The sequence below is a fragment of the Chaetodon trifascialis genome, chromosome 3 (assembly GCF_039877785.1).
Source record: "Chaetodon trifascialis isolate fChaTrf1 chromosome 3, fChaTrf1.hap1, whole genome shotgun sequence".
Taxonomy (NCBI): domain Eukaryota; kingdom Metazoa; phylum Chordata; class Actinopteri; order Chaetodontiformes; family Chaetodontidae; genus Chaetodon; species Chaetodon trifascialis.
Genome location: NC_092058.1, coordinates 14,276,732 through 14,334,008, shown reverse-complemented (window position 1 = coordinate 14,334,008; position 57,277 = coordinate 14,276,732). Strand labels below are relative to the sequence as shown.

The window sequence follows — 57,277 nt, the reverse complement described above, 5'->3', positions numbered from 1 at the left end:
AGAGGAACTGTCCCTGATCGTGTGAGACTCCTGCCGGTAGTTGACCCTCATGTCCAGACTCAGGTATCGACCAGCAGAGCGTCCATCTCATTCTCGTCGCCAAAATATGTAGGGAAATTCTCCCTGTTGATTGTTGAGAGTTGTTAATTCTCTGAAGAATTACAGATTCAGTGTGATGAATCAGGTCTCTTGCAGCATGGAGGAAAGGCTCATGCAAAGTGTTCTTTGCAGATCTCCACAATGTCTTGACTTTTATACTGTCCCATGACCATGTGACCATGTGAGAGTCACACTGATCCTTTTTAGGTTTTTATACTATACCATAAGCTGCTCAGGCATAATGAATTTCACCCAACATTACCCACTTCATCCTGTTTCCCTCATTGAATGTCCCTCTGTCCTCTCCCTCACCTTAGGAAGAGAGGGGCACAAATACTTGTACAATTCATAGACTGATTCCTGGGATTAGTAAAACATCTAATTCCTAGAAATAAACAAAACCCCAGACCATACGGTTTAGCACTGTATTTTATCCAGTGTCAGATATGGTCTGTTCCATAATGTTGAAAGAGAACGTGAAAATAATCATAGTTAAAAGCTATTTTATGGTTATACTCATGTTTCCCTGAGCACAATTGTTTTCTTGTTGTTGTCTTTTACTTATTTTCACAGTAATTAAGCCACCAGGTACCAACTAAAACTGACTCCCTTCTGGTTTTGCCAGAACAATGAGTCAGGTGAGAAGTCTTACCCCCTCATTAGAAGCTTTTGTTCCTTTTGTCATGTACTGTGAGCGGAACGTAAAGAGAAGGAAACTAAGCTGCAAGTGGAGCTTTAAACAGAACTTTGCGAAAATAAATTCAATTGTAGAATCAATTAAAAATAAGCATGATAAATAACATAAAGAAGCACTGCACTGCAATGCAGAGTCTCCAAAGAAAACGACTATTGGTTCCTGAACACCTCACCGCAGCAATGATGCTTTTTGATAGAACTCTGGTCTTTCCAAAATATTTCACAGAACAACAAGGGCAGACAAATATACTGCATGTAAATGTGTAACCCCAAGATAAAGGAGAACAACTCCGCCCCCCACCCCCCCGCCAAAGTGGTTATCTGTTTTATCTCAGAAAACAGACCAAATAGACATTGATACTCTTCGTGTGTGTGTGTGTGTGTGTGTGTGTCTAGGTGTGTGTGTGTGTGTGTGTGTGTGTGTGTGTGTGTGTGTGTGTGTGTGTGTGCATGCGTGTGCTTGCGTGTGTGTGTATTTGTGCCCTATTCTACTGGTTCTACAGAAAAGACGTAGAAGCTTGTGTTTGTCTCTGGGGCCACACCTCACAGAAACCCATTTCACTCTACTTATTCTTGGAGAGGGGCTTGATTTTTCTGTCAGAAAGCAACCGTCAGGGGAGGAAACGCTTCAGCTGCTCAAGGTAATGTGTGCATCTCATAGGTTTGACTAGTTTTGTGGTATATTTAAGTTTAACTTATGCTTTGCTTTTGCTTAAGGTGTTAATGGTGATCATCAAATTGTTTTTTAATGCTGTGTTATAAGTCTAGTTTTTCTTTTACTGCATCTGTATGTAGATATTTGAATCTTAATGCAAAAATATGAAAGGCCATATTGAAGTATACATGTATGAAGTGCCTCCATCAATTCATTAGCTTTTCTAAAAGAAATTTGATACAAAAAAGTCCTAAATTTGTCTAAAAAACTTCACTTTTAACTTCGAAAGAATAAGCAGCGCTGGGTTGCACCAGCTGAATGTAAGCAAATGCAGCCTAGTTTGAAGGTCATTTAGAGTTTATGTGCCTCTGATTTTTCAAAGCTTCAAAGCAACACGTCCTCCATGAGAGTACGCAAACTACTCCTGCAACAGCACATACAAGAATGTCAGCATAGCATTATTGCCATACAGCTAGCAAAGTTGGTAACTTGACTAAATTTGACATCAGACACTAACTTCACATACCATTTTTTGCTGTGCAGTGGTTAACTTTGGTTCTTTTCAGCCATTAGCCTCTTCACTAAATTATTATTATATATTGAAAAGATGGCCACTAGAGACAACATGGTAATAACATTGCATTAAGAATAGTGCTTTTCACTGATCGCTAAAGGAAGTGAAAGTGTCATTTTCTGCCTCAGTATTTTGCTTAGTTAGGTTGTTTGTAGTTAACACAGATCTGTGGTGCCACCCAACATCGGCACAGCCTTAGTATCACATTGACTAGTTTCAATGTACAGTATCATTTTGTGTGGACTTTGCACCCTAACTTAAGAGAGAACTTACTTACTGTATGCTGCATTACTATTACTGCAACAGGCCACAGGTGATCAAATGTTACTATACAGAATGCATTAGGCTTAGAATATAGACAGAAAAGACCAGCAGACATACCTCATGTTAGAAGTGGTAGTCTGACCTAATCAGCTGCTCCACTTAAATATTTTACATTTGTAAAGACAATATCACAATGATATTTACCTCAACATCTGGGTGTCCTTGACCACCACGAGCCCTGTCCTTAGGTCAACCAAGGCTAACATCACTGCACTGTAGTCAGAGTCCCTGTGGGTCCAGGCCCCATTGTGTGGAAATATCCAGTATCCAATATCCACATTCCCATCAGCTGTATGTTGGAGATAATTAGCAAATTGAACAAAGTAAACATTAAAGCTGCTTATCATAAGGTTAGCATAGCGATTGTGAGCATGCTAGCATGCAGATGCACCGCTGTGCCTCAGTACAGCCTCACATGGCTGATAACATGGCTGTAGATTCTGTCTTGTTGCGCAATGTTTTAATATTTGATTTTGAAGGTAAGTAGGTTGTATAGTTGGTCCAGAACGCTGCTGCTCATCTCCTGACTGGAACACGTAAGAGGGAACACATAACGCCCATCCTGGCCTCCCTCCACTGGCTGCCTGTGCATTTTAGAGTTCACTTTAAGATTCTTTTATTTGTTTTTAAATCTTTAAATGGTCTCGCCCTGCCTTACCTCTCTGAGCTGCTTCATCTTTACGCTCCTGCTCGGTGCCTCAGGTCAGCTGATCAGCTGCTCCTGGAGGTACAGAGGTCAAAGTTGAAGCTCAGAGGGGATCGTGCCTTTTCTGTCGCTGCCCCAAGATTATGGAACGACCTACCTTTGTGCATTAGACAGGCCCCCTCATTGTCCATTTTTAAAACTCGTCTTAAAACACATTTTTATTCCTTGGCTTTCGACCAAGCTTGAGACCTTGCTCCTGTTTTATTGTGTCTATTGTTTTTATTGTTTGTCTTATATTTTAGGTTTATTCATTTTATTTATTTATTTATGTTCCTATGTGCAGCATTTTGTCACAGCTGTGGTTGTTTTTTAAAGTGCTTTATAAATAAAGTTGAGTTGAGTTGTATAGCCTGCCTTTGGCTCTGTTCAGGTGTAATACTGTATCTAGTGTGGTTTATGAAGTATGCCATTCAGGAAGTAATTCAGTGAAACCTGATACTGTCTGAGAACACTGAATGGAACCCAACATGCTTCCCTGTGTATAGGGTCTAACCACGGCTTCATGGCATCGACTGTATGACACATTGACATATGCTGATTCGATCCTTCCTAACGGCTGAAATGGACCAAAGACAAAACTCACAGGTGAAAATGAATCTGATGAACCCTGGGACCAACCTAGGGCCTCCTCAGCCCAAAGCTCAGGAGAGGGAACAGTGGGGCAGTAAGACTGAGTTCGTCCTGGCTGTGGCTGGACACATCATTGGTCTGGGAAACGTCTGGAGGTTTCCATACCTTTGCTACAAAAACGGAGGAGGTAAATCTTCTTTCTTGTGCCTGGATGTACATCATGTGCAGAATGCTGTGTTGTGTCCTACACTCTGCCAGTGTGATTATACAGTGACTATGATGCAAATGTGTGCTCACATGTATGCACTTCGATCAATATTTTAACAAGCTATTTCCTTTTTATTTCAAAGGGGTTTTCTTCATACCTTATGTTTTGTTTTTGTTCACCTGTGGCATCCCACTGTTCTTCCTGGAGACATCTTTGGGCCAGTACACCAGTCAGGGTGGAATAACATGCTGGAGAAGAATCTGCCCTCTTTTTGAAGGTAGGTCTTCGCAATGCTCACAAATCGTTTCAAAGATAAAATGTTGAAAACTACTTGCTGGTGTCAAAAGTTGAAAAAATATCAAGAATGTGTGAAAGATGTGGAAATATCAAAAGTAAAAGTCCTCATTTTTGATAACTGGTCCCTGTGTTACATATGTTATTGTAATGTAATACTCACGCATTGGTACACAAGGTGGAGCTACTTTTAAATACTTTATAATACATTTAGGTAGATTAGCCCAGTGTTTCCAAACCTTGGGGTCAGGCCCCTCCAAAGGTTCTCCCACACAAATTACTCTAATTTCTTTGACTATTACTCTAAAAGTAATGGATACTTTTATGTGTTTGGATGTCAAACAGCTATTTAAATGAAACAACTAGAGCAGGTTAGGGGAGAATTTCCTCTTTGGTGAAACTACTCACAATGTGGCAATAGCCCCCAACTACACCCCTTTCTTTGTGGAAGAGGTCACAAGCCAAAATGGCTGGTTTAATGTGTAACAATGCTGTTTATTTTACTCCTTATCATATTTTTGAAAAGTAACTAGTACTAAAATAACCAAAATGAATGTAGCCGAGAAAAAAGTGCCATATTTCACTCTGAAATGTAGTGGATTATGAAGTAGGGTAAATGGATATACTCAGTGAAAATACAAATACCAGTCTGTCACACGTTGTTGTTGAGTCCTGCAGCCAGGTGGGAAAAAGCTCTCCATCTACATATGTGTTTATTCAGGTCATTACAATATGACATGTCTATCTCTCCACAGGCTTAGGTTATGGAAGCCAGGTGGTTGTTTTGTACACTGGGGTGTATTACATCATCATATTGGCTTGGACGTTTCTCTACCTGTTTTCGTCCTTCACGTCTGAGCTTCCATGGGCCAGCTGTCACAACAGCTGGAACACAGGTACCAAGACTTTAGTGTCCGGCTATTTTACGACACATAAAACTGTACAGTATGTTCACTTTGCTAATCAGCATTCACCACCTCTCTTATTCTCTCATTTAAGATGGCTGCTTTGCTCACAATCAAACATCTGCTCTGCTCCTGTATGGGAACAGCACATCTTCAGTTGTAGAATTTTGGGAGTAAGTAGCACGAACAAAGGCATCATATGAGAGCTGCAGTTTTTTTTCTCGTACTGTTCCTTAATTGCTCCTTTGTTACAGGAGGAGAATATTGGGTCTGTCCAGTGGAATCGAGGAAATTGGCAGCATTCGATGGGATCTGGCCCTTTGTCTGCTTCTTGCCTGGATATTGTGTTACTTCTGTGTCTGGAATGGAGTGAAGACAACAGGAAAGGTACAGTACAATCTGAGTATTAACTTCTAATTTGTGTCTGACTTTATGTAAATCCTGTTCTTGAAATATTTGAATAGTGAAACCCGTCTTAGCTGTTGGTTCTGTTTCAGGTGGTCTACTTTACCGCCACATTTCCATATGTAATGCTGGTGGTGCTGCTTGTTCGTGGCCTTACATTACCGGGGGCCAAAGATGGAATTATGTTCTACCTCTACCCTGACCCATCCCGCCTCGCTGATCCAGAGGTACGATCTTTTCTTAACCTTTACCACGACTTGGTACATGCCATCATTAAAAACATTTCATTATAAGCAGCAGTTAGTTAAATACAAACTTTAATTCCAGGACATTTACATTTGTACAAACCTAAACTAAACACGAACTCATCCTAATTGCTCAGGTATGGATGGATGCTGGCAGCCAAATTTTCTACTCCTATGGAGTTTGCACAGGTGTTCTTACATCGTTAGGAAGTTACAACAAGTACACCAACAACTGTTACAGGTATGTATTCTGCTAGTTTTGTTCAAACTAGTTAGTATTATCTACATTAGAGCGCAGGTTTACTGATGTTTTCATGTTTCACCTGCAGAGACTGTGTGTCCCTGTGCCTGCTAAACAGTCTAACCAGCTTTGTAGCTGGCTTCGCCATCTTTTCTGTGCTTGGATTTATGGCAAAGGAGCAAGGTGTGGATATATCGATGGTGGCTGAATCAGGTATGGAGGATTAGTAATATATGACAGAAACCCAGAGGGATACTGTTTGAAGGATGTGACCATTTTGTTCATGTACCTTTGCAGGTCCAGGGTTGGCATTCATCGCTTATCCTCGTGCTGTGGCTCTGATGCCTCTTCCCCAGCTATGGGCTATTTTCTTCTTCATTATGATCATCTTTTTAGGATTAGATAGTGAGGTAGGACTATGTGTCAAGTCTGTTTGAAATGTGATAAATACATACAGACACCATAGTAAAAATGTTTTATATTAATGCAAAATAATCTCTTTCATCACCACAGTTTGTATATCAAGAGGCACTGGTCACAACCATCTCTGACATGTATCCCCACTTCTTTCGAAACAACAGTCGCCGTAAACTCCTGCTTCTTGCAATTTCTGCTGGAAGTTTCCTGATTGGCCTTCTGATGGTCACAGAGGTGAGTGGTGAACATTAAGCCTTTATTTTATTCAATGTATTAAACACAGCTACTGTAAGTTTGCTTCATAGTAACAAAAAAGAAAGAACAGTTACAGATGAAGACATCAAAGAAAGCAACAAATGGCCTAAAGGAAACATTTGAACATGAGGTCAAACATCAAATATATTTATTCCTTTGTTCTATTTATAATTGAGTATATGTCAAAAATTGGTCAGCAAATGATCACATTCAGTTTTATTTAGGTAGAGGTAGAATATATGCACCTTGTTTGTTTTACATTATACATATCTTCCCAACCCTGTCACCTCATGGACTGAATATAGACTATGACTTAAGTGTTTTCTGTAATGTAGCTCTATTCATTGGAACTGGTTTTTGTCCTTTGAAGACCTCCCTAAACTCAAACTGAAACTTTTGAGTCGCTGAAAGCCTCTTGATGATGTTTCTCACCCTCATGGTGGAGCATGATTATCTAAGCACCATCAGATGTGTTTCTACTGTAGCCTATTTAACAAACCCGTGCCTGAGTCTTAGTATGATTACTGATTTTGAAGAGGGCTTGAGGGCCTCAACTTCATCTGAATGCAAGTGTGCAACACTTCTTTCCTGCTCACACATTTTTACAGTAATACAGTGCTGGACAGTCACAGTGTGGATGATAACAACCTGCTTTTGAAGGACTCACTGTCTTCTTATCTGCAGGGAGGTCTTTATATTTTCCAGCTGTTTGACTACTACGCCTGCAGTGGGATGACGCTCCTGCTTTTTGCTATTCTTCAGTCTGTCTGTATTGGATGGATCTACGGTAAACTAAACTTTTAATGTGTTAAAATCTGCCGGAAAAGCAGAAAAATCTATCTATCTATCTATCTATCTATCTATCTATCTATCTATCTATCTATCTATCTATCTATCTATCTATCTATCTATCTATCTATCTATCTATCTATCTATCTATCTATCTATCTAAACACACAATGTTTTAGGACCTGTATACAAAATGATCCAATACTGGGGGTATTTCAGTGTGTACACCATCATGCTGATGTATCTGCTTATTTCCCTCAGGCGCTGATCGTCAGTATGATAACATACAGGACATGATTGGATATCGGCCGTGGCCTTTTATGAAATATTGTTGGCAGTACTTCACACCAGCTATTTGTACTGTAAGTACTGGAAATGTGGGCATGCCTGTGTTGTAACTTTGCTCATGTTGTGCTAACAAGCGAGTATATCTGACAGCTGCCAGAGGCTTCTGTCCTGAGGGCAGTCCATGTCTCAACCAGATGGAAACCAGTACGGTTGACTGGGTGCTGTATTGCAACTGAAGGCTGTTTTGTCTCATTTTGAATGAATTGTGCATTAGCTCATCATTGGCTCCTGAAGAAAAATCTAAATATACAGTGGTTGAGAGAATTTAGGAAAAGGCGAAGATTCATAATTCTTTTCAAGCTTAATATTGGCAAAAAATTGCTATGCTATATAAAAAAATAATTGCATCGAACTGAGAGGGATGTAAAAATGGATGTTAGAAGTCAGCAATACTGAAACCAACATGCAAGAAAGATGACGTTTTGGTGATTGATGGAGCTGCAGCAGCAAACTGTGGCTATTAAGTTATCGGCAATAGTGAAAACAGGTCACAAAGTCTGTCGTGTACACTTGTGTGAATAAGACAGGATATTACTTTTATTATTGCTTTCATGTTTGCAATACAAATTAGTAATCTGAACACTCTGAGTGTTTTTATAGCTTGTTGTCGTTTCACTCTGCTTGTATTTTTTTTCTTAAGTGCACATTTCTCTTCTCCTTGGTCAAATACACCCCACTCAAATTCAACAACACTTATGAATATCCCTGGTGGGGCTACACCATTGGAGGATTCTTCACACTGTCTTCAACACTCCTGGTTCCCCTGTGGATGCTGTATGCTGTGAGCGTCACTCCAGGATCACTGAGACAGGTACAGTCTCATGTTGTTACAAACAAAAGTAGATCAGACACTAGAGTTTGGATGGTTACAAATTAAAAGCCATTTAGATAGAAATCAGTTCATGAATATCTCACTTTAGGCTATCTGTACCAGGATAATTGATTAAATGACTCTAAATGGTAGAAAAAACATAGAGATTTATACTGACATCGACATTGGCTGAGATCTGTTCTGCTTAAAAAAATCAGTATTGGTGCCATTACCAAATTAGTGTGTTGGATCTGTGCACGCCTATCACTAAAGGTAATCAGCCTGAACTTAGAGTACAGCATGCATTAGGTACAGAAGCAGGCTATAGAAAGTGTAATGCATCTAAAAGTGCACACTAGTTAACTTTTTTTTTCTTTTTTTGTTTAAAATCTGACACCTCTGTGGTTAAGATTTGGTTTGGTTTCACTGCATGAATCATATCAGAGTTGTGTGGAAGAAGTATGCAGATGTTTTCAGATCAGTAAAATGTTAAAAATCTAAATCTAAAAAATTTTAGACTTTATTTCACAATATTATTATAACTACTCTAACTGTATATAATATCAGACTATTTCCTCCTTTGCTCATGACTGACAAGAATCACACTTCCACATCTGCTAGAGGGCTTGTCTCTTAAACATAAACATGTGTTTTTGGGCATTTGCAGAAACCACTGATACTGTAATTATTCATTGTGAGGACAGTCTCAGAGGTGCAAGCACAAGCTCCTCATTGGCAGCCAGAGAAAACATATGGCTCTTTACAACAATAGAAGTGAGCAGTAATGATGAGGAAAGGATGCACTGCTGTAAAAAAAAAAAAGTGTATTGTAGTTGTTATTGATTTAGAGCATAGTCTGCCCCAGACTGACAGTCATAGGGATGGAGTTATGGGAAAACAAGAGTCCAGCAGATTTGTTGTTGCACCACAGTTAGCCTTCTCTTTCTCCTCACAGAGGCTGAAAGCTCTCTGCACCCCAGCGAAAGACTTACCGACTGCAACATCGAAGACGGCGTCAAATAAAGAGGCATTTCAGACTTTCACCGGCTTGTACACACTGCGCACGACAGCAAGGCCCGATGACAGAGGGACAGAGCCTCAGAGATGATGCTTTATTTAAACTGCAAGACAAAAGGACTGAGATAGAAAAAAAAACTGCCAAACAAACGTTTTTTTTTTTTTTTTAACAGCACTTATTAACTGCAACTGGGTACATTATTGTTGTTACTGGGAATAAAACAAGAAGTCTGGGACAGGGCAAGCTTTTCTAAGGAATTTAGCTAAAAAATAGTTAGTAGTAGTACTAACTTGCTGTGTTTATGTTTCCAAAATTGTGATAAACTTACTAAAAACATATAGGAAACATGGGTATAGATAATAGTTAATGTGGTGTGATGAAGGTTTTTAGGCAAGTCCAGCATTTTACAGTGCACCTGTGCAATGCAGTGGATGTCACAAGCACAACAGACCACACCTGTGTGCCTTTAACACCTGGAACTGAGACAGACCTTGGTATGCAGCCTGTTCTGAGCTTTTCATTCCTTTTAATTACAGAGTAATTTAAAGCATCAGTGTTCAACCGTTTCACACTTTAATCACAGTCTAAGTACCTCATGTGGGCTACAGTGTAAAACTTCTTGTGTATTCTAATCACTTAAAGCAATCAACAGAAAAAGTTCAGTTACGTACAGATATGAATTAACAAAGGACAAATAAAGAATGCGCTGTAATGCATGACTTTCCCCCACCTTTTGCTTGAGCTCACTGCTAACAACAGAATCAGCCTGGAATTGAACACTCCCGACCATCAGGCAGTAATTACGGCAGCAGCACCACCATTAAAGGACTGCTATTGTATCCCCAGATTCAGGTGTTAGCATGGAGAAAGTCCAACATGTTATATGTTACATTACGTGTTGCTGAATGCAGTAGCTAGACTCTTAACAAAGCAAAGAAAACAGAGCAGATGAGTCCCCTTTTGATGTCCTTATATTATGGAGTAAAGTGCCACATGTAGCTTGGCTTCTTTATTGTCCATTAAATATCTCAACATCACGCAGACGCCTGATTTTCTGGTCAGCTCGTAGTGTGTTTACCTAATAACTAACCTTTTTTTCCCTATAAATTGACCAAAACTATGCCATACCTATACCATAGCTACAGTGTGTTTCTTAGAATACACCCCTTTCCCAAGACTTCTTGTTCTTCAGCCCATACCCCAGGACCTTCATATTTTATCTTACAGTGTAATGTGCCTAAAACCTATTATTTTTCTTGCCTAAACGTACCCAGTTTTTCCAAATTATATTGCATGTTTTCTATAAATTATATTTCGACTGAGTTATATTTAGTTTCATTTTTTCTTACCATGTTCCGTGTTCATACTGGTCATCACCTATTCCAGGTTTTGGCCACTGGGAGGCGCTGCAGGTCTCTGATTAAAGGTGAAAACGTCAAAAACAGCTTATTTCCTGTCGCAGTGGAGTTTCAAACCTCTGCTGTTCATATGCAGGAATATATGCACACACCTACGCAGTGTTTTACTTTTAGCATTTCTCCCTGTCTGTGAATACTGACAGTGTTTCTGAGCTTGGCCTTGCTGCTGCAGTGCTATGTCATGCACAACTCTGACTTTACACTGAGTTACACGGGGGGGACTGAAGAGTAGTTTGAACACCACTAATAAAACTAAACATAACATAAACATAATAATGATATTCCTCTTACAAGCAGTTATGCTGTCACAAACATACAACAGCATTAAACAAGCTGCAGTGTGTGCATGCTGAGAATGAGCTGTGCTGAGCAGCATATAATAGACCACCAGAGGGTGCTTCAGCAGCAGAGGAAAACATGAGGTCCTGGTAAATGTTTCATTTTACCCACTTCATACAGAGGTTTTTGCAGTTGGGGAACAGAGTCTGATTGCAATCAAAGCTTCATCTTGTTAGTTTACTGTGGAGTATTTATTTATTGTCCAGGACGTACCCACTCATGCTATTACAATGCCAGTGTTACCTTTCATAACCCTGCTGTTAAACACTGCCCTTCACATTCGCTTTGCAGTGCATCAACCGGTCTGGAAGGAGTTCTTCTTCGGTCTTATTCTTCTGATACTGCTCCAGTTTATACTCTCCTTTACAGATACGGGCTGTTTTCATTTTTCATTTTCTCCTTCTTCCTTCTACTTCTATTAACTGCTATCTTATTTTATTATTTTGCATCTTTTATTTCTTAAGGAAAAGGATCAAAAAGGGTGGAAAACGTGACAGATGATATGTATGTATGGTTAAAAACATGACTTCTTACAAACGATGACCTTCATCATCTTCATGAAATGTCATTTGAATGTTGCAGATTTCCACTCTCAGAACGATTTTAGAGGAGAGGACTGTGTAAAATCAATCTGTAATAAATAGGCCACAGCTGATGTGGATGTTGATGTATGAAAACTGGAGCTGGAGGAAGTAGCAGTGCTGCTTCTTCAGTCCAGAGGGTGATATCTGCTGCCTAGTCTGCCACATTACACACTCAGACAGACGAGGTTTATAAGATTGTGCTTTGATTTCATATTCTGGCTGTCCAAACTGATACAAACTGGGTGGACAAAACATTAGAAACACCTTTGTGTAGACTTGTTGTATGCAACGAAACAATTCAACAGCAAAACAGTCAGTCTGTAATTGACGGTCTTTCCTAAATCAGGAGATTTTTGTAAGAAATATATCACTGCAGGAGACTTCCTGTAACATTTTCAGCACTTTGGGACATGAGGGATTTAATATTCTTTTTTTTTTCCATAACATGTAAACCGTTGTAATATCTGTGCATACGCAGGTGGGAGAACAGAGGAGAGCATTAGATTTTAATCCTTAGTACATAGTGTCTGGGTGTCTGGGCCACTCAGAAGCAGAGATTACACAGACATCACACGTCAGATACTAGGGACAGTCTGACGCAGCAGGGCCTGAGAGAAAGTGGGCACTTATTCAATGTTAATCCCGTGGCAGCACAGTGACCTGAAAGGATACTTTAGCCTTTAGCAGGAAGTTTATCCTAATTTTGATATTAAAGCATAGTCTGTAGAGTACATCTTCATCTTATTATATATAACAAATCACTGTTAGCATCACATTATCTTAACCAACCAACCAACCAACCAACCAACCAACCAACTGATTTTTTTTTTTTTTTTTTACAATTTTCTAAATTTTCAGCTCTATTTGAGACAGACACTCAACATAAGTTCTAATTTTAAGATCAGTTTTTACTATATTTTTGAAGGACGCATTAGTTTATTGTAATGGTGTCTATACTCCAGGAGAGTATCACTTTATATTTAGTACATTTAGCTGTAACAACCTTCCAGTGGACTTCTTTTGAACTCACTCTGCAGGCACACACATGCTCTAAAAAAGGATTTGCAGCCCCATCTGATGTAGGAAGTATGTTTATTTTACTCATAACTGAGGCACTGTGGCACTTACTGCTTTTTCCTCCAGATACAAGACCATGCATGCAACAAGAAGCTTTTTTTATTGAAAATAAATTAGATGTCAGTGTTTGAATCCTCCTGAATAAGAACAACTAAAGTGAGGAGGCTGCTGTTTAGAGGCTCTACAGTTCATGTACAGTCACAGGTGTGCTGTGTAATATGTTAATTTTGTTGTTTGACAGTAATGTGGTGCAATACATTCTAGATCAGTCATATAATGTGTCTTCTTGACCTACTAACAGATTAGCTCCAGTTCCTGTTCGTCACAGGTGCAACACTTCCTGTTACATTTTCGGCACACTTAGCCTGCACAGGAGTGTGTTAAGTACTTGCATAGCTGTAAAGCAGAAAGCTAATCCCAATTAACGTTTACGTGTGTAGGCACAAGGCAGGCACCCTTTTGATCTAAGCTTTTTTAGACTTCTCACCTGCCTCAGGCTTATGAGTATCTCATTTAGAGCTCAGCTCTCACATCCCCGATGTACCAGATGTCCCACATAAGCAAATCATGGCTTTGACCATTAAACCACAGTAAAATGGCTTTTAATTCTCCATTGTCTCAACATTTGAAGTTGTACAAAAATATTTTTTTTTCTACTTTATTCTTGCTAATATGTTTATTGTTCAGTAGGTTTGATTGTTTAATGTATTCAAGCAAATACACCTCAGTGATATGATTCAGTCCAAATGTTCTCAGTGTGTTTAACTTGGACGGCCAAAACGGAAACTTGGTGAGCCAAAAGAAAACTCTTTGTATTGTCCTGTAAAACACACAAGGATCCCAATTTCCTGTAACTGACTGACTTAAAGCGGAAAGTTTTGCCTGCTTGCTGCGCTCTGATTGCAAAAAAGAATGAATAATTACCTGACAAAAAATAAAACGGCATAAACAGTGAGTTATATCGTAATAACAAACAAACAAACAAACAAACAAACAAACAAACAAACAAACAAACAAACAAACAAAAACCCGTCCATCCACATAATTAAAACAATAGTAATATGTGACTCACAGAAACATATAATTCAGATTGTTTTCAGTACCATTGCATCCAAATAACTAGACAAACATGTTTTAAACACAAAGACAGAGCAGCAAAGAACATTATATTTCATTATATTGTAATTTATTTGGAGCAATATTGGCTTCTGTAGTTCACCCTAAAAAGAAGAAGTTCCTCACAGATAATAATACTAATACTACTACTACTAATAATAATAATAATGATAATAAAAACTAGAGAGGAAGAACATGGCAAAATATATTTGACCTTCATTTTTGCCTTCAGAGACCACCTGTAGTCTTTGGCCTCAAGAGCCCGTACGCGACTGCAGTAATCACTTTTGAGGACGACGTGAATTGAGTGAGACAGGTGTCACCTCTAAGGTGTGCCCTGACTCCCTGGCAACCTGCTCAACACAAGGTGTGAATCCAATTTGTGAGGATTGAAGATTAGAAAGGTCCAAACCCCTCCGGTTTAACAGCTTGCTAGTGACAATTTTTGGATGCTAAGCAGATGAAGACAAGCTCCTTGGTCTGGAAATCCCACTTGTGGGAATTGGCATACTTATGAAAGCCGTGTGACAGATGGTTTCCTGCTTATACATCCAGGGCATTACCATACATGGGTGCAACATCATTAGACATTGCACATTAGATCACTTTGTCATGTAAAAGAATCATACTTTGCTTGAGCTCAATGTAAATTAAAATATATTATTTTTTATTTCTGTTACTTTAAAGTCACCACCAGCCCAAACCAGCAGTATTTGGGTCAAATTGAAAACTCTTCATTCTAAATGTCTAAGTTCAATATAAACATATTAGTTGTCGGTAAGTGTAAGTTTTTATTGGGATTTTATTTTTATATTTTATAGTTCTTTTTAAACACATACTGTACTGTATGGATTATTTTAATTCATCCAGAGTCTCAAAGGGTCATACTACAACAGGGCTACAGAAAAACACAGTAAATAGTCATAAAAGTAATTAAATTGAATCTTTAATGAAATAGAATAAATGAATAATTATTATATATTTATTATGAAAAACTTAATAGAACTAAAATGTGATTAAACTTAAAGGTGATCCTGAACTCACTCCATATCACACCTGTGACGAGTTAAAATACCTTGTGCATGAGGATAATTTCACCTGCCAAAGTTTCTATAAACCAAAAATATGCTTTAGTTCCTTAAGTGAGTCATAGGGTTCAGGTTAATATGTATTCAAAGATTTTATTGATTCATTATCATTCATTTAACCCAAATAATTTAGTAGTCTGACACCCTAATAACTGTTGTTCAAAACAAGTTTTAAAAAGTTTCTTAAAATGTATTAAAAATAAATAAATAAATAAATAAATAAATAAATAAATACTTAAAAAATAAATAAATAAATAAATAAATAAATACTTAAAAAAAAAACTTTGTTATATTGATAAGGTAAGTTCTGATCTACTACATATACAAGATGTGAAACTCTCTGAGGCATTATTGGATGATCAGTAATAATCAATAAATGGATCAGTGTGCATCTTACCTGCTGCAGCGCTGTTTCTACTCTGCAGGATTAAAAAAAGTCGTCCATTGAAATCCAGTCAGTCAAAGTCAGTCACTGTAGGAAGCATGAACACAGTGGAATATTGAAATACTTATTATTGTGATTGAGTGTATAGAAGCTCATTATGATGCCACGTGCACTTTATGAATTAAGAGCAATGCAGTGTATGGATTTATCTCTATATTCACTTTTTAAAATATTCAGTATGACAAACTTACAAAAAAATATGCGGATAACATGTACATAGTTAAAAACGTAAAATCCACTCAACTCTATGGAGCAACATTTCAATATATAAATATATAATACATTCACGTCATAATTTAGACCATGTCACATAACATAACATTAACTCATTTCATGATTAAGCCATTATATACTTTTGCAAACACTGTTAAAATATCAAAACAGTCAACACTGATCAAGCATACAAAAGCTTTTTAAAATAAGATAAGAAATACTATACAATTATATTTACAGTTCATGAGATGGAATACTTCAAGCAAAAATAGAATCAGATACACAAATACAGCTTCATAGATTTAATCAGTTTACAGTTAATTACTGAGTCTCTTTTCATCCTCTACCAAATACAATTTTAACATGAAGCTTTTACGCCTCCAAACGTTTGAATAACTGTGATAATAGATTTAAGGTCAAACAAAGTGGTTCAATCAGTATTAGGGCTTTATGCAGTTAATGCAATTTTGGATCTCTAATGAAATTAGCTCACTTTCCTCATCAACGACTTGTCCTGAAAAGAGATTACCTCAGGTAACTGTTAAATACAAGGGCCAGTGGCTTACTTCCAGACAGAGACTTAACTTAAACCTATCCAATTTATTTGAACTGATTTCATAAAGTCACCACTAGGCAGGTCTGACTGGTATTAGGCTGTCTGCGGGGCGAGGCAGCCAAAAGTTTCTGTTTGATTTTAATAAATAAAAGATGGCTCCACACAGTGGGAATGGACAGAGTGTTTATCCACCTCACAGTAAGAGTTTGAACCGCCTGCTTCACTCTCAAATGAACGTGCAGATGCTAAATTACTTGTAGGGTTTGATGGTGTGTGTATTCTGTCAGTCAGTTGGTAGCATAACACACTTTCCCAAGGCAATAATGCAATGTTATGAGCAACTGCTGCATTTTCTATATTTTGATTGGATACTGAGCAACCATTTCCCCAAAACAAACCTCTCCTGAACCTCTGTACCCCCTTTTGCAACCATTAAAGTTGGTCCTCCAGAAAGTAAAGTGGTATTCTGTGGCTGCATGGCATATCCTATTTGACATTAGATTAGATTAGATTGGATTAGATTCAACTTTATTGTCATCATCAGAGTGCAACACAGAGACAATGAAATGCAGTTTAGCACCTAACCAGAAGTGCAAATAGTCATAATATATGGAAGTAGTGCAAGTGGCATGAGGTAGTATGAGGTAGGTGCATGCAGTGCAAGTAATTTCTATGAAACCATAAAACATGTAACACAGTATGAAAACAAGTTACACAAGGTGGAAACAGGGTATGTCAGTGTCAAGACACCAACCTCAGCCCCGTCAATGTGAATAGAGGTGTGACTGCAGCGTTGGTCTTGGTCTTCTTGGTGTATCATCTGTCTGAAATCTGTGACATTCAAAGGGGCACAGGCAACAAAAAGACCCAACTCTGAGGTTGACAGGTGTGAGAGGAGATTAGTCCTTTATACACTGCTTTCAAATGGAAATCGTGAGCTTGTGGTTACAACATGGAATGTCATGTACACAACATGCTCTGTGTTTAAGAGTTAAGTTGTAAGAACGCCACTCCAAGGCAACATCAACATGGACTTTCCTGTCGGTGTGTGGAAGCCACCGAGGCTTACAATTTAGCAAGCTAATGATCAGGTAACAGACTGCAAGAACATAATGACAGAGGACAAAGATGAGGCCATTGGAAATGTCAGTACTTTCCTCAGACAGATTGTAAAATTACAAGGAAACAATAAATCAACCTGTCATCCACCGATAAATGAATAATTGTTATAAAATGTCAGTAAACATATCACATCTCTTTATCTTAGAGCTTTCAGAAGACTCCCATTTCCAAAGTCATTAATACCACAAGAGAGAGGCGTTCATATGGACTGAATGTGGTAAAAACGAGTCCATTTGAAGGTGTCAATTATCCCTGCATTGAAGATTCGATCCCCGGTCTAAAATGACATCACAATGAGGTATAACTGCCAAAGACCCCTCATATTCTTGAAGTTATTTTCATTATGTTAAATGAATGAATTGATCATTGTTTAAGAGCACATAGAGGGGATAATTCCCAGTCATGGTAACTTGGTTGTGCTTTCCACTGAGTGGTTTTGGGTGGAAACCCAGCTAGCTATCTTGCCCTTGTTGCTGCAGTAGCAACTCCTAAGAGTTGGCTGGGATGCTTAGAGGATGTATGACCATGAAGCTCCTTGCTGATGGATGAAAAGTAGCAGCTTGTGAATCCATGTGTCACAGAGGAAACTCATTGCTGTCTATACTTAGCAGTGCAGAGGGAGTCGGGCATTCCTAATGATGTGACGAAATGAGGGGGAAAAAATCCTCAAAATTATTCAAAATAATTTAAAAGGTCTGCATTTTTTTCTCAGCATAGTCAATAAAAAAATCATGTGTGAATATTTTATGCCACTTCCAACAAACCAGGCTCACTATTGAAACTGCTTGTGCTACAAGTCAAGCCTTCAAAGGTTGCTAAGGTAAAACACTGCCTGACTTTGCTGCGTGACAATGCACTAAATCTCACAAAACCTTTACAGCGCTTCTCATAATCTAGGCTCAGAACACTACAGGAATCCACTACAGGAAGTAGTGTGTCCTTTATATAGGCAGGTGAAAGGTAAAGGTGTGGAGGCAGGGATGGTGGCTGGGTGTGTCTATCACATCAGACTTTGATGCAGGAGTAAACACCCTGCATGTTTATGCCACCATAATCTTTACAGAGGCTCAATCAAGTGGTTTAGCTCCTGTTCTGGATGGCAGCCTGCACGCCATCTCCTCTGTAGTTGTGCACACTGACCACTCACTGTGCACATACTGTACTAAGCCCTCAGAAAGAGCGTTAGACTGTTAAGGTATTTAACAAAGTGGCTGCATGGTGTATTGCAACTGGTGTCACACCCTGGTGGGAAAAGCACTTTCCCTGTGCACAATCATTCCAAAAGGAGTGGCTATGAAATGATGAATACATCATTGAAGTCCACATTGAACATCGCAAACATGTATTCACCAATATTTGATGAATCTGTGCACTAGCCACAACTACAGAATCACTACAGTTTGTGGGACCTGCTGTCAATCATGTGCAGATACTGTAAAAACTAATTTGACACTAATTCGACATGTGTATATATATATATATATATATAATAATTGCACATTTTCAGTTCATTTAGAACAAGTAACAGATGCTTTGCGTCCATACTTGAGAACCTTTTGTTTCTTTTGTTTTCTATCATCACTCATTTTAAAGGACACTGCAAAGCTGTTAACCACTCTTCAACATTTTATGAGTCTAATTTTAGAGAAAACAGCCATCACTAATATGCCAATTTGAATGGGACTAATATGACTTCTGTGTTTGGCGAAATATGGAAGGTAATAAAATTACCACTGAGAAAACGTGTTGATATGTTGAGGACTGCTTATGGAAATTTGGTCAACCTCCTGGTGAGCCACAATTATCACAGTGAAGGAATATTTTCATTCCTGAACCGCACAGAAAGTTGCAGAAAGCATCAGTCATTGATGTGAGTCATGTCTGACATGACCAAACAGTAATCTTAAAAAATTTTAAAGTCTTGATCGAGCTTTGGCCTTATGACCTGCAGGACTTACCATACGATCTACAGGGGTGCTTGTTAAACAATTATCCTGCCTTTGCAATATGTTTAAATATCCACAACAATTAACATGTTTTTACCTCTCTCTGATAGTGCAGTATGTGACTATGATTGTGCCGTTAAGATAACCTTAATGATCAACTACAGCAATAATAGCAAAAATAAATAGGGGATGTAGAACAAACAGACAATAAAAAGGGGTGCAAAAAAAATCAACTATATATGTACATTATATACAAAAAGAGTAATAAAGCAAGAGTTACTGGTGTTGGTAGTTTTTTTTGGTGGATCAATGACATGAAGCTGACCTTTAGATTGTTTAGATATTTGAGGTGGCCAATTTCTTTTTCTGGAGGATGAAAAGAGACTCAGTAATTAACTCTAAACTGATTAAATCTATGAAGCTATATTTATTTATTTCATTCTATTTTGCTTGAAGTATTCCATCTCAAGAACTGTACATATAATTGTATAGTATTTCTTATCTATCTATCTATCTATCTATCTATCTATCTATCTATCTATCTATCTATCTATCTATCTATCTATCTATCTATCTATCTATCTATCTATCTATCTATCTATCTATCTATCTATCTATCTAACTACCTACCTACCTACCTACCTACCTGCATGTCTGTCTGTCAACCAGCCCAGCCCAGCTTTACCAGGTACACTCACCTGCACTCTGAAATCCTATTAAGAAATTGTTAGTTGAATCCAAACTAAATGGATAGTGAGCTAATCAAATTACAGGTTTGAGTTAGAGGCTTCCTTTAATGGTGTTTAGGTCATAAACACATTTTGTTCAGTTAACAGTGCTTTACTCAATTTAAACTGTATACACAGCTTCTCCAAAGGAAATCTCTCAAGTATTTGTGTTGGACCTGGTCATGACAAGAAATTCTCTGCTGGTTTTTGAGTGCAGTGCAGGAAGGAAGGAAGGAAGGAAGGAAGGAAGGAAGGAAGGAAGGAAGGAAGGAAGGAAGGAAGGAAGGAAGGAAAATGCTGAAAACATTTGTACAGTGACCTTTGGGGGTCATACACCCCTGTTCTGTCGGCTAACAAGTGATTATACACCAACAGATAATGCGCTGAATTCCCATGTAGATCCTCTTTGCTCATCTTCTTGATCCACCTTGAGTCTCCCCCCGGGGGCTATATAACTGTATCACATGCAACAGGTTTAGGAGCAGACCCTCGGCTGCACTGATAGTCATCTGACTTTATTCTATTCTGCCAATCCAAACCCTAATTTAAAAAGATGGAGAACGGCACAGAGGGTAGGAACTTCTACATCCCAATGAACAACAGGACCGGGCTTGTGAGGAGTCCTTTTGAATACACGCAGTACTATTTGGCAGATCCATGGATGTTCAAACTGCTGGCTTTCTACATGTTCTTCCTGATCTGCACTGGCTTCCCCATAAACTTTCTCACACTGCTGGTCACAGTTCAGAACAAGAAGCTCCGGCAACCTCTTAACTTCATTTTGGTCAACCTGGCTGTGGCTGGGCTGATCATGGTCTGCTTTGGATTCACTGTCACCTTTTATACTTCCCTGATGGGCTATTTCTCCTTGGGATACTTGGGCTGTGCTATTGAAGGATTCATGGCTACCATTGGAGGTAACATTTAGGAAAATGGATGCTTGCTTGCATTTATCACATGTATAGGATGTTTTTCCATTTTATCATGACTGGTCCAATGAATATTGTTCTGTCTGTAAGATGGAGCTCTACAACAGATGGCAGGATTTCAAGGTTCTCACCACAACTTCTGTTGTCTTGTTTTAATCAACAGGTCAAGTGTCTCTGTGGTCTCTTGTGGTTCTGGCTATTGAGAGATACATTGTGGTCTGCAAACCCATGGGTAGTTTCAAATTTACAGCCACACACGCCGGAGCAGGTTGTGCATTTACCTGGATCATGGCTTGCTCCTGTGCTGTCCCTCCTCTCGTTGGATGGTCAAGGTAAAAAGTTCCTTCCCCAGAATGGATCAGATGACCCTGCCCTGTCCATCAGCAGTGGCACAATGTCCTTAATTGGAACACCACACCACTCTTACTTATCAACATGGCTGTTATTTTTGCCAACTTGTCCATTCTTCCTATTTGGTCTGCAAACATATTATTCGTCAGCCTGATTACTCAGTTGTTGCTACGTGGTGAAGTTACTTAAATAGATCCACTAAGGACACAACAGAAGGAGTCACATGATGACACAGGCTCTAAACAAACACACAGGTCAGCCTTATTTACTGCAAACATCAATTAGGCTTTGCAGAGCTGCTTGCTGCTTCAATTTGACCAAAAATACTCCCAGAGTTCTCTACAGTGCATGACTATAACACTGTTTGTGAGTGTTATCTCTCATTTTTTTTAATCAAAAGGTTTAAGATGATCATTGTAAGCTCAAGGTCTGTCTGGTCATGTGACTGTCTAATGTTACCCTGCTGGACTTCCTTCTAGAGATGTAATTTCATCAAGAAAAGAAAAGAAAAGAAAAGAAAAGAAAAGAAAAGAAAAGAAAAGAAAAGAAAAGAAAAGAAAAGAAAAGAAACTGACATTTTTTTTAAAGGACCTTGCCTTCACACTAGCACAGCTCGAAGAAACATCTAGTTTTACCCATTTAATCAAAAACATTACAAATGTAAATTAAACTTGTGATTTAATATATAATGTATTGGGGGAAAAAAGTATTATAACTGTAATTTATAACACAGATTAAACGAACAATTTCCAAAAAATCTCCAAGTTTGCATGTTCTGACAATGGGTGTGGCCATGTTAAGTTTGATCTTTCTTAAATCCCTTTTAGCCATTCATGACCACACTAATGAAGCCACCCACTGACGCCTGAAGTCATGTAAATAATCTTAAATGATCTTGACTTTTGTAGTGTCACATTTGACAAACAAATTCATCTTTTCTTGAGATGTACTTCAAAGTGCCATTGTACAGCTATAGCCACACCAGAGGAAAATGAAAAAAAAAAAAATCTTCATGTGACTATAATACATTAATATTTCTATGTAATCTTGCAGCATGCATGTAGCCTTTGCAGATAGTGTGAGGATTGATCGTGCCCCTCTAAGGTGATTATCTTTACTTTAAACAGGAGCTAGAAATTAAACAGTTTGACTCATTCTATCGAGTCTGATCAACCCACAAAATACTACAGAAAACTTCTTCCTAAGATTAGACTTCACTTCTCTGGCTGAAAGTAGAATATAGTGACATATTATCATCTACAGACACCTGACGGCAAGTAGCCATTATCTGATAGCACACATAAGATGGTACATGTCTCAGACAGCTGAGTCTCTTGTGCCCTACTTTTGGTGTCTCTGCCATTATGCTTTAAATTACCTGATGCTCACACAGCAATTCTTCACAAAATCCTAATATTTCCACTCTACAGTGGTCTTTGATATGACACGTTGTACAGCACAAGTCCCACTTTAAACTGATGTGTGTGATTTTCATAATCTTCTCTCAAAGGTCATAATATATGTTAACATTTTATATTACACATCCCACATTTAATGTCCTGTATTTCCAGGTACATTCCTGAGGGAATTCAGGTTTCCTGCGGACCCGACTACTACACTCTGGCTCCAGGCTACAACAACGAATCATTTGTCATGTACATGTTCACCTGCCACTTCTGTGTTCCCGTGTTCACCATCTTTTTCACTTATGGAAACTTAGTGTGCACCGTGAAGGCGGTAAGAGACATTTGCTTTAATCTCATCAGACTGCTTTTTTTTCCTCTTTTTTTATATATATATGTGATTGTAGATTTTCAAGCATATACATATAACACTGGAGAATATTTTCAACATATAGTACATTCAAGAACATCAGCTGTTCATATAATGATACTGACAAGTGGAGCTGTGTGTAATTGGGATGAGCAGTTTAGTTTAACACCAGCCACAGCTAATTGTGATCATCCCTCAGGGCAAGCAGCTTCTAACCACCATGGAACTGCTCAACAAGATTATGACAAGAGGCCATTTGCCACCCCGTACAGTGTCTCAAGAAAGCTTTGTACTGGCAAAACTTAGTGGAGCCACAAGTGTCAGACAGTAACTGATGTTGAATTTATTTTTAGGCTGCAGCCCAGCAGCAGGACTCTGCTTCCACCCAAAAGGCTGAGAAGGAAGTGACACGTATGTGCATCTTGATGGTACTGGGCTTCCTCCTGGCCTGGACTCCATATGCCAGCTTTGCTGCATGGATTTTCTTTAACAAAGGAGCTGCGTTTTCAGCCACGGCCATGGCTGTCCCTGCCTTCTTCTCAAAGAGCTCAGCCTTGTTCAACCCTATTATCTACGTATTGATGAACAAACAGGTATGGCACAACTGATCTGATAACACTTTAACACTTTAAATTCAATTCAATTCAATTTTATTTGTATAGCGCCAAATCACAACAAAAGTTGTCTCAGGACACTTTCCATACAGAGCTGGTACAGGCTGAGCTCTTTTATCTACAGAGACCCAACAATTCCCTCATGAGCAAGCACTTGGCGACAGTGGTGAGGAAAAATTTCCTTTTAACAGGCAGAAACCTCAGGCAGAACCAGACTCTGGGTGGGCGGCCATCTGCCTCGACCGGTTGGGTTAGAGAGGGAGAGCAAGAGAGAGAGAGTGAGACAGAGACAAAGACAGAGACAGAGAGACAGACAGACATGCAGTCAGAGAGACAGAGAGACAGACATGCAATCACAGTAACAGTGACAGTGGATGTAATAATAGCAGTAGCAGTTGCAGTGGATGTCAGGCAGGGCCAGGGCAGGAGACGCAGCTGCAATCCACAATCCAGATTCAGCCACTGTCCATGGGAACCTGCAAGACGACAAAGCACAGAGACTCCGGGGAAGGAGCTAAGTTAGTAACACGCCATGGTAAGACATGAAAGGGACAGAAGGACAGAGGAGCTCGGTGTATCTTTGGATGTCCCCCGACAGTCTAATCCTATAGCAGCATAATTAGGCGCTGGTCCAGGACCAGCCTGAGCCAGCCCTAACTATAAGCTTTATCAAAAAGGAAAGTTTTAAGCCTACTCTTAAATGTAGAGACAGTGTCTGCCTCCCGGACAAAGACTGGAAGATGGTTCCACAGGAGAGGAGTTTGATAGCTAAATGCTCTGACTTCTGTTCTGCTTTTTGAGACTTTAGGAACCATAAGTAGACCTGCATTCAGGGAACGCAGTGTTCGAGTAGGGCAATAAGGTACTAGGAGCTCTTTAAGATAAGAAGGTGCCTGGCCATTTATGGCTTTGTAAGTAAGGAGGAAAATTTTAAATTCTATTCTAAACTTTACAGGGAGCTGGTGCAGAGTGGCGAGTATTGGAGAAATATGATCTCTCTTCCTGGTTTTTTAAAGCTCATACAATGTTTAGAGGCAGTAACAGTGTTTGTAGCTCTAAGTAGATACAAGGAAATTTATATGTGTTTATTGATATTGTAACTTTTCCTAGAACAGCATACCACATTGTATAACATACAGTATAGCACAGACATGACATATTTAATTATAAACCCTTGCAGTGCATTACCAATATATTCATGCATAATATGCAAAAATCATTACTCAAGGTCCCCTTACTAGTTTTCTGAGACTTTCAGCCTTATCTTGTGACCAGCTTAGGGGTGGTGCAAAGATGTATTTCTAAATAAATATTTATCCCATTATAATGCTAATCATAGCACTTTACAAGCAAAATATATCCAATAAACATATATCATATTCATATCAAGCGTGCAGACATATATTATAGTATTGCAGCTATTTTAGACTGTAACGTCGATTATTCATTGTCTGTTTATACACATTGTTTGAAGGAGTGTTTCACAAGAGGAATTATGTTTGTATTTTATATTTAAACATCAATAAACAAGAAGTTGTTTATGCATCATATGCAACTGTATTTCTTTTTATTTTTAAATGCTAAAGGAGCATTATTGTTAGAATGTGTTTTGCTTTTGTTCAATGTTTAATGATTCCTCACTTTCTAATCATACAATGTGCTGTGTTTTCAGTTCCGTAACTGCATGCTTACCACCGTTGGAATGGGTGGTATGGTGGAGGATGAGACCTCAGTATCAACCAGCAAGACAGAAGTGTCCTCTGTTTCCTAAACACAGAAGAATCTCAACAACTCTAATGGATTTTTCACATGGACTATCATTTGGTTTAATTCAGTAGAGTCTCCGAGAAATACTGCAGGTTCCAAGTCAACTAAAGAGAAAAATCCTTCAAATGCTGTACGATAAGATCTAATACCGGGTACAGTATGTGGAGTTTGCACCACATGCAGAGCACCAGTTTCCCAGCTACCAGGGACCAGGAAGTCCTGCTGTTATGATAAAGGAAACATCATATCCACTAAACAGAATGTGCTTTGTTATTTCTAACATCATCATCTGTAAACAAACTGTACTTGCATTTAATGTTCTGCTCTATTAAAACTTTTTTTTTTTTTTGAGGGCCAGAATTTATTTTCTTGGCCAATTGTAAATATTTTCTAAATACTTATGACATTGAAAATGTAGGTTAATAAATGAATGCATCCAAATGTGTCTGCTTATACTTTTTATTGTTTCTTTTAATATTGTGTCTGTTTTTATGATTGATGGTGTAAGGTGACCTTGAGTGTCAAGAAAGGCGGCTATAAATAAAATGTATTATTATTATTATTATTATTATAAACCGCAGTCGCTTAAACTGTGACTGCTAGCATCTTCAGTCCTTTTGGTTCTGCACACTGTATGATAATCTATGATTATGACTGGACGGCAGATCCATGAACTGCATAAACATGGACATCGTCTCCATGATGTCACCCATGGGTTTCTGAAGAGCCATTGTGAAGCTCATTGACAGTGGGCTGTTGCCATCTTGGCAGTGCCTGAGTCTGCCAGCCAAATGGTCTTCAAGCCTTAATATAGTCTGAGTGATTTATATAAAAATTTCCTCCTGTGTGGTTGTCATGAATGGGGAAATTAGCTATAAACACCAAAACTGTTGGGCATTTTAAAATGGGAGTCTAAGGGGGATTGACTGGCTTTTGGAACCACCCTCAAGCAGCCATTTGAAGAACAGAAGTTTTTCTGCGTTGGCTTCATTTTTCAGACCTGGAGGTTTCTACTTGGGCAGATACCACAGTCCAAAGACAAACAGCTCAGACAAACTGGTGACTAAGATGCCCCATAGTGGGTGACTGTGGGTATACCTCTTCATGCCAAATGCGAGCTGAACTAGGCTTCAGCCTGATATCCTCCACAGGACAAGTGAGTCATAGACGGACAGATGGATGAGTGCAAAGTGCACTGACCAGTTCAATCATAGTAAGAAACTTTAATAGCACCTTTCATATATAAAGGGCTCGACAAAAGCAGAAGTAGGAAAGAGCAGACACACAATCAATGAATACATTTGAATACATTTCAAACATAAAATAAGGTTAAATGATATTCACTGCAATTTGCATTTAGTTCAACTGTGTAAGATTCAAGGATTGTGTGATCTTCCCACATTTGAGTCACTTTACTCTGGTTTTCCCCAGTAAGGTCACAGCAATGCTTTTGTTTATCAGTGCCTTCCGAAAAAAAAACACACACCCACAGCTTAGCCGGCTTGGTTTATATTCAGGGCTGGTCATGGTTAAAGTTTCCACCCACTGTCCAAACATGCCATTGACACACAAGTCAGATGGGCAGGGGAGGGTATTTGTAGATATGCAGATTTCTGCATTTCTGCATTTACCATCTTATTACAGTTATAAACACCAGAGAGACATTTGCAAAAGGGTGAATATACTAATTTCAACAAAAGTGTATATACAGTATAGTATTATAGTATTGTTTCATATCCTTTTACAGTATATTTTGTCTATCTGAATGTAAAGCATCAAACAAATATGTAAAAAGAACAAAAAGATTTCATCTTCTCTCTTCAGAGTAATACAACTGATGAATGAAAAATGAGGATGATGGGATAAAAAGAGAAAAGCATTAAAGCAATAGAGTAATCGAATGCAAAAAAGAGAAAGAAATATATAAGCCAAAATACTGAATGTCTTACAGAAATAGGAAAAAAAAAAAAAACAAGCTGTTAAACTTTAAAATATATTCTGAATATTTGCAACCAACTAAATTTATTAAAAAGCATTTAATAAGAACTGTTGAAATTTGTTAGGGGGCATAGCATAGCACCTGTGTGCTATGGTCATTAACAATTACAATCTCTCATTTCAACAAGAAAAAAAAAAAAAATTCTCCATACAGGTTCAAGGTGTCCAACCTCAAGCACGACTGCATTAAAACAAAACAAGAAGAAAGAACAGACATTTTAAACTTTCATACACCTTAATAAGTTGATGTTCCCGTGTTAAGATGAATTAGGCTTTTCAGGATTACAGGAAAGACTTATTTTCAATCCCCTTGTAATCCACCCATTGACCAGTATAAAATGACCTCTCGTCAGCAGAGAGGTTGGGCAAAGTTGGTCGCCTGATTAGAAGAAGACTTTGGGATTCTTCACGAGAAGACGCTCAACAGAAGAACAGACTGGTGAAGATGGCTTGGGAAGGAGGAATGGAACCCAATGGCACGGAGGGCAAGAACTTCTACATCCCCATGTCCAACAGGACTGGGATTGTCAGGAGTCCTTTCGAATATCCACAGTACTACCTGGGAGATCCAATCCAATTCAAACTGCTGGCTTTCTACATGTTCTTCCTGATCTGCACTGGCTTCCCCATTAACTTTCTCACACTGGTGGTAACGGCTCAGAACAAGAAGCTCCGGCAACCTCTTAACTTCATCTTGGTCAACCTGGCTGTGGCTGGGCTGATCATGGTCTGCTTTGGGTTCACCATCACCATCACATCTGCAATCAATGGCTACTTTGTTTTCGGGCCGATGGGTTGTGCCATTGAGGGATTTATGGCTACTCTGGGAGGTATGATATAGGAACTTTTGTGACTTTGCTACTGCATATTTCTGCTTACCGCATATTTTAAAGCGCTGCCTGAAGTATCCACTGCAAGTGTTTCTAATATCACAACTACAATCATAACCAGATGTTGCCGTTCCTTTCCTCTCTCACAGGTCAGGTTGCTCTCTGGTCACTGGTTGTCCTGGCTGTTGAGAGATACATTGTTGTCTGCAAACCCATGGGAAGCTTCAAGTTCACTGGAACTCATGCAGGAGCTGGAGTTGTTTTCACCTGGATCATGGCTCTGTCTTGTGCTGCCCCTCCACTGGGTGGCTGGTCCAGGTAATTTACATATCAAACATATTTGGCTACACTAAGACAGAAACATTCAGAGGAATTACACATCAAAGGAAGCTTCATCCCCTGTGTTCCATGAATCTTTGTTCGCTGTGATAGTTAAGTGTGGAACAATTTGAACAACCAAAAGCTATTACAAGTGGCTACGGTGTTGTTGAGATACAAACCTATCCTTTAACTTGGGTCATATCTGAGGCAGCTTTATGCCACAAAAAGAACCAGAATGTCAAAATTATCAGAAATTTTGACATATAATTTCAACATCATAATTTAGGACCTGATACAATAACAATAGACTGGAGGAAAACATGAATGTGACAACACCCTCTGGTTTTAAAGCCTTTTTAATTGCATCTGAGTGAACAGACAAGTAAGTTAAACACCCACCACAGCTAATTGTAATGATCTATTGGGGCAGCAGCCCCTAACAACTATGGAGCTAAGATTGTAACTCCCAAATAAGATTAAAACAAGAGGTCATTTGACACACTGCGCAGTGTCTGAAGAAAGCTTTGCACTGACAAGACTTAGTGTAAACACAAACTAGTAACATTAAAAGTTAGAACACTGAAAGTAGCTATCAAAATAGTTGCTTGAATAACACTCAGTATCTACCCAGTGAAAAGACCACTTGACACGCATCGATAAACATGATAAGAGCTGAGAAGTCAAGAAACCAATCAGTCTTTTTGTATCTTCATTGGGAACTTGGAGGGGGAGGCCTCCCTCAGTGCCAGTGCTTATCAAATCAAATCAAATCAACTTTATTTATATGGCACTTTTCATACGTTCCTGTAGTACAAAGTGCCTCACAGGGGGTAAAAACAAAAAACAGAACAATACAGAACACTGTGACCCGAAACCTCCCCCCCCCCCCCCAAATATACACACAGATACACAATTACATACACACTCACGCACATACATAGACGTATGGACAGACATACATACCCACACACACAAACATACACACACCCACATACATACACTAACTGTCACTGAGGAGACATGGCTGGGCACTGAGAACTGAGGTGAGGAAGAAGCTGCCTTTGGGGGCCATGCACACCGAGAGGAATCATGGTCCATGACTCTATAATAATATAATAATTATTCTGGTCCTTTATTTAAGTAAAAGTAGCGATATGACTGATCTAGTGTAGTCTTAAAATACCCCAAAGCATATCGGGAGGCATATACAGTATTTCTCTCTGAAGGCTAGTTAAGCAGAAGTGTACAGTGTCATAAAAAAGTGCTGTAGCTCAAAATTGTACTTAAATGCAGAACTTGCATGCAGTAAATGTACTTAAGTTCCAGCGCTGCACTGCCCAGTCTTTATGCAAATATACAGATTACAGCTAACAGTGTGCAGTGCAGTAAGTACAGTGTTGTCTTAAGACTGGAGCAGTAAGCCGTACAGCAGGAGGACATGATCATTAAAACAAAAGCAGTCAACTGAGATTTCAGCTGAAGCAGTCTGACACAAAGAAAGAAAAGCTGCTTGCACAGTCTGAAAGAGATTTTCCCAGAGGACAGAAGAAGTGAGACCTCATCCAAACCGCCTGCACTGGCTTCATTTATTATACTACAGCTGATGAAATGGGCATGTCAGATATTGTGACTAAAACAGATATGAAAATCCAGTAAAAGTCAGAAAAGTGCAGCTGAAAATATTAAATATTAAATAATATTATTTTTATTTAAAAATTACTTTTACATGTACAAATCATGTTTTAAAAGCTGAGTATGTGCAGTGGTGTTGAAAAATGATGCAGCTGCAACTTGTTTCCCTCATTTTTTTTAATGATTTCCTCTGCTGTGTTCTCACACAGGTACATTCCTGAGGGTCTGCAGTGCTCTTGTGGCCCTGACTACTACACCCTGGCCCCAGGCTTCAACAATGAATCGTATGTCATGTACATGTTTATCTGCCACTTCTGTGTCCCAGTTTTCATCATCTTCTTCACCTATGGAAGCCTTGTGCTCACAGTCAAAGCTGTAAGTCTTATTTGTTGTACTGGACTGTACTATAAAAAGCACTATGTGGGCTTGACAAGTCTGTTTGAGTTGGCCCTCTGCCCACCACCCAGCATTTAACTCACATGTACTTTATATTTAATACCGACATCATTATTATTTTAATAGTATTTTTTTGCCCCCTTTTTTTGCAGTAATGTCTTTGACTACACCCTATATAGCCCTAAAGCCCTATATCAGATTCATTTAGTAATATTACTACTTTATAATATTACTGTCAGTGTTAGTTGTTAACGCTGATGCAGGTCACAGAGTAAAACATGAAATATTCTAGTATTTGCAGAGCTTTAAAGTGCACTTTTCAAGTGCACTAAAACATCAAAAAGTAAATCCAAACTGTACAATTTCTTGCTAAAAACAACTGATCTGCATTTTTCTGGGGACCAATGTACTTTTTTTACTTACTTCCACCCCACCATGTTAAACCCATGATTTATTTCAAAGCTGCAACCAATCATTTTGCCTTAAAAGAAAATCTTTACTGACCCATTGATCAATCCAGTGATTCAGATGAAATGTGTTTTGAAGCAACACAACATAGGAAGGACTTTGTGATTGACTGAAGAGAACCGTGCTTCACATTGTACTGAGACTTGTATGTCTAATCTGTTCAACACATTTCAGGCAGCAGCTCAGCAGCAGGAGTCAGAGTCCACCCAGAAGGCTGAAAGGGAAGTGACACGCATGTGCGTCCTGATGGTGTTAGGATTCTTGGTGGCCTGGACTCCATATGCCAGCTTTGCTGCATGGATCTTCTTTAATAAGGGAGCTGCATTCTCAGCCACCGCCATGGCCATCCCTGCCTTCTTCTCAAAAAGCTCATCCTTGTTCAATCCTATTATCTACGTATTGATGAACAAACAGGTCAGCTTACTGTAACTCTGTCTCACAGCCACACCAAAGATAGACCTAACATACCCCATTATGCTAGTTGAAACTAATGGCTTTATTAATGGTTATTATTAAAGCCATAGTACAACACATTATAATGTAGTTGTACTTGATTTACTAATGGCACTCCTAAAATTCTAACCCATTAGTGTATACTTTTGTATTAACAGATAACGAAGGAAAATATAGTTAAAAAAAAAAAAAATGATAGAAGAAGTTACAGTTGCTGACTCACATTAATTAAACACATTAATAAACCACTAGATGCTAATATAATGTAACATAATATGATGTCATTATAGCTGCTTACAACTATGTTATAGTGTAGTTATAAGCACCACTTGCTTTGTGCAATGTTTATAAATGCTAGGCAAAGTGTTACCACAATAATTCGATATTGTTGATTTGCTCACTGAGATTCAAAGGGAAATGTTGTTATGCTGAAGTCCTGTTTAATTTATCAAGTATACCACGCTATTTGGTCAGTTGTTTTCATCACAACATTTCCAAATGAAGGTTTGTACAACGTTGTTTGATATCTTACTACTGTGTGTTTTCTCCTTTTTAGTTCCGTAACTGCATGCTCTCTACAGTTGGAATGGGCGGCATGGTTGAAGATGAGACCTCAGTATCCACCAGCAAGACAGAAGTCTCTTCTGTCTCTTAAGGATAATAACGGCACAACTCCGGACATCCTCTTCCCTGATGTCTTCCTGATTCTGAACAGGTGTCTCGAAATGTAAATAAGCAAATGGATATAATTGTTTCTGCGGCAAGCTGACATTAATGTCAGAATGCATGCCTTTGGCAGCATTTCACTGTGCACATTCTTCGTTTGTGTGCACCTGTGATAAAAAACTAGACTTCCAACATCACATGAACCACAGCTGAAAGAGAATCAAGCAAGACATCTCTGAAACACAGTGTGAAGTATTTTCTTGCGATAATGATGATGCTATGTTTGGATATGCGAGTGAATGAAAATCATCTGTGTATGCTTATGACACAAGAAGTTAGCATATTTGTTGGCTTCTGTCGTAATATTCTGTATATATTTTATTAAAAAAAATGTAGAAAAAAGTTATTAAATGCATGCATGAAAAGATGTCTTGGTTGTTGTTTTCTTTTTTCTTAACATTTGAACAATTTGATTAAGATTTAGTTTTACTTGAAAGCAAAGAATTTCACTTATCCTGTAGACAGACTATAGACCTGCGTGTACCACTGATTTGTATTTGGTAATGAGTACTGATGAGACTTACATGTTCAATCCTGAGGGGAAACGTGCTGCATTGCACAATATTTCCTAATAGGTAACCTAACAAGTACATCGCTCTACAGATCTTTATGGAGAATGACACAGAGTCTTTTCACACTGAAATAGACTCCTAATAATAACATAAATTTTGCAAGAACATGAAATTATTTGATCATGAGGACCCCTGCCACACCTCATGTTATGAACTGGCCACAATACATTAGGTGTAACACTTTCAATATTGAAATGAATTTACTATGGATTAATAAATTGTTAGTGCTGGTGAATATACAATGTAGCACGAGATCATTCACAGCCGTCTTGTCGCCAGATGAATGTAGTTTTAACTTGGCATATTTCTGCATCATTGACATCGCTGTCATGGTGACGTTAACTGCTCGAGAGAGTGTTGTGTGTTGTTGTTACATCAGAGAATTTGACATCAGTTCCTAAATTGCAGATACAGACTGTGTCTCCTTCTCTCTAGTACACAATAACTAGTCTACATGTAGCTGTAAGAAAAGGTCTGAGTCAGAAATAGATATGGAATAACTGTCTTAGCCTCGTCCGCTTCGCTTCCTTGTTGGCCCAATCACAAGAGATGTTATGTTAATTAATTGTACAAATATTATTTTGTTATCACTAATCGTTCTGGACCTCTGACCTTGAATAAAAATCAGATGTGGACCTTTGAGCAATAAGTTTGACAACTGTCTTACATGTGTGGAAAGAGAGTGGTGAGGGAAGGGGAGTCAGACTGTGAGTGACAGGAGATAAGACTCCGATTAGACGGGTTAACAGAGCAAGCACAGTGGACTTTTCTTTTCTTAGCAGACGTTCTTGAGATAACAGGAATGGGATGAGCACAGGGATTAAAAGGGATGAGGATAATGGGCAGTTGGAGATATAAGAAAGAGTGTTAAGTATGAAGAGCTGCACAGCACCAGGCCCAGACATGATGCACACCAACTGGCTAAAGAAGCCAGGTGCACTACACCAATGCCTGGCAGTACAGATGAACCAACTACTGATGGATGGGACCCACTCAGAGTGGTTGACCCCAGGGCGGACATTCCTGATCACGAAGGACCACTGATATCAAGACAAGGAAGGTCCTCACAATGAATGGAGGGTTTCATCCCAATTCCAGCACCCTGCGAATGTACACTAAACAGACCGAGGGAGGCAGAGAACTGGTCTCTCTCACTCAGTCTGCAGTCCTCTTGCCAATAAAAAAGATCCACCACAGAGACAACACAGCAAACTGGCTTGAGAATATTTCTCTGAGCATCATTAGCTCCTGTCCCTATCCTGTCATATCCTGTTTTACTTGCCAATGTACCGAAGGCCAACAAAACACTCTGGTAGTCTTATCACTGCAGTTTTACTTGTAAATTGGATTTGCTTGATCTAGCTTGGGCAAACTCTTTTTTTGTCTTGGTGTCTTCATGATAAAGTGAACCTGACGACATGGTCCTTCAAGTGCCTCCTGTTGGTGCTGACCCCCTCCAGAAGCAAGGATATAGATGAACATCCAAGGCCAGGTTAAATTTTAAATAGGGAACATTTGCTCAGTTGGTTAAGCTGTGTATGGGAGAAACACAAGCCTCTCTGTGAGTTCCATTGAACCTAATTAGGTCCTGATAAATACAACAGTTCAAAATATGTTGCATAGATTGAACTGTTGAGGTTCTGTTCATATAGTATTGCCTGCCAGTTATGGCGTGTTACTTGAAATGAACTCAGTATGACAGCACATTTTTTTATGCATGCATTTATTCATCTATGTTATTTTTTTTTTTTTTACATATATATATATACAGTGTTTACAAGTGTTTTCATGATGACCAACTCAGAAAGTGACAAAAATAGAGTTTTACATTGTATATAGTTGCTCATTTTGAAAATAGAGTACAAAATGTGTTCCCACTGATGTAAGAGGAAAAAAAGAAACTATAGTGGCATTTAAACCACATGTTCTTTAAGGATGTTGTGTAGATTCAATGGCGCCAAATAGCTGTAGCATTTCAGGTGCCACTGTGCCTCTTGCAGCACGGGGAGTCAAAGTGAGCATCCACATACATATGTTCACAGATCTTATCATTATTTGCGATGATTTTGAATTCACATTGACATGACAAACAATTTCCAGCATTCTTTCCAAAAAAAGATGAGAAAATGCTCTTCATGAGTTTCTCCTGCAGCCGTTCATCACTGGTCAAGTAGTTCAGATGTCCCTGAACTTCGCTCAGTCCACATGAAGGATTATTCCAGATCAAAGAGATAAGAGAGAGGAAAATGTCCAGTTGTAAGAAAATGTCTCTGCATTTAAGAGACAGAAGACACCTCTGTCTTGCTGGTAGAAACTGAGGTCTCATCCTCCACCATACCACCCATTCCAATTGTGCTCAGCATGCAGTTACGGAACTGAAAAAGAGAGCGAAAACAGACATATGGAGCATGTTAATGTCTATTATGGTATGTTTAAACACTCATAAACAAAGGTAAGATCATTTTCATATAAACCAACCTGTTTGTTCATCAGCACATAGATGACAGGGTTATACAGAGCAGAGCTCTTTGCAAAGAAGGCGGGGAGAGCTGCTGTCAGAGCTGTGAAGGCAGCCCCCTTGTTCATGAAGATCCAACCAGCGAAAGAAGCATATGGTACCCAAGCTACCAGGAAGCCACAGACCATCAAGACGCACATACGTGTCACTTCCCTCTCAGCCTTCTGGGTGGACTCCGACTCCTGCTGCTGGGCTGCAGCCTAACAAGTTTGATAAAATAAAAGATAGTCACCATCTCGAAGGTTCTACCATATACAGTGAGGCAAACTGTGGTGAGTTTATCTTAATGTTGAGGCAAAGAATATGCCTGAAAGTTTCACTTACAGCTTTGACTGTCAGCACAAGGCTTCCATAGGTGAAGAAAATGACGAAGACAGGAATGAAGAAGTGGACAACAAACATGTACATGACGTATGATTCATTGTTGAAGCCTGGAGCCAGAGTGTAGTAGTCGGGTCCACAGGAGCACTGCATTCCCTCAGGAATGTACCTGTGTGAGGTTGAAGAAGAGCAAATCATGCATTTAGCCTCTGCGTCTGCATCTGCTTGAACAATATCTGAGTGGTTCAGAAAAAAAGTACCTGGACCAGCCAAAAAGAGGGGGAGCAGCACAAGCCATAGCCATGATCCAGGTGAAAATGACTCCCGCTGCAGCATGAGTTCCAGTGAACTTGAAGCTTCCCATGGGTTTGCAGACGACAATGTATCTCTCAACAGCCAGGACGACCAGTGACCAGAGAGCAACTTCACCTGAAATGTAAGAGAAGCCATTAATTCACATTGTTCTTCTAAACACACTGACCTGAAGAAAGGACTTCATGCTTCTCCTTTCTAACCTCCAAGTGTGGCCATGAATCCCTCAATAGCGCAGAAGGTGGGTCCGAGAATGAAGTAGCCGTTCATTGCAGATGTGATGGTGATGGTGAATCCGAAGGCACACATGATCAGTCCAGCCACAGCCAGGTTGACCAGGATGTAGTTGAGAGGTTGCCGGAGCTTCTTGTTCTGAGCCGTTACCACCAATGTCAGACCGTTGATGGGAGTTCCAGTGCAGATCAGGAAGAACATGTAGAACGCTAGAAACTTGAATACCATGGGATCCACCATATAATACTGCGGATATTCATAGGGACTTCTGACAATCCCAGTCCTGTTGGACATGGGGATGTAGAAGTTCTTGCCCTCTGTGCCATTGGGCTCGATTCCTCCTTCCCAAACCATCTTCAGTAGTGTGTTCTTCTGCACAGATTCTTTCCTTCTTTGCTGAGAAAACTCAGTAGCGCTGATGAAGACTGAAGGTGTGGAGTGTGATTTTATACCTCACCACTAACCCTATCAGCAAATGGCTAAAATTGGATTACAGGACTCTTAGGTGGTACGCATGTTAAAAGAGGTCAGTAATTAATCTTAACACCGGCTAGAGAGACTAGCACCAACAGTACATTGCTCCAATTTCTGGGACCGGAGGAATTGTCTTAATCCTGATTAAATAGTAATTACGTTTAGTCAACAGTCTTTAGGACTTTATCAACTGTAAACTTATTTTAAACAAACAAACCTGGAATCTTGTGGATAATGTGGGTTACTTCTATTCACATTTGAAGTGTATCAGCATGTTCCTTGAGAACATTGATGTATGCACTTGATCTGTTTATTTTGAATATGGAGTGGAGGTTGCAGACAGAGGAGATAATGCAGTTTTGAATGGTATACTTCTAATAGAAGCAAGAACACATGGATGTGTGTTGTCACATGTCCTATGAGTGTCTTGAGACAAGGAGAAAACTCCTCTCTGTCGTTGTTCTCATGAACAGCTTTTTTCTGACCACGATTTCAACATTATGCTACTGTCTGTCCTTATTATCTTTCCTTGATTGCTTAAATCCACGATGTTGAATGCTCATGTGTTTATTTTCCTCAGGCCAGATCAGTAATCTTACATTTTAACAATCAGTAATGTCTCCATGTGGAGAAACTGTAGGTGTCATTATCCTAATTGGATTAAGTTGTGTCTCCCCTGGTATGACCCAACCTGAATGTAGCAAAAGCTTACTGCCATGACTTGGAACAAAAATGTGTGCTAGACTTAACTAATTTGCTCTCTTCCTTAAGCCAGAACAACATTGTTTGTGGCCAGTTTCAAATTATGTCCTGTGTTTACTTGAGGAGAGCCCATTCTTAAATAGCTGAGGAAAGTCAAAGAAGGTCGACAGATAATGACTGAACCAACTGGCACATTTGGCATTGGTTGCAGAAGACTGTAGATGAACTGTAGACTGTAGAAGCCCTGAGTTCACTGTTAACTATTGAACAGCAACTTCCGTGGCTGCTGTATATGCACCATAAACCATAAACAATGTTTTTTGCTTATTTAACATAGTTCATCAGTGTTTAATGTTGTTAAATATTCCTTAAAATCAAGTTCATTATGTTATTATTTAAGTTAAAGAGGGACTCATATCTGGTACTTCTGAGCAATATAGATGCATGCTATGACTGACTGCAATATAAAATTAAGCACGATTTCCAATAAAGTACATTTAGTTTGAATTATGACAAATAGAAATGATTTTTAGAAATGTACAGCACATCTGTATTACGGATATGTATATGTTAACATGATCACATATAAGGAATCCATTTATCTAGCTGCTGATGAAAATTGATGACTGATGATGAGCTACTTTGGAATCAAAATCTCTGTCAAGCGAACTAAACTTCCTGTGCAATTCAGGGATTCACAGCACCACACATAGGGGTGGAAGGAAGAGCTCGGAAATATTCTCTGCATACTTGCAGTTTCTTATGAATGTTTTTATCATTCTGCTGCCAGAGGGCCTTCAATGTATGATCTAGAGCACAGATATGGTCACATAAATATCTTTAAAAGCAGCAGAAATAAACATGTTTAAAGTCTGGTACAGATGAAGGACTCTATACCTTGAAATCACATTAAGGCCTGAAGCTATGTGCAGGTATGGGCATGACCACTTGGAGTCTCAGAGAGTCGCTAGGTTTCAGTGACCAGGCGCCGTTCGGCTTCCCTCAGCTGCACTCATGCTCTACTTCTTTGCCCAATCAGCCGCAAGTTTGGTGGAGTCTGGCACTGCCTAGATGGCAACGGCTAGAGCCACTGTCACTGAGCTCTTTCTCACCGACTCTTCAGAAACTTATGGGTGACGTCATAGAGACTACATCTGGTTTTATACAGTCTGTGGATAAATTACATAACTATACTGCAAATAATGAAAAGTCTTCCATGCATACACATAAACTAACTTTAAAAGGTTGTTTCTTTTAAAAGTGACGTATTAGAAAACAGGAATAGAGCTTAACTTCTTCCAGGTTCCTCCTGTCTAAATCTAGATTTTGAAACAATACAAAGACAACATTAGAGGATTTTAGGAGATTATCTGTAACAATCTGAGCTTCAGGTTCACTGCAGACTATGCAGGAACTGGTGCAGTCATCACCTGTATTATGGCTCATATTCATGTAACCCCCACCTTTCAGTGTAATCCAAGTATAAGAAATGATGTTCTGACTGTCAAATATAAGTTCATTCATTCAATTTGGATTTTGTATCGGATATATATTGTGTATTTATGTAACCATTATTCACAAGCATGCTTCAAGAGTCTTTACAGTGAGTGTCTACCTGGACCAGCTTCAACAGTCAGTTTCAGAAGTAAATTGATTGGCATCTACAAGGCACTTTCGCAGATGCAGTTCTGAAATCTTAATTAAATAAGAACTACAATCACTTCCAGAAACAGCTACAGAGACAGTGTTAAGTTATATCTTAGCACAAAGCGGTCTTCAAAATCACAGACTAATGTTTTAACTGCGATAGTATCGGTGGAAGGAGAGTGCACATTGTCTAAGATTAATGGTAGACAAAAAGTACTTTAAAAGTGTTTGTATCTGTTTACAATATGTTTAAGGACACAATAGTGCAATATGGTCCTCAAACTACATTGTGACAATGATGAACTATTTTACTTATATTGTCATGTTATTGTGGATTTTATACATACTATACAGTATTTTATCATGGGGCTTATTTTCATGTATATCGGGTCCTTCTTAGGCTGCACACATTGCTCTGGACATCACATTAAAACACTTTCTTTTAGTTGCCTGGACTCCATGACTCCTGCAGGTTGTATCGTGGAGTACAAGGGAGCTGCTTTCAGTGCCTCTACAGCAACAATCATCTGTTTGCTTCTGTGCAACGTGCTGAGCTCTGTAGCATAATCCTGTTATTCATTAGGTGCTGTTGTACAAACAGGCTGCTTCCTCTGGACTCCCTGGCTTTATTCATTTTTAATCCATGAAGTACCATCAAACCACAACTATTTGCTACGTGTGCATGTTTTCTGATGCAGTTAATGTTTGAATGAAATATATTTAATCCTTTTGTATTTTTTTTTATTGTGGCAAAATATTAAATGCTAATTTTCGGTAAATATTGGTAGCCTACACCTAATTTATTTTGTAAGGAACCAAAATGACTGATAAACATTGTTATTATTTGTACAGCTTTACAGCAATGTTCCTCACATTTCAAGCTGTACATGCCTGCTCAGTGCTACTGGGATTTGTACTTCAGTGTAAACCAGTATGACAGAAGTCTCCACTGTGTCCACAGAATAAAGACATTTATTCAGTTAGAATAATAACAATAAACTTTATTTGGAAAACACCTTTCATACGAGAAATGCAGCTCAAAGTTCTTTATGATAAAGAGACCACAAGCATCAGGTGCTTCGCATAAAAAAGACATGCAATGAACACAAAAACAAGAATAGAAAATGCATGTAAAATAAGTGGGAGACTCAATTCCTCTTGATAATAATAGCAAAAATAACATAGAATATGGATAAAAATAAAGACAATGCATAACATAGAATGGAAAATAAAACCACTGAATAATAGTGATAAAATAAAGTACATAGAATGCATAAAATCAAATAAAATATATCAATTTAAAGAAGTGCAGAGGGCAAGAAGTAAGATCTTAACAATGTCCTCTGGAGATTGCTCTCTCTGATTCTGTACTTTGCTCGACAGAGACACAGAGGTATGGGTGACGCTTTGCTATAGGCTGAATTCAACTGGCGTGTGAGTCCTGAGTTGACAGTCCAGGCAGACGTTCTTTGAAGGGATTGTCAGACCCCAGCCGCCACCTTAACCCTAATGTTAAGCATCCGTAAAACCAGAGAATTAAGAAGGAGACTGGGATTTATATTCAGAAGGATTTAATCCAGAATATCATTCACTCATATCAGAGTGAGGTGAGACACTACAGGTGAAAACATTGTTCTTTCATGCAGCGGTCAATTTGAACAGGTAACAAATATTTAATTTAATTTAATTTAATTTAATTTAATTTAATTTAATTTAATTTAATTTAATTTAATTTAATTTAATTTAATTTAATTTAATTGAACATGCACTTTCAGAAAACTTGTAATAAAACAAGTAGTTGTTTTAATGGAAGTAATCATCGGAAAAGATTCATGGTGATATCTACTTTTAACCTATTCACTTGTAGTCTCTCCAAACAAGTTTTTGAGAGTTTAAGTTGAGCCAGAAACCTCCATTTATTCCAGCACTTACATACATCAAACTTTTCATCCCCCTCTATAATGTGAAAGTTTTTTACAGAGCTGTTTGTTCATGTGCCATTCACAGCCTGATTTATAAGGGCAACATATTTTGTATAATGTAAAATTATTTACAGTTTCCTCTAACCTTTGCAAATATTTATAATGGTGATCAGGACCAGGCAACAAATACATGTCACACTTAGTTTATATCATTGGATATCAGTTTAATCTTCTGTTTGAGCAATTAAGGTGTAATTACACTGGTGCACAAAGCTCATTTACTGAATGCGTAACATGGTTACAGTCTTACTGTAAGCCAGTGGTGGAAAGTAACGAAGTCCATTTACTCAATTACATATTTACTTGTTCTTAACTTCAGTGTGTCTATTTTTAGCTTTTACTCCACTGCAACTTATGTGACAGCTTTAGTTACTTAGTAGGTTAATAGGTTAACAAGAGAAATGCTTTTTAAAGAGGAATCAAAAATGAAATAATAATAATAATATATACTTAACAATGTAATACCATGAAGAGGGACACTGAGTGATTTTATTTTCAGATTTTCAGCATTTCAGCTTTGGCTTCTCCAAAGGGTGACATGATAAATTTTATAGGCCGCAAGATTATTAAAGTCAGAGGAAAGACGAAAAAAATCTGATACACAAATCTGTTTTCATATCTTTCTTTAATACTTGCTCTTTTTTTTTTGTAAAATAAATAAATCAAATTAAAAAAGAGGAAAAAATTGGTAGAATATATAATTGGTGGAACTGCTGACAGCTCATACACATCTGAAACATGCCAAGAGGCTAAAACTACACATTGATCTTAGTAAGGGATCACAAGGAAAAACATGCGTATTTTACAAGCAAGGTTTTTTTTTTTATGTAAAATGGACAAACTACGGCTGTCAAAAAATTATAGGTAATAATTGAAGTACAGCATGTAGTAGAAGTATACTGTATAATTAAAATGGAACAGGCATCTCAAAATTGTAGGCCTAAGCAAGTGCAGCACTTGAGTAAATGTAGCAAGTTACTTTGCGCCAGTGACATACAGGAGAAGGTGCTCCCTGCTGCTGGAGGCGCACACTGAGCGCTGTTCGCTGTGGAGCCGCTCGGCTCGATGCGGCAGAAAACGGTGCTTCATAGCAAAACTAGGTCATCCTCTGCACTTCGGAATAAAGTCGGCGTCACATCTGACCAACACTGAAGCACTGAAGAAGCGATCCGTGATGTGAGCGTTAATCATGGCAGCGCGGAGAGCCGTGCGCAGCCTGGAGCTAATCAACTATAAATAAATAAATATAAATAAACACTTTGATCTCACGGCAGCTGAACCGCACTGCCACCAAATCATCATTACATGCTCGGTTACAGTCCAGTGCTGCAGCTGAAATGACTCGAAGCTCTCTCATCTCAACATCTCAACACCTACTGACCCCCCCCCCCCCCCCCCCCCCCCCCCCACACACACACACACACACACACTGAGGCGAGTTTCTCTAGTTCATTTCCATTTGATAAGCCGTAATTATCCGATTTCCCAGCATCTGTGGTGGTCCACTCAACAGATTATTCTGATGTCCAAAGCTAGACAAAATATACATTTTGACTCTCTGAACATAACTGTGTAAAAGTGATCGCTGTAGGATGAGCAGAAAAGCAGAAAAAAGTCCGCGAGATGTCAAGTTGTCAGCGGTCAAAAGCAGCGAGAGGCTTCCCAGCAGAGTGCGAGTGTGTTGGTGCTGGATGTAGACTGACTCACCGTGCACCCTCTGCACGCACATACACAGCATTAGTCATCATCACTCACTTCCTTGGGTCTCTGGTGCTGCCACACGCATACAAAGTGTGAAATAAGACCGTCTGCGCTTTTTTGAGTGAGATACGGATCTCTGTAAGCATCCTGCCTACAGTTCCACACAAGCCGTTTGAATTAGGCGCTCCTGGTGTCTCTCCACCCAGCGCCACCTTCTCACAGATCCGTGGTTAGGTTATCGAAAGCACGGTGTTATAAATCATGTCCAGACGCCACAGGCGTTGTTCTGTTGTTGGCTGTAAAGAGGAGCACAAATCGCTCCATCGGCTCCCAGCACCGTGGACTGAATTCATTTTTGAAGGCAAGGAGGTGCATGCCATGAACTCTTTTTGGAGTTTAAAATATAGATATTCATTAATAGTAAAGGTGCATAAACTGCGTTCACATGTGTTTCCTCCACTCCAGCCATCCACTTCGTTCGTGTCAGACAAGACGATTGCTCTTCCTTCCTTCAAACTCCATTTATATTGCATGTTTAACAGCCCAGTTTAATAATAATAATAATAATAATAATAATAATAATGATAATAATAATAATCCGGGATTAATCCCCAAACCCCCTATTAGATAGGTGCTGATTCACGCGTCTGAAGTGTCTTTGAAGTGAACGATTGGAGCCAGAGCGCGAGCCGCTTTGGGCTTTTTTTTTTTCTTTTTTTTCCCTCGACCTTTTTTCCGTTCAAGCCGCACGTGATTGGTCAACTACTTGATGTGTGGTGGCTTCAGTGTGTAGGCCCACACACACACACACACACACACACACGCACACGCACACACACACACACACACACACACACACACACAGGGCCGTGACATACAAAACGCTGGAAAGGCGCGAAAATGAGTGACCGCAGGAGATGCAGTAAAATTTGTACATTGGTAATTAGTTTTATACATATTTTTACATTATGTAACATTTACATAATCAACAAAAAATCTGAGGAGCCACTTGAGAGCCGTGAGAACCGGCTCTGTTAAAAGAGCTGGAATTCCCATCACTATAACATAGACTTTATCAATTTTGGTGAAGTGGTGATCAGGCCCACCCAGACTTAATCCACTCCTGCCCATCTGTCACGTTCTGCGTCCGCCACTGAGTTTTAAACGCGCAAAAAAGACCAATAATTTCTATCAAAATAACAAAAACTAAGGGCATTTTCTGTATATCACTATGATATACCACTTCCTCATATGAGAAAGTGGTATATATCATAATACAACATTTGACCCCTTTTCTCTCTAACACGTAGAAACTGTGAAGATAGAGTTTAAGCATGTGACCCAGGTCACAGCCCCTCGCTTCCTCAAAGTCAATTATCCATCTGACATTAGCCGTCCGTGTCCTCACAATCCTCTCGTAATCTAATTTTGCTAGTTTGAGGATAATGTGAAGAAGGTATAAAACAGCACCTAGGTCAACATAAGACGCCTGTGTGGGGTTAGTTAACACTGCAGGTGACTACTGGGTGATTTCACACACCATCAGCACTGTCCATTGATTGAAGCTTCAGCAAAGTCGGTGACCGAAGATGGTTTGGGACGGAGGAATCGAGCCCAATGGCACAGAGGGCAAGAACTTCTACATCCCCATGTCCAACAGGAGTGGGATTGTCAGAAGTCCCTTTGAATATCCGCAGTATTATATGGTGGATCCCATGATATACAAGCTTCTAGCGTTCTACATGTTCTTCTTGATCTGCACTGGAACTCCCATCAACGGTCTGACATTGGTGGTAACGGCTCAGAACAAGAAGCTCCAGCAACCTCTCAACTACATCCTGGTCAACCTGGCTGTGGCTGGTCTGATCATGTGCGCCTTCGGATTCACCATCACCATCACATCTGCAATGAACGGCTACTTCATTCTCGGACCCACCTTCTGCGCTATTGAGGGATTCATGGCCACACTTGGAGGTTAGAAAGGAGGAGCATGAAGTCCTTTCTTCAGGTCAGTGTGTTTAGAAGAACAATGTGAATTAATGGCTTCTCTTACATTTCAGGTGAAGTTGCTCTCTGGTCACTGGTCGTCCTGGCTGTTGAGAGATACATTGTCGTCTGCAAACCCATGGGAAGCTTCAAGTTCACTGGAACTCATGCTGCAGTGGGAGTCATTTTCACCTGGATCATGGCTCTGTCTTGTGCTGCTCCCCCTCTTTTTGGCTGGTCCAGGTACTTCACACATTATTTTAAATCTTAAATGTTAGTTTAATGCAAATTTCTGTTTTAAACAGGTCTGGTGAGATTTCTATATTTTCTGAGCCACTCAGATATTGTTCAAGCAGATGCAGATGCAGAGGCTAAATGCATGATTTGCTCTTCTTAAACCTCACACAGGTACCTTCCTGAGGGAATGCAGTGCTCCTGTGGACCCGACTACTACACTCTGGCTCCAGGCTTCAACAATGAATCATACGTCATTTACATGTTTGTTGTCCACTTCTTCGTTCCTGTCTTCGTCATTTTCTTCAGCTACGGAAGCCTTGTGCTGACAGTCAAAGCTGTAAGTGAAACTTTCAAGCAAAATCTCTCACTAACTCACCACAGCTTGCCTCACTGTATATGATAGATCTTTCGAGATAGTGACTATCTTTTATTTTATCAAACTTGTTAGGCTGCAGCCCAACAGCAGGAGTCAGAGTCCACCCAGAAGGCTGAGAGGGAAGTGACACGTATGTGCGTCTTGATGGTCATCGGCTACCTGATAGCTTGGGGACCATATGCTACTTTCTCTGCTTGGATCTTCATGAATAAGGGGGCTGCCTTCACAGCTCTGACAGCAGCTCTCCCTGCCTTCTTTGCAAAGAGCTCTGCTCTGTATAACCCTGTCATCTATGTGCTGATGAACAAACAGGTTGGTTTATATGTTTTTTTTAGTTTCTGGTATTTGCTTCTCCTCAGATCAGTTAAATTCTCAAACTGAACCATGCACTTGTTTCTGAATTTGCTGTCTTTGCCCTCTTTTTCAGTTCCGTAACTGCATGCTGAGCACTATTGGAATGGGTGGCATGGTGGAGGATGAGACCTCAGTTTCTACCAGCAAGACAGAAGTGTCTTCTGTGTCTTAATCAGGATAACATCCTCAGATCTGTGGACATTTTCCCTCCCGATTGCTTCCAGATTTTAAAAAATATCCAGAGGAAAAAGAAAATCTTGAATTTTTGCCAAATGGATTTATGGATTTGACGAACGGACTCTGGTCTAAACACAACGAGGAATTCCATCTCACCTGTTAATATGTATATGTAATTGCATTTGCTGTGGAGATGATCTTGTGCAGCATTTGTGTGTTTGTGTGCTTGAAAGAGCATATGAGTGAGTGAGCATGTGTGAATGAACTGTGACTCACTGTACAGCATCTGACAATGTGAAAAACACCTCAACTCTCAAGTCAGACTAGACCTGCTGAAATGTGAACACTTTATGCTATGAAGTGTAATCATACATGGGGTATTTTCATGTAATTATGTGGGAGTGCATATGTTTTACTGGTCTACCACTGTTGTCATTTTCATGTATTTTATGAAAAAGAAAAAACAATATATGTTTGAGTAGATAATAAATGCATGCATGAAAACAAATGTACTGGTATGTTGAGTTCACTCTGCACTATACACGCTGGTGTGATTACCAGCTGTCTCAGCCTTCTTCTTCTTTTTTTTTGTTTTAAACCAAAAAATAAGAGATATTAGACAAGTGTTTTTTTATCAATCGGTTGAACAGTCTTAATAATCAAGTCGAAGTCAAAACAAGTGAGCTTTAAATATGCTTGTCCTTAGATCCTTGAACAAGAACAGACTAAAACCAAAAAACCTTTCAAGGAGCAAGAAAGGAAGAACAACATCAGAGGGATCCCTTTTCTTCTGCTGTCATATTACCTTTTGAGTAAAAATATTGCATATTCAAAGTCCCATACTCACTACGCTCTCATCAAAACATTCTCAAGGTCCTCAGTGTGACTGTGTGAAAGTTGAAACGTGCTTGTCCACACATGGACTTGTAATCCCATGTTATAATCCTGTGTGTGCCCTTTAAACTGCATAAGATCATTGGTCATTCTAGGAACTGCCGCTAAGTCAATTAGTTGTATTATATACACAGCAATTGCTTTACTGTAATTGGCACTTTAACACTATTAGGGATGGGAATTGAGAACTGGTTCTTTTGACAACTGGATCCCAGTAGCTCAATTCCTTGGAAGACAAATAACGTTTGCCTGCCTGGTTAACAATTCTGCTAATCGATTCCGCCTGTCTCGCACATGCGTGACAACGTCACACACGCTGCATTGTTTTGGTGTAGAACGTAGCCGATATGGCGTTGAGGCAGAAATGCTCCAAAGTATGGCTATATTTCACGCAAAAAGTTTCCATTTCTTCAAAGGGGGGAAATACCTCCGACATGCTAATACATTTGTCCACACAGCATGCAATTCATTTGCAGGAATGTCACGTGTTTGATACGCTACTTAGCGACGCTTGTGAATCTAGTGGCAGAGCAAACACCAGGGTGTCATCTGTTATCACATCTGTTATTAGTACCGAAGGTAATGTTGAACTCTTACAAGCCGTGTCTGTTGTGTTAGTTAGCCAGCCCCATTTCACTGTGTGAAGTGCTTTCGCCATATGAATCATCTCCATGTCTTTCCATCAAATTTAGATGACGATGACTGCCAGAGTCAGGCTGGCTCAGAGGCTGCAGTGGGCACCGGCAGGTCTCACGCACCTCTATAAAATAAAATGACCAAGATGAGGATAAAGGAATGTCACAGAGCGGTCACTGGATTTGTGGTGAAAGGTTTGCACCCTTTTGCCACTGTAGATGCCGCTGAATTTCGGTAGGTTCATTTGTTGCATTTTATCTGGCATATCTGTTCAAATGAAAATCAGAAATTTGAGTTCTGTCAGAGTTGCATGTTGTTATTTTAACCAGTGTAGTTCTGCTTCAGGGCAGCATGGTGGCGCAGCAGGTAGTGCGCTTGCCTCACAGCAAGAAGGTTGCCGGTTCGATCCTGGGTGGGGCCTTTCTGTGCGAAGCTTGCATGTTCTTCCTGTGCATGTGTGGGTTCTCTCCAGGTAATCCAGCTTCCTCCCACAGACCAAAAACATGCTCATTAGGTTAATTGGTGACTCTGAAAATGCCCCTAGGTGTGAGTGTGAATGGTTGTTTGTCTTGTGTGTTGCCCTGCGATCAACTGGTGACCAGTCCAGGGTGTACCTCGCCCCCTCTTGGAGATAGGCTCCAGCTCCCCCCCAACCCCAAAAGGGATCAGCGGTATAGAAAATGGTTCCCAAAGTTCCTTTTGAAAACAGGACAAATTTCAGTCAGAGAGAGGTGTAGAAAAAAACAAGTATCTCTCAGTTTAAGAACAAGTGAAGAAGGGGAACTCATGTGGTGACATTTAATGGAAAAACTCCTGTGCTGTCCACATGCAGCACTATTTACCATGTTGCACCTGCTGTGGGAGCCCTGCAGACCATAGACACACTCATGCATGCTGAATTTCTGATGTGATGCTCTACCTCCCCCTTGAGGCCGTTGTTATTACAGTATATCTCCAGTGCAGCATGCCGGACTATGAGATTTCTGACAATGTTAGATACATTTTGAAAGTCTAAAGCTACACATCATTTCTGCTCTCGTGGAATAAACTATGGCACATGTGCCAAGTAAAGAGCTCAGAGGCTGAACAAGATTAGACTTTTAAAGAGTTATTCAAGCTGGACCCTCAGCTGGAGAGCTTTCAGGTGATAAGACAGGCAAATGATGCCCCCTGCAGGTGTCTACATGGCAGTGAAAATGTCTTTGCACCATTCAATTGCATTGTGCTCTATTTGTAAATAAAACTTCTTCATGTCATGTAGGTGGAAAATAGAGACATGGTCAAAGAAAATGTTACACACCGGTGTATAACATGCAACAGCTCACAGGGTATTAATTACATGTAAATACACCCTTCTCCCATAGCCGACAGGCCATCTATCTGATGATGTAGCCCTTTATTTCCTGCGGATAACCTGACCCTAATTGTCATGCCGGGGGCACATACGCTGTAATTTTCTTCAAAGAGCCTGCTCTGGACACCTGCATGTGCTTAGTGTCTCTGTCAGGGGGCCGGCAGAGACAAGCGTTGCCTCTCTTTGTTCTAATTGCCTGGATCAGATGGGAGGAGCTGCATACAGAGGTCTTAATAACAAACTTGCGAGTGCACTGCATATATTTCCAGGCTAATGTTCACTGTTCAGGGGCCTGGAAGACGACACCAGCTCTGCTCGCTGAGGCAAGCAAAGGATGCACTTTGATGAGCCTTACTGATGAGATAATGTGGAGATATAAGGTTTAGATATTTAGTTATTATTGCCAGTGTTGTTGTTTTGGTTGTTGGGGACACAGTAGCTACAATCATTGGCTTTTGGGACATTCGTAAAAAACATCAAACACCATAATGGATCCTTTCTTAGATGTGTGTGATTTGATCTACTAAAATCAAATTAATAAATAAAATATTAATGCCAGTGCCAGGGATTACATCTGAAGCATCGCTGAAAAATAAACAAAGGAAGAGTAAAGAAGAAAACCAGTCTGACAATTATAGATAAAGAAAAACACCTCATCTGTAGCTTTTTTCTTCCATTTATTCCTCATTAAAGATGTTTTCCTTGTCCAAATCAAGGGTAGAGGGTATCATATACTGTACAGATTTTAAAGCCCCTAGAGGCAAATTTGTGATACTGGGCTGCATAATTAAAACTGGCTTGACTTGACAGCACACCTGTCTGATAACATCTTGCTACAGAGAGCTTCTAAACAGCAGGAGCTGCAGTCATATATAGTGAAAGAAGTGGTAAAGTAGTCAAAACTTGGTGACAACGGTGTCCTTGTGTGTTGCTGTATTATTTTTGCTCTATTTATTTATTAACACACTCATCTCAGATGAAATCAGATGGATTGCATCATTAGGTTTATTCTAAAGTACTGTTGTGACAGGCTGTGCAGTTATACACATTACACATAAATGCGCAAAACTGTCGGAGTTGCCCTTTAATCCAAAGCAGACATTAAGTTTATTAATATTCTTTATAAGACAGTTTCTATTCGATGAACTTGATTGGCTTTGCTTGACTTGCTCCTTAATTCCCATGTAATAAAGTATTGAATATAAAATCAGTATATGTCACTGAGTAAACAGCCCTGATTTCCCCAGTCAGCTGTTTGCCATCAACAGATTTCAAACTCTGCAGGTTGTGTGATGACTGGAGTGGAAGTAAGTGGTTTGGGGTATTAGTCTCATGTTAACTGCCTTACAGAGGATAAAACCAACACCCTGAGGGATTATCCCCTTGGCCTTTGCAGTTGAGCTAATCCTGATACACAGTGTGAAACACACTTTCATGTCTGCACTGGTCAATATTCATTACTGACTCCCTATACTGGCTTCTCATGCTTCGTTCTCAGTATTTCCTCACTTTCTGTCTTCTCCGCTCCCTTTTGGAAATGCAAACAGCTCTCAAGAAAAACCATGGTAACAACAGCTCTGCCGTGGCTACGCTCACTGTGATAAGACTGAAATCCAGAGTAACACTGAAGACGTCTGCGGAGCAACACTTCAGACACACTTCAAGTGAAACAGCAAACTAAATTTAATACCTGGCACGAACTCAATATCACACAACGCACACATTCACGCCACTGTGCACATTTTGAACTGTATTCTATAAATTATATACAAGCTATCTTCCTTTGTGTGATTGTAGTTTTAATGACAGTGTCGTGCTGAGGACTGTGACAATAAAAGTAGAAGACTCAGATGAATCATACGCAACATGAACATTTCAGCATATTCCACATCTAAATTATGCATCTTGGTTTGCTCACTATATTCTTCTAAAAGAGAATTCTTCAGCTTTGACACAGATATAATACAATGTGGAAATATTTACACACAAGATAGTTTTTAAAATAAAACACATTCAAAGTTACACTGAAACAAGATTAATTATCGTTTTTCATTTAAAAAAGAAAGGGCTAGCAGAGACACTGGAGTGCCACATTGACTATAATATCAGAAAATACATCAGTATTGATAAAGGGAATAAATTATACAATCAAACATTCAATATTTATAGCAAGAACTCTAGGACATTGGTTATATACAGTATATGTCTGATCTGATACTGCACGTTTTCCATCATACCCATATGCCAACATACTGTACAGGGCAAGATGTGTCCTGTAATGTATGCCGCACATTACCGTAACTTCCAAAGAAGGTTTCAGTTTAGGTAAAAACATGATAAATCAGGAGAAATTAGTTCAATGAGGTGACCACAGATATTCCATCACCTTATTATTTTGTGTTATTTTTCAAGGTTTTAATTGAATTCATGATGTAGTTTGACTGTTGAGTGATTTTTGAGACGTGCAAAGCAAAAAATCCACAGCCATATCTGCTAACTGCCAAAGGTCAGCTTGCAAAATAAATAAAACCAAGCAAAACAAATTGCGGATTAAAACAGTAACAACTTCAAATTTCTTCATTTCAAACTACAACAAGCGCACATCAGTTGATTCATGACCATCAGTGTGTTCATTTTATCTGAAGTTAATAATCATGAATACATAAGGTGAAAATGTTTGTTGATTGTTTATCAAACAAGGGCAAAATCACATCTCATTGACAAAGATCATCGGCCCTTGAGAAGCCGCTTTATTCTCCCTGTTGTAAGTGACCGGTTTGCCGAGATATGCGTGTGGTAAGCTCAAGCTTACTTGCGACTGGTTGAAGCTACTTTGCTTGTGGACCTGCTGACCAAAATCCCCTTTTGACTGATTGAAACTGTCCTGTCTGGAGGGCTGTGGACCAAAACTCTCCTCTGGCTGGTCAAAGCTGCTCTCACTGTAGAGTCGCTGTCGCATTTCACTGGCAGGTTTCCCAGAAGCACTCCTGGTTGGATATCTCTGACCTGTCTTGTACCAGCCTGTCTCTTTGAAGACAAACCAGATATTTCCAACCCAGAGGACAACATTTACAAAACCAAAAACCTGGAGATAGAAGAAGAGGCAGGAGTAAATGGCTTGTATTATCCAGTTGTGTGTCTTTGTGCTTCATTTGTTGACTGAATACCTACCGCAGACGTATTCAGACGTGACCAGAGAGGCTCCTGGGTGACTGTGCATTTGTTCTCCTGAGCTCTGCAGGCTGAGATGAGCAGGAGCACCTGCGTTGGGTTTGTGGCCATCTTGACATCAGAAAGAGTTTTGGCCCAACAACAACTGCTAACCAGCCACATGAGGGAGAAGATGATGGTAACAAGAAAATCCTGCTCAGGACAAAAGAGTAGGAAGAAAACATGAAAGAAGGAAGTGCCACATAAAATAGTTAAGTTGATGTGTCACACAAGCATAATTCATGCTGAGACATGAGGAGGTGAAGGTATAAACTGACCACAAGCGGGCCTCTGTTGTTCTTCAGGTACTTGTTCTGGTAGAAGACATAGACAATGGTTGCCAGCAGAGAGTACAAGAAAGCAAAAACACCCACAGTGAGGAAAAACTGAGCAGCTGTGGAAAAGTCGCCATCCAGGAAAATAACCTCTTCCCTCTTCGTGTCACACAAGGGAGCCTTGAAATGCACTTCTTGTAATCTACAAGACAAAAAGAGGAATTATTCACTGGCACTCTGAGAGCGCTTTCATTAGCTGGCTCAAAAAAAAAAAAAGAAAAAAAAAAAAAGAAGGTTGAAGCTTCAAAAAACATACTAGATACACAGCTGAGAAAACTTTTGGTGCTTTATTGGAAATAAGTCTGTGTTTTCTTTCCCGTGAGACTTCTGTGAATGTGGTGTTGCACACAAAGAGACAGATTCTACAAGATTTTTGAAGAAAGAAGCTACCGATGAAAAAACTCAAGTAGATATGCAACTTGGCTCGTCTATGTGACAAAAGATGCAGCATCTGGAATGTGAAACTGTTTCCCATCTCACTCTCAGACTGTGGCAAAGAGAGAAAATGTCACTATGAGGGAAGCAATTTCATTTTTTTCCTACACACACCTTGAGGGTTAATCGTGACATTCAATGGGAGGTTTTCCTGACCATTTTATTAACACTGTTATATGTGAATCATAAACTCTTTGGACACATGGTGCATGGGACCATATAAATATTTTGTTTCAGCCTTAAATTTCCAACATGCTGTATGACCTGAGGCAGTGGAATTACTGTGCCACTCTGACATTGACTTAATTATAGGTATGGGAAAGGTTTGGTCAGCACATGTTACAGTAGGGCAGTTTTTATCCTGTGGTATTTGCATGCTAACCAGCTAATTCAGTTGTTGAGCACACTGTGGGAAAGGATATTATTTTGCTGGGAGTTAAACAACGGTTTGAATATGCTGCTTTTATTTCAGTTATTAGTCATTGTCTCATTTTGTTATCAATCAATGTGCAAAACGCACACACACACACACACACGGAGTCCATCTGTTTCCATCCCTTTACGGACATTACAAAGACTTACATTCATTTCCTGGAGACCCTAACAATAACCATAACCACTACTTGTCTAACCCCAACCCATAACTTGACCTTAACTCAAGTCTTCTCCCCCCCAAAAATTACTAAGTTAAGGGGACCTGCATTTTGCCCCCATAAGGAAAATTAGTCCCCACAATGTGACTGTGTAAAAGACTTAGGTCCCCACAATGTCATTAATACAGGTCCCCACACGTAAATGCACACATATACACATACACAGTCGTGTTTCCATCACTTCAGAGGACATTACTTAGATGACTTACGTTCATGTGGAGACATACCCTGACCTTAAGTCAAGTCAAGTAAAAAAAAAAAAGTTTAATGCTTATTGGGAAAAAGTGTCTCCATAAGGAATGTGAGTCCCCACAATGTGACTGTGTAAACAGATTTTTTTCCCCACAACGTGATAAATACCTGGTCACACATACACACACACACACGCACACACACACACACACACACACACACACACACACACACACACACACACACACACACACACCTTTCTTGGCCAGATGCCGAGTCCAAAACACTGTAATGACAATCTTTGACTCAAAACATGAAAGCTCCATTTAAAATGTCGATCATATTACTACATAATGTACAACATTTCAAAAGAACTGAAAAATACAAAAATTCTGTTGGAAGGAAATCGGGTTCATGTGCTATTTATACATGACTAGAGAGGGTCCTGCTGAACTAACACACAGGCACACAGGCAGTGTGAAGTCTGCTGAACTGTTAATTAGACACATCTTGGCCATCACTGACACTGACTCTGAAGCGAGTTTTGGGATGCTCAATCACACCGACACACTGCTGCACCACAACCACAGACACACACACACACACACACACACACACACACACACACACACACACACACACACACACACACACACACACACACACACACCATTCTGCATCCAGATGAAATGTAAATGGAGACCAGAGAAACAAGAAAACTATTTCATTTTGCATCATCTGTAAAAATACTCTTTTGTCTATTATAATCCATCTTAACATTCACCCTGAAATTATGTTTCATTCTAACTCTGCTTTCTAACTCTTTTTCACTCAAAATAGCAACAAGGCTGACAAACAGTCCCTCTTTTCTCATCCTCCAAATATCTCAGGACAAATCCCAGACAGTCCCAAATACATTGAGGTCTGCAAGAGTCAAAATCAAACAGGGGCAAAAAAAAAAGAAGATACCATTTCCTGTTGCTCATCATCTCATCAGTTACATCAAGTTGCAGCAGGTACATGCTGCAAAGAAAAATGTTGCGATGAAGAGCTGTAACTTCACAAGACACCACCTGAGGTTAAGCCTGACAGGACTCCAGGTACAGTTTTGTCTAATGATGCAGTGGCTCTTAAATCGGACTGGCTTTCTTCTTCTTAGCTTCCTGTTCTTAAATTGGGAAAAGGAGAACAGCCTCTCTCTACTGAGCCTGACACCATGATGGAGCGGAGCTGTGCAGCTTTTGGTCCGTCTGACCAGTTTCCTGAAATATGCAGAGACAGTCCCTATGCACATGTCTGATTAGCCTGTTAAGTCTGATTTGAAAATTCTATAAATTGAACTAAATCAAATCATGCATGTAGATTATGTAACATGCCAAAGATGAAATCAAATGTCATAAAAAATAAAATTTTATAACAATTAAGATTTGTTCTTTAGGTATTTGTGTGATTACCTTTTGAGATCAAAGGTCAAAAATAACAATAATATGGGAAATGAATATATATCATGGAAGTTTTCAGTGAATTTCCTCTGTTTCTGATGTTTGGCATGTGAAACACAAGGAGGATGTTTGCAAAAGGAAGCACAAATAACTACTTTACCTGAAAGGATAGCCAAAATTAATGTTGATGCTGAGGTTACTCTGCCTCCTGTCTGCACAGTCCACTTTAACCTGGAGATGACCATAGTATCCTCCACATGTTGCAAAAGCACAGATGGCAAAAATCTATGAAAACAACAAATAGTCATAAAAGGACCATAATACTGCATAATCTATACACATCAATAAATTACAGGACTGATTACCAGGACTTATAATTGGCTTGAAAACAAAACCTGAATAATTCAGAGGTAGGAAGACAACTAACAGAGCTGCTCACTGTGCGCTGGAGGTGGCCACAGCAGTGCAGGGAGATTCAATTTGAAGATTTAACACAAAGTAGGAAGTCTCTCGCTCATTTTATTATGATTTTATATATTTTATAACTCGAATGCTGGATATTCATACAAAGAATGAGAGATTCGCTCTGTGTCTGCTACTTTGAATAGATTTTTCTTTACTTTGGCACAAACTGCTCTGACGCTTAACCAGCAGGCATTTCATCAAGTCATTTTTCACTCAGCAGACCATAAAATGGATCAAAAACAGAGAGATCACATGAGATACTGTAATTCATGCAATGCGTTAGATCCTAGAAGTGGAAGGAAGCAGAAATCATTGTAGCCAAAATGAACGGATAAATGAAGACTGACAAGACGAGTGAGATTACACTTACCGGGGCGAATATAACCATGCACATTTAAAAATCACGGATCTCAAGTCCAACTCCACAAAGCGACGACAGCTTTTGTCATCAGGTTGAAATGCCACTGATGTCGACAGGAACAAGAGACAGACTCTTTCCAGCAGAGGGGAGGGCTGACAGGAGATATCTTCCCCAGGGAGGAGTCTGAGATTTTCTGTACCTCTTCATTTTTTCAATAAATTGTAAATGCATGCAAAAATTGTGTGAATGTGTGCAAATAAGTTTTTGTAAGACCATAAAGATGCTGTTGTCAAAAGATGTTTTTTCTACATGAGCTGCATCAGAAACATGAAACACATCATCATAATCGGAACTAGAAATTTTGACTTGTTAGATAAACTAGCAGATTAGGTTTGTGGGGACGGGGAAATTCCTCATATTTATCAAGTTAGACAAACTGTTACAAAAATGCATTGGATTGTCTGAAAAATGCACAGACAGAATGCTGAAAACGGGCCTGTTGTTGACAAGATGTTTTGGAGAAACATGGCTTCACTGGACGATTTCAGCATATTAACTGTTTCCCTGGACGTGAACTTCAGAAGTGGCTTAACAGAGCTGATCTTAACCTTTCAGCTTGTGTTACAGTGCCAGACTGTACAATTTAAAAGCGATGAGATTTTGTGCATTTAGATTTTTCATCACAGGGCTTCTTATCCTAATGGCAGTAATAAGAAAAACAAATGGTGTTTGCTAATGACTGCAGTTTTTCAGCTTTCCTGAGTTGCTGATTTGTTGTGAAAATGCAGAAAAGTCAGTGAGAAAGTAATAAATGAAAATAACACAGAAAATAAACGATTTGATTCCCTGAGATTCTTGTCATTCCTGAATTCTGTGTGATTTTGCGGGTAATACATAGAATTTTTTTGAATACATAAGACCAACCTATTTCCTCACTGTGGTAACAACAACAAAAAAAGACTTCTGAGAAAGATCATGACTTTCTTCAACAGTGTAATAAGTTTAAAACATTGGTTCATTTAACATAATTTAACACATGAGGCTAAATGCTGAAAACTTCAAGAAAATTTGAATAATACTGTAAAACTCCAAACTATCTGGCAGCTCAAAGATATGCTCTTATTCATCAGCTGCATCACTGACAACAGACAAAAAAACATGCATGAGACATATTTATCATGCTAAGGTTTGATGAACAATCAGACTAAAGTGTTTGAAGTGTTCCAAACTTTCCCCAACTGACACTGGCATCTAATC

The 57,277-nt window shown here is 39.3% G+C and overlaps 6 protein-coding genes across 6 annotated transcripts; 4 read left to right on the top strand and 2 right to left on the bottom strand.

Moving 5' to 3' along the window:
• The first annotated feature begins 1,352 nt into the window (after positions 1 to 1,352).
• LOC139328549 (sodium- and chloride-dependent GABA transporter 2-like) lies at positions 1,353 to 10,880 on the top strand. Its single transcript, XM_070958324.1, has 15 exons — positions 1,353 to 1,436; positions 3,540 to 3,811; positions 3,975 to 4,109; positions 4,882 to 5,022; positions 5,126 to 5,204; positions 5,286 to 5,418; positions 5,529 to 5,663; positions 5,819 to 5,922; positions 6,011 to 6,135; positions 6,220 to 6,332; positions 6,436 to 6,573; positions 7,279 to 7,381; positions 7,645 to 7,745; positions 8,372 to 8,542; positions 9,498 to 10,880. Exons 2-15 carry the CDS (start codon positions 3,586 to 3,588, stop codon positions 9,648 to 9,650), a joined length of 1,857 nt encoding a protein of 618 aa, XP_070814425.1. The 5' UTR covers positions 1,353 to 1,436; positions 3,540 to 3,585; the 3' UTR covers positions 9,651 to 10,880.
• A 9,865-nt stretch (positions 10,881 to 20,745) lies between these two features.
• On the top strand, positions 20,746 to 25,912 carry LOC139328596 (green-sensitive opsin). The gene is made up of 5 exons (XM_070958416.1): positions 20,746 to 21,109; positions 21,285 to 21,453; positions 23,044 to 23,209; positions 23,599 to 23,838; positions 25,532 to 25,912. Exons 1-5 carry the CDS (start codon positions 20,746 to 20,748, stop codon positions 25,628 to 25,630), a joined length of 1,038 nt encoding a protein of 345 aa, XP_070814517.1. The 3' UTR covers positions 25,631 to 25,912.
• Positions 25,913 to 27,979: 2,067 nt separating this feature from the next.
• Positions 27,980 to 32,817, top strand: LOC139351064 (green-sensitive opsin-like). Its single transcript, XM_070992726.1, has 5 exons — positions 27,980 to 28,454; positions 28,604 to 28,772; positions 30,617 to 30,782; positions 31,446 to 31,685; positions 32,281 to 32,817. The coding sequence occupies exons 1-5, from the start codon at positions 28,070 to 28,072 to the stop codon at positions 32,377 to 32,379; spliced, it is 1,059 nt and encodes a 352-aa protein (XP_070848827.1). The 5' UTR covers positions 27,980 to 28,069; the 3' UTR covers positions 32,380 to 32,817.
• A 2,315-nt stretch (positions 32,818 to 35,132) lies between these two features.
• Positions 35,133 to 36,837, bottom strand: LOC139351051 (green-sensitive opsin-like). The gene is made up of 5 exons (XM_070992701.1): positions 36,377 to 36,837; positions 36,122 to 36,290; positions 35,865 to 36,030; positions 35,501 to 35,740; positions 35,133 to 35,397 (listed from the first exon to the last, which is right to left on the bottom strand). Exons 1-5 carry the CDS (start codon positions 36,759 to 36,761, stop codon positions 35,299 to 35,301), a joined length of 1,059 nt encoding a protein of 352 aa, XP_070848802.1. The 5' UTR covers positions 36,762 to 36,837; the 3' UTR covers positions 35,133 to 35,298.
• A 7,650-nt stretch (positions 36,838 to 44,487) lies between these two features.
• LOC139351056 (green-sensitive opsin-like) lies at positions 44,488 to 46,061 on the top strand. Its single transcript, XM_070992713.1, has 5 exons — positions 44,488 to 44,887; positions 44,974 to 45,142; positions 45,308 to 45,473; positions 45,585 to 45,824; positions 45,940 to 46,061. The coding sequence occupies exons 1-5, from the start codon at positions 44,503 to 44,505 to the stop codon at positions 46,036 to 46,038; spliced, it is 1,059 nt and encodes a 352-aa protein (XP_070848814.1). The 5' UTR covers positions 44,488 to 44,502; the 3' UTR covers positions 46,039 to 46,061.
• Positions 46,062 to 50,001: 3,940 nt separating this feature from the next.
• synprb (synaptoporin b) lies at positions 50,002 to 56,154 on the bottom strand. The gene is made up of 5 exons (XM_070958821.1): positions 56,030 to 56,154; positions 55,355 to 55,479; positions 52,416 to 52,614; positions 52,099 to 52,290; positions 50,002 to 52,012 (listed from the first exon to the last, which is right to left on the bottom strand). Exons 1-5 carry the CDS (start codon positions 56,051 to 56,053, stop codon positions 51,635 to 51,637), a joined length of 918 nt encoding a protein of 305 aa, XP_070814922.1. The 5' UTR covers positions 56,054 to 56,154; the 3' UTR covers positions 50,002 to 51,634.
• Between the last annotated feature and the right edge of the window lie 1,123 nt (positions 56,155 to 57,277).

What these genes read in the sequence shown, in the direction of transcription:
- LOC139328549 (XM_070958324.1), top strand. Translation starts at nt 3,586, where the DNA reads ATGCTGATTCGATCCTTCCTAACGGCTGAAATGGACCAAAGACAAAAC. An exon ending in GAGTGAAGACAACAGGAAAG is followed by an intron (nt 5,419 to 5,528) that starts GTACAGTACAAT and finishes GTTCTGTTTCAG; the next exon opens with GTGGTCTACTTTACCGCCAC. An exon ending in CTGTATTGGATGGATCTACG is followed by an intron (nt 7,382 to 7,644) that starts GTAAACTAAACT and finishes TATTTCCCTCAG; the next exon opens with GCGCTGATCGTCAGTATGAT.
- LOC139328596 (XM_070958416.1), top strand. Translation starts at nt 20,746, where the DNA reads ATGGAGAACGGCACAGAGGGTAGGAACTTCTACATCCCAATGAACAAC. An exon ending in ATTCATGGCTACCATTGGAG is followed by an intron (nt 21,110 to 21,284) that starts GTAACATTTAGG and finishes TTTAATCAACAG; the next exon opens with GTCAAGTGTCTCTGTGGTCT. An exon ending in TAGTGTGCACCGTGAAGGCG is followed by an intron (nt 23,210 to 23,598) that starts GTAAGAGACATT and finishes ATTTATTTTTAG; the next exon opens with GCTGCAGCCCAGCAGCAGGA.
- LOC139351056 (XM_070992713.1), top strand. Translation starts at nt 44,503, where the DNA reads ATGGTTTGGGACGGAGGAATCGAGCCCAATGGCACAGAGGGCAAGAAC. An exon ending in ATTCATGGCCACACTTGGAG is followed by an intron (nt 44,888 to 44,973) that starts GTTAGAAAGGAG and finishes CTTACATTTCAG; the next exon opens with GTGAAGTTGCTCTCTGGTCA. An exon ending in ATGTGCTGATGAACAAACAG is followed by an intron (nt 45,825 to 45,939) that starts GTTGGTTTATAT and finishes CCTCTTTTTCAG; the next exon opens with TTCCGTAACTGCATGCTGAG.
- LOC139351051 (XM_070992701.1), bottom strand. Translation starts at nt 36,761, where the DNA reads ATGGTTTGGGAAGGAGGAATCGAGCCCAATGGCACAGAGGGCAAGAAC. An exon ending in ATTCATGGCCACACTTGGAG is followed by an intron (nt 36,291 to 36,376) that starts GTTAGAAAGGAG and finishes CTTACATTTCAG; the next exon opens with GTGAAGTTGCTCTCTGGTCA. An exon ending in TTGTGCTGACAGTCAAAGCT is followed by an intron (nt 35,741 to 35,864) that starts GTAAGTGAAACT and finishes CAAACTTGTTAG; the next exon opens with GCTGCAGCCCAGCAGCAGGA.
- LOC139351064 (XM_070992726.1), top strand. Translation starts at nt 28,070, where the DNA reads ATGGCTTGGGAAGGAGGAATGGAACCCAATGGCACGGAGGGCAAGAAC. An exon ending in ATTTATGGCTACTCTGGGAG is followed by an intron (nt 28,455 to 28,603) that starts GTATGATATAGG and finishes CCTCTCTCACAG; the next exon opens with GTCAGGTTGCTCTCTGGTCA. An exon ending in TTGTGCTCACAGTCAAAGCT is followed by an intron (nt 30,783 to 31,445) that starts GTAAGTCTTATT and finishes AACACATTTCAG; the next exon opens with GCAGCAGCTCAGCAGCAGGA.
- synprb (XM_070958821.1), bottom strand. Translation starts at nt 56,053, where the DNA reads ATGTGCATGGTTATATTCGCCCCG. An exon ending in AATTTTGGCTATCCTTTCAG is followed by an intron (nt 52,615 to 55,354) that starts GTAAAGTAGTTA and finishes TTTGTCTTGTAG; the next exon opens with ATTACAAGAAGTGCATTTCA. An exon ending in ACAACAGAGGCCCGCTTGTG is followed by an intron (nt 52,291 to 52,415) that starts GTCAGTTTATAC and finishes TGTCCTGAGCAG; the next exon opens with GATTTTCTTGTTACCATCAT.